At 42.2% G+C, this 60,948-nt stretch overlaps 1 protein-coding gene, 2 long non-coding RNA genes, 1 other non-coding gene and 1 pseudogene across 4 annotated transcripts; 3 read left to right on the top strand and 2 right to left on the bottom strand.

Moving 5' to 3' along the window:
• The first annotated feature begins 8,567 nt into the window (after positions 1–8,567).
• LOC148208672 (uncharacterized) lies at positions 8,568–11,539 on the top strand. Its single transcript, XR_015788420.1, has 3 exons — positions 8,568–9,191; positions 9,276–9,318; positions 11,116–11,539. It is a non-coding gene; the product is annotated as an uncharacterized LOC148208672 (long non-coding RNA).
• Positions 11,540–28,492: 16,953 nt separating this feature from the next.
• On the bottom strand, positions 28,493–29,251 carry LOC148208673 (uncharacterized). Its single transcript, XM_088119146.1, has one exon. It carries the CDS (start codon positions 29,249–29,251, stop codon positions 28,493–28,495), a length of 759 nt encoding a protein of 252 aa, XP_087975272.1.
• A 528-nt stretch (positions 29,252–29,779) lies between these two features.
• LOC148208674 (uncharacterized) lies at positions 29,780–32,197 on the top strand. The gene is made up of 4 exons (XR_015788468.1): positions 29,780–30,118; positions 30,222–30,406; positions 30,497–30,531; positions 31,723–32,197. It is a non-coding gene; the product is annotated as an uncharacterized LOC148208674 (long non-coding RNA).
• A 13,865-nt stretch (positions 32,198–46,062) lies between these two features.
• LOC148208675 (small nucleolar RNA R71) lies at positions 46,063–46,169 on the top strand. Its single transcript, XR_015788642.1, has one exon. It is a non-coding gene; the product is annotated as a small nucleolar RNA R71 (small nucleolar RNA).
• Positions 46,170–57,501: 11,332 nt separating this feature from the next.
• LOC111023680 (pectinesterase 2 pseudogene) lies at positions 57,502–59,809 on the bottom strand (annotated as a pseudogene).
• Between the last annotated feature and the right edge of the window lie 1,139 nt (positions 59,810–60,948).

Below are 60,948 nucleotides of genomic sequence, written 5' to 3' on the forward strand. Positions count from 1 at the left end.
CTGAAGACTCAATGGGATGTGTACTGGCGCAACATGATGATTCAGGTAGGAAATAACGTGCTATATATTATTTAAGTAAGAAGTTCACCGATTGCAAGACTAGATACTCTCAAGTAAAAAAAACTTGTTGTGCTCTAGCTTGGGCTGCCTAATGTCTAAGACAATACATGTTGTATTATACCACATGGCTCATTTCAAAGATGGACCCCATAAAGTACATTTTTGAAAAGCCGTCTCTCTCAGGTCGAATAGCAAGGTGGCAGGTTCTCTTGTCCGAATATGATATTGTCTATGTGACTCAAAAGGCCATTAAGGGGAGTGCTTTGGCCGATTACGTAGCTAAACAACCTATAAATGACTACGTACTGGTTAAGTTCGATTTTCTAGATGAGTATATTTCCACCATAATCGCAAGTGAGGAAAGTTTAGACCCACAAACTTGGACCATGATGTTTGATGGTGCCTCTAACGAGTTAGGTCACGGGATAGGGGCTATTTTGATATCACCCAAAGAGGAACTATACCCTCTTATCGCTAGATTATGTTTTGACTGCACATATAATATGACCGAGTATGAAGCATGTTCGATGGGCGTCCAAGCTGCTATGATATGAAGGTTAAGAAACTTAAAGTGTTTGGGTATTCTATGCTAGTAATTCATCAGCTAAGAGGAGAATGGGAAACAAGAGACGTTAAGTTGTTGCCTTACAAACAACTCATAACAGAATTGTCACAAGAATTTGATGAAATCTCATTTGATTATTTGCCAAGAGAAAATAATCAAGTAGCAGTGCATTGTTAGAGGTGATGTTCAATTTAGAACTCAATGAGGATGTCCGTCCGATTAAAGTTGGGAGGAGAGATGTCCTAGCTTTTTGTATGAGCATTGAGGAAGAACTCGACGGTAACCCCAGGTTTGATGACATCAAGCAATATATAAAGAGTAAAGAATATCCACCAAATGCTTCAGAAAATGATAAGCGCACCCTTCGCAAGTTGACAATGAAGTTTTTATTAAATGGAGAGATACTGTACAAGAGGAACCATGACATGGTTCTCCTAAGGTGCGTCGAAGGAAGAGAGGCCAATAGGATTATGGAGGAAATTCATGAAGGATTTTGTGGCACTCATGCAAATTGGCACATGATGGCTAGACAAATTTTAAGAGCTGGCTATTACTGGCTGAATATAGAGATAGATTGTATTAAATACGAGAAAATGTCACAAATGTCAAATTTACTCGGACAAGACTCATGCTCTTGCTTCTCATTTGCATACTTTGACAGCTTCTTGGCCTTTCTCTATGTGGGGCATGGATATGATAGGACCTATCGAACCTAAAACATCAAATGGGCACCGATTCATTTTGGTAGCCATAGATTATTTTACTAAGTGGGTAGAAGCAGCTTCTTACAGAAATGTGACAAAAAGGAGTTGTAGTCAAATTCATCAAGAAAGAAATCATTTGTCGTTATAGTCTTCCTGAAACCATAATTTCCGATAATGCAAGGAATTTGAACAACAAATTGATGAGTGAGCTCTGTGAGCAGTTTAAGATCAAACATCTCATCTCAACCACTTATCGACCTAAGATGAATGGTGTAGTGGAAGCCGCCAACAAAAACATAAAAAGAATAGTTGAAAAGATGACTGTAACTTACAGAGACTGGCATGAAATTCTTCCATTTGCCTTACATGGTTATCGCACCTCAGTCCGTACTTCAACTGGGGCAACGCCATTTTCATTAGTTTATGGTATGGAAGCTGTTCTCCCTGTTGAAGTAGAAATTCCATCATAGAGAGTTATCATGGAAGCTAAGTTACAAGAGGATGAGGGGGTCCAAAGGCGTTGCCTTTTAGTTTTCTGTTGGTTAAATCGAACCTGATCAAAGATTGTGGTCGAAGCCTGTGTCAAGTCAGGTCCATTGCCTTTTAGTTTTCTGTTGGTTAAATCAAACCCGATCAAAGATCGTGGTCGAAACCTGTGTTAAGCTAGGTCCGTTGCCTTTTAGTTTTTTGTTGGTTAAATCGAACCAGATCAAAGATCGTGGTGGAAGCCTGTGTTAAGCCAGGTCCATTGCCTTTTAGTTTTCTATTGGTTAAATCGAACCCGATCAAAGATCATGGTCGAAGCCTGTGTCAAACCAGGTCCGTTGCCTTTTAGTTTTCTATTGGTTAAATCGAACCCGATAAAAGATTGTGGTCGAAGCCTGTGTCAAGCCAGGTCCGTTGCCTTTTAGTTTTCTGTTGGTTAAATCGAACCTGATCAAAGATCGTGGTCGAAGTCTGTGTTAAGCCAAGTCCGTTGCCTTTTAATTTTCTGTTGGTTAAATGGAACCTGATCAAAGATCGTGGTCGAAGCCTGTGTCAAGCCAGGTCTGTTGCCTTTTAGTTTTCTGTTGGTTAAATCAAACCCGATCAAAGATCGTGTCAAGCTTGTCAAGCAAGGTTCGTCATTCTAGCCTTCTTAAAATCTCGCCTTCCCAATACTTTGTCGTTTGCCTTTGTCTACCCTTTTAGTTCTGCAAGGATACACAAAGTGGGCAAGCTGTAGACACCGTATTTGGTCCGGCTTAATTTTTGTTATTTATCTATTTTTTATTACTTTATTAAGTGGTATTTTAATTGTTTTGGTTTAAATTATCATAAGTTTACTCTATCATAAAGTTTTAATGTAATGTTTTAATTGAATTGAATATAAAAGTAGATTATGTTTTTTTAAAAAAAACTGTTTATTATTATTATTATTATTTGTTGTTTAAATGGTAAGTAAAAGGAGTAAGTTTCGTTCTTCTCCCTATTTTTTCTCAAAATCAATTTTACTTCCTATTTTGGCTCACATCTTCCCATATATAAGAAGGGTCTCTTTGGTTTCATAAAGGGTAGAGAAGAATAAAGTGGGTGAAATCCTAAGCATACTCATCTCATAAAATCACTCAATTCTATCACTTTCATTCTTCTTGTACCAAATCCCCAAACCTCCCTTTGTTCCAATCTCTTGGTGGTGTTGGGTTCTTTCTAGCATTTGTCTCCAACTAACTTGCAGCAACTGACACAACGGGACTTCCAGCGACGATATAGCTAGACCTGGCAGTAAGAACACAAACTCCAGCGACCCATCCTAGTGTAGCGACGAACAGCACTTCTGCGACCTCCATTCCGGTAATTGAGGCAGCTTAAGTGAGTAAAGAAGGTGTTTTTTTTAGGGAATTTTTTTGTTAATAAACAAAAATGGTTTTGGAAAATGTTTGTTTGTTTTTTCTTTTACCAGTTAACCAAACCAAAATTTTAATAAAAGGTTTTGAAACAAAATCGAAATAAGAGTTTATTTTAACTAAGTTGGAAAAAAAGTTTTCTTTTAAAGTAAAGTTTTTAGGAAAGTAAATAGAGATTTTAAAAGGAAACAAATTTTGTTTTTAGAATTACAAGGTACTATTTGCTTTTAAAATGAAACAATTGTTAAATAAGGTTTTGAAAAAAATTGAATAGGAGTTTATTTTAAATAAGTTTGGTTATATGATTTTTTTTATATATATAAATAAAATAGTTTTAAACGTATTTCAAATCCAAAATAAAATAAAAGTTTTTTTTATTTTTTTATTTTTCAATTATATGTTTTTTCCTTCTTATAATATTTTTTTTTTCAAATAATACAAAGTTTATATTATAAAAAAGAATTTTTAGTTGCATTTTAAGGTGTTAGCACATTGGCAAGACACTTGGGTATTAATACTCATGGATCAAGTCCAAATCCTTGCGGGCCTGAAATGACATTTTATTTCATTTTTTTAATCATTTTTTTGACAGAAATTGGGACTTTCCAATATTCGAGGTGATAATTTGTTTTTCTAATGGTGTTTGCACCACTCTGTTTTTCTAATGGTATTTTAATAAAATATGAACCAATAAATTTGGGAAATTAAAAATCAAACACAAATTTTTTTTTCCTTTTTGGACCAAATATAATAGGATAATTTTCGACAAAATATGGTACCATTTTCGAACGCGTGTCGTAGGGCGTTAACATCTTCCCTACGCTCAACCGACTCCCGAACCAAAATTCTGCTTTCGTAGACCAAGTTTTTTTAAATAGGTGACCAATCACACCTTGTAGATGATTGATGGCGACTCCAAACCCAAATCTCGAAAGAGACCCGTTAGGAGATGACGTCGGCCGCTCCGCATCGTGATGACGTTGCGACACCAATGTTGAGTTTTTTCGTGGGAATTGGGTACTAACCTTTTGTAGTGTTCAGCAGAATCTACGAAAAACAAATAGCAATTAGAGATTAATCATGAATGGAAAAATCCCACGTTTCACAACCTAAAGCCTTCTACTGATGATGTGTATAGAATGATTTGAGACTAGAAATCATCTCTCTGTTTTACATGGTAGAAGTTCTCTCAACCAATCTCTCTATATGCCTTTTTTTTTTGTGGATTGTCTGAATGACACCCTCCTTCTACCACCATATGTCACACACCGTAATACAGGGAGTGAGCATGAAGAGATTTGAGGGGAGATAGGTAGTTCCTTAACTGCTCTCTCAATTAAAAATTGAAATCTAAATTTGATGTTGAATATATGATGTTAAATAAATAATATGTATGTATGTATATAAATCTACTGATGTTGAATAAATGATATGTATGTATGTAGTGAATGTACCTATTAAAGTAGCTCATACATAATAAGTTAACCTATGTGATAGACAATGATTGAAATGTCGATGTCAACGAAAATGTTGAAGTCTCGATTTTATGCACATGTCGATATCAACAGATATTTTGGATAAAATTACGAAAATTTTTGATATTGATGCAAATTTTTTGAAGTAGTAAATAAGAGTTTAATTGTAGCTTAATTAGCCTATAATTTAGGGGTGAGAAAAGCACTTTGAAAAACCAATCCGACCGACCAAAATCCATCGATCTAACGTTAGTCGATTGATTTGATAAAAGATTTGGTAGGAGTCGGTTTTCCATTTATAAAATCAATTTGTTGGTCGATCAGTTTGGTCCGAAACGTGATTTCCAACCAAACCGATCGACATTTATTATATAAAAAAGGGACAGACTTCATAATGCAATCTACCATGCGTGCTACTGCATAACTGTAGCAGCAGTCTAAAAAACCAGCGGTTATCGCCTCCCTACTTTTTTTATTTTTTTTCCTCTCCACTCGTTCTTTCCTTTTTTCTTTTTTTTACTTCTCCTCTCAATGCTCCCATCCTATTTTTCCTCCTATTCTTCTTCATTCTTCTTTTATTTTTCTTCTTTCCAACTCTCGAAGCGCATAGAAGCTCGTTTACCGCCCATGTCTCTCTCAATTTTTTCCTACTTCATTTCGCATAGAAGCCCAACTACGACTCTGAAACCGGCATCTTCATAAAACAAAAGAATTTGTTACAAATACCAATGAATGGACCAATCAAACAGACTAGTTGGTCGGTTGGTGCAAGTAAGCATAACAGAGGTAGTCTGTTTTAGGTCGATTTTCGTCGTCGGGATTAGGTAAAAACCAACCCCAACCAACCGATGCTCACCCCTACTATAATTGACCACTTTTAATCATCATAACTAAATATGTAAGTAATATACTTATGGAAATATTGGAAAAAATTATGAAAATTAATGAAAATTATTTGAATTAGTAAATTGAAGTTCAATATTGCTTGACTATGAATATAGTAAACTTTTTGTCGCATGCATGGATGATTAAAAAAAATCAGAATGGAAGCAATATGATATAAGATGAGACATTTTTAGGGGTGTTCATGGGTTGCGTTGGGTCGGGTTAGGAGGGGTTTCGGAGCCAACCTGAATTTTCAAGTTTGAATTGGATGGTCAACCCAATCCAACAAAGCCCAATATCTTCGGGTTGGGTTGTCGAGTTGTGTTTTTTTTAATTTTTAATTTTTCATTATCACAGTGACGACAGGAAGTTAGGAGAGAGACTAAATAGACGGCTGATATTAAGATACACAATGAAAGAAGATAAAATGAAAATCTTAAATGAAAGGCTAGGATTAAAACTAAATGGACCGTTGACATTAAAGATAAAGATATTATATATATATATATATATATATTTATTTATTTATTCATATAATTAAAAAAAGACACATATATGCATAAATTCGGGTTGGGTTGGATTGACCCGATTTTTTAAAGGTTGAACCCGAGACCCAACCCAACCCGATGCTTCATCTAACCCAACCCAACCCATGGGTTCGTCGGATTGTCCGGTTTTTTTAACACCCCTATTGGATAATATAGATGGTACAAATAATTATACAAATAAATATGTATATTAGACAAATCTATTATGTATATTCATATCATAGTTAATTTATGTTATTTATAAACCTAATTCTAATAATTTTTTTGTATATATTAACTTTACTTATTAATAGTTAATTAGGCAGGAGTCATAGCAATGAACATAACACATGTGAAGCTTTGGTATTTTAAATATTTATTAAAAGAATTAAAGAAAAAAAAGAAAGAAAATAGGGTCTTTAGTTATATAATTGAAAAAGTTATGAAATATTGATATATATGATGAAATAGTGTTACAAAATTTGAAATAAAAATTGGAGGATGAGTGAAAATTTTGTAATTAAATTTGAAAAGATGTAAAGTTAGTATAAAAAAAAAATCAAAAGTAAAATTTACTTGCTAACGGACTAGTGCATGAAACAATAATTAATTTTCTAAATGGTGAGGTGGATCTAAAAGAAAACATGTAAAAAGAAAAAAAAAAGGAAAGAAAAGGTTGAGGGGAGCATCTCATGCGAAAGCTCTCTTCTCCTTCTACACAATCATCAATGTTTCTTTTCAACAGCTGAACCTCACTTATATGGACTTGCCTTTTAGTTCATTTTCTTTTGTGGTGATCAAATGTCGTCGAGATTTTATCAACAAGGGGAAAAAAAGATTTTCCCCTTTTTATCGATGTCAACCCTCTCAACATGTCAGTTGACATTTAGTTTCCTAATGACAAGTATATACAGAATATATCAAGTATATATTTGCTTAATCTATATCATGTTGGATAAGGTAGTCTATATGATATGTATATAAAATATATATGAGGTATATATTTGCTTAGTCTAAGTCATATTGAATAAGATAGTCTATTTAACATGTATATAAAAACATACATGGTATATAGTTGTTTAAACTAAATTATGATGAATAAGATAACTTAAATGACATGTAGATAAAAAATATAGGGAAATTGCAATGAGTAGGAAAAACGTTTTATGTATTTCAAAATATGTCACATGTTTTTAAAAGATTCAAATAGAGCAAAAATTTTCACTTATATCAGTAGCATGTCTGATACCCATATCAATAGTATATCAGACACTCATATCAGTTGTATATTAGATGTATATCACATACATAGTACACAGATATTCATATCAATAGTATGTAAGATGTATATCACCTATATATTGCATCAAAAACTCATATCAACAGTATATCAAATATATATCACATGCATATATCAGTAGTTAGATATTATAGATATATATCATTTGAGTAATGTTGTCATTTTAAAATTGGACCTCCGTTTTTTTTTTTTTATAAAAAAGTGCTAAATTTGAAAAAACTAAATGTGATTATTAGTTTGCTAATTGTTTTTGCCATATTTGCAACTGTTCCAAAAATATAATTGATATTTATTTACTTAAACGAACTCATGTTGAACAAATGATAAAAAAACGACGGAGAACATAAACATCTTTATTACTAAACATACAATAAAATAACAATAATACATTATATATATGGTAGTACTGAACTGGCTTTTAGGTAATTTTTTTATTTTATGGTGATTAAATGTCGTTGATATATCCAGATTTTATCGAAATATTGACGATGTTTTACAGTATTTTGAAATATCGTCGACAAGAGGGAAAAAGATTTTTCCTATCCTTATCGATGTTGACCCTCTCAACACATTGACATGTCGAGCGATATGTTGACATGTTGGTTAACATTTACTTCCCTGAGGACAGATATATACAAAATATATGAAGTATATGTAACGCCCCGCGTTCTCGGACTCGTTTATTTTTGGATAAATGGTGTCCTTGGATATTTTCCCTAAGTTGATAACTCTAATTCTTGGATCATCTAACTTTGAAATTCTAATTTTTGGCTAAATTGGAATTAAGTTTAATTTCTTTGGATTAAGATAATTTGAGTTCTCGACCTGTGTAGGAGATTTTTAGTTAAACTCTAAATTCACGAGTTTTAGGATTTTCCTTCCTAAATTCTACTTTTCTTTGAATTATTATTCTTGGGTTTTAGAGTTTAAGTTAACTATTTTATTTCGGGTTGTTGTGGGGTTTATTTTTATTTCTAAAGTATAATTATTGGGCTTTTGTTTTGGGTCATTGTGTTATTTAGTTGGGCCACCTTCAAGAATAGGATTTGGACTTTCAGGTTTTTGAAACAAGTTAAAGAAAAGGGTTTTAAAACAAACTAACCCTAGCCCATTTTGTTTTTCTTCCTCTTCTTCCCCCTTCCTTTCCTTGTTCAGCCGACAGCCCCCCCCCCCCCCCCCGTTTGTTCTTCTTCATCTCCCCAACCCATTTCCGTTTTCCGGCAACCCCGACGGCGGCGGCGGCGTAGCAGCTCCACGAACAGTGACACTCGGCGGCGACGGACTGCAGATCCACGAGCGGCGAGGCCTTCAGGCGGCGATTGACGGCGCCAACGCGCGGGTTCTGCAGCAGATCTGGCGATCCCGAGCGGCGGCGCGAGACTCCCTCCTCCGGCGTTGTGCGGCGTCGCGGCGGTTCTACGCACGGGTTGAGCAGCAGCGGCGCAACCTTCCCGTGGCAGCGTTCGAACAGCGGCGGCCGGCGACTTCCGGCGCTCCAGCGGCGGCGCGGCCCCTCCTCGCAGTGGCGCACGACGAACGGTGAACAGCAGCTTCGGCGACTCGTTCTTTTTTTGCAATCTCGACGCGAACAGTAGCAGATTCATGACAATATCTTCGTTCTGATACATTTTTGCATTGACCGACACCCACACGGACCTTGATTTGCGTTACCCATCGCTTTTAGACATCAGGTCGGCAAGCCTAAGGACTTTTGAACTCAGATTGGGAGCCCGAACCCCCTCGAAGTCGACCCACTCCTAACCCAAGTTGTTTTAGTGTGAGTTAGTAGGTAACGACTCTACCTAAACTCGGTTTCGTTTATAAATAAATGTTTCTGATGGGCTACTAACCTCGAGATCGTGCTCTTTTGTAGTAGGAAGTGTTCAACAAGCTTAGGAGCTTTAGGACATTTGTTTGTAAGTAGTTTCTTACTGGAGGGATTGGTTGTTGTGTGTTGATATGATATGGTTGTTTGCTCGTGTGCCCATGTGTGATATTTGCATGTTGCTTGTCGTTGTTATCAATTAGTAAACGTCATTGTTGATAAAACTGTTGATATATCGTGGGAAAATTATGTGGTGTTGTGCATAAATTGTAGCCAAATAATCTTGGATGACTATGATTGAAATGTTGTTATGTTCTAATTGGTTTTCATGATGAAATTTGTATGCCGGTACTATAATCTGTTGTTTCGAAAGCATATTGAATATTTATAAGAAATCGGTTGTGTTTGAAGTATGCTGGGCGTCTATCAATTATATTTTGGCTAAGTTGTTGGTTGTGCCTTTTCTGTGAACGATGCATGTTGGAGCTGTTGGATCATGCTGGACTATCTTAAATTGATTGGTTTTTGCATATGATCATTTTGGAGTATCGCATGTTGGACTGTTATGAGATTGTTGATGCATGAGGCAGGACGTAGTAGTAGGTAGGACTCTTGTGAGAGTTTTGAGACATAACAAAGTAAGTAGCACGGGGGCAGGTGTGTGCGTTGATGTGTGTGAATAGAAATTGTTCTTGCTGATTTTACATTATAAACATGTTTCTCTTATTATTTTAATTGTTGGACAGGTTTGTGAGGTCGATGCTGTTATTGTAACTTGCGGTTATTTTATATATTGGATATGTATATGACTGGTATTCATGGTTGTTGTCTGCGACTTTAGGAACTTACTGATATTGTATGGTTGGTTGGAAGTGATTAGGATTTGTTATGTTGTGGAAAACATGTTATGTGAAGAATGTCATAGGGTTGGTTGTTGAAGCTTTCTGTGCGCTATGCTGTGAGCAGTTTGGTTGTTGTCAAACTTTGTGTTTTTTGAGATCTGTGATGCATTGAAATCATACTAGTGGTTGTGTCGTGATGGGCGTTGTGGTGGTTGGTGTTATTAGGGAAGTAGTACTGAAATCCTGGTTGGAGGCTAGAAATGATATGTGGAGTTATGAACGTTACGAAGTGAATGGGTGAGTGTTAGGGCCTCGGGTATAAATGGTCGAAGGCTGATACGTCACTAATTGGGTATCGAGGTCTCGGGTATAAATGGTCGGGGGTCGATACATCAATATTGGATAAAGATGAGCGTCAAGGCCTCGGGTATAAATGGTCGGGGGTCGATGCGAGGAGTCTTTCGAAAGGAGAACTATTGGGGCCTTGGGTATAAATGGTCAAGGACCAATAGATTGTAAAGACATCGAGGCCTCGGGTATAAATGGTCGAGGGTCGATGCAAGGAGTCTTTTGAAAGGAACACTATTGGGGCCTTGGGTATAAATGGTCAAGGGCCAATAGATGGTGAAGTCATCGGGGCCTCGGGTATAAATGGTCGAGGGCCGATGGAGCAGTGTCGGGACTCTGGGTATAAATGGTCAGGGGCCGACTCTGCTCGAAGGAGTTAACTGTGGAAGACTAGAGTAGCTGTGATAAGCGTAGAGGTACTTGAGATGTTAGGGAGACTAGAGGTTGGTAGTTAATGTGTTACTGGTTGTGGTTGTCACCGAAGTTTACAGAATGTGTCTATGTTTGAATGCATAATGTGATGAAAAGCATGACTGTGAATGTTTCATGATTTGGTTGAGCATGATGTGTGTGTGTTGATTCTTTAATAAGCATGACACGTTGTTCCTTGATAAATATGCTGTTTGTGCGTGACCCTTCAAATAAGGGCTGCTTACTGAGTACTGTGGTTGTACTCATCCCTCTTTTCCCCCCCCCAGTTTGCAGGTATCGAGCTAGCTCTTGGGATGGTGATGGCAAGAAGGAGGCTTGATCGGAAAGACCATTAGCTATGCTGTGTGCAATTAATTTCTTTTAGTTATGATAGTTGTGGTCATTTAATGTTGTAGTTGAGTTGGTAGTGGTTGGTTTTGTTTAGTTTTATTGTCTAAAGGATGTCGTAAGGTTGCCGATTCATTGTTCTTTTAGAGCATTAATTTTGTTAGCCTCTTGAACTACGGGATTGTAATCCACTTAGGATATTTATGAACACATTTGTTAAAGTTGATCGTACTTGAATTAGCTTTTGCTTCATTGCCATTCGAGATGCTAATATTCATTTAGTGGAAGGTTTATAGTTAGTAAGGTTTCCTTGAAGGGTTTGGTTAATGTGAAGTCGGTATTAAATGGTTTATCTGTATAGGATGTGAGTTTCTCTTAAAACATTAGTGTTGTTGTTCTAATTGTTCAAGCTCTCGTGAGTGTTGGAAATCAGAGTAGCGCAGCAGAAGCGTGGTAGTTCTATTGCTTAGTGTTGTTGTGAAGAAAATTCTCTTGTTTGTGTGAAAATTTTAGGTAGGCTTAGTAACGGTCCCTGTTTGGAAATGGTGAAATTCCTGGGGCGTTACAGTATATATTTGTTTAATCTATATCACATTGAATAAGGTAGTCTATATGATAGGTATATAAAATATATATGAGGTATATATTTGCTTAGTTTAAGTCATGCTGAATAAGGTAGCCTATTTGACATGTATTATAAAAAACGTATGTGATATATATTTGTTTAAACTAAATCGTTGATAAAAAAAAAGAGATGTTGTATATGAATCACTCACGCATTCTTCTGAATTATACGTATCCATATGATTAATTTGGAAAACTCGTAGGGATATGCAAGAACAAATAATTTTTATTGAAAACATTCCTCTAATAAATTCCGTGAGAACTTCTGTAGTAAATGGAATATACAAAATTGTGATCAGTCTTCTTTATAGTCGTGAAGGACCTCTCAGAAAAGTAAGGAAGGAGGCATTCAAAAGGCCGACCACTATATCATTGGCCATGGCAGGCATATAAAACATATACTTGATATTTATTTACTTAAACAAACTCATGTTGAACAAATGACAAAAAAACTACGGAGAACATAAACATACAATAAAATAACAAAATATATGTTTATGTACTTTAGTAATGAAACTAAAGTGAGACTATGAGATGAAAATTTAAAATTCATAGATTAAATTTATAAATAAAATAAAAATAACGAAACTTACCTATGTTGTGACGAAAATTAGAAAAATAAGGTCAGTAATGCGTTGTAAAAGTATGAGTTCAATATAGCAGGAAATAGAGAGCAGGATTTGGAAAGAAAAACTGAAACAAATAAGAAAATTGTGTGAAGAAGACCGTTGGAAATGTAAAGATGGAGGAAGAGGAAGAAATGAAAGATATATAAAAGTTTTGGAAAGGAATGACACTTATTGTGCAATAAATAAAAAGTGACGTTATTGAGATGAGAAAGTAAAATATGGAAATAAATTATTTAATAATTGGATAATAGTTAAACAATATACTATCTAAAAATAATAATAATGATAATTAAATAATATATTTTTCAAAATAGAATCTAAAATAAATGAATGAAAATTCTGCTCCAAATTAACATATGTATATTACGAAAGTGCAAATTGAAAATTATATATTTCTAAAAAAAAATTGAAAATTATATAATAAATATGGAGTGAGAAAGTTAGAGGGTGATTTGGTAATTAAAAAAGCTCACTTTTTCAGGAAAAAAAAACTCACACTTAAACATACAAATCTAAAAAGTAAAATTTTTCACAAAGATGTACATTTATGAAATATGAAAATTTGATTGTGAATCAACCCTAGGCGTAAATTTTGTATCGTATAGGGCTACAATTAGTAAATAAGGTTTGTTTGCCCATTTTTCCACATATTTATCATGAGGAATTATCTTCCATGGGTCATTGGAAACTATATTTCACAAATAGTCGGTGTTTTCATATTTTACCTACTTAGATTTTGAGATTTTAAATTTTTTATTAATTTCAAGATTTCCCTAAATTATTACTTTCTTATTTAATTAGATTGGTGTTTTGTTTAAATGAAAAATTTGATGTTTTATTAAAAGTTTCTCAATTTGGATTTACCGTATTAAATATGATATATTAAAAATTTCAAAAATCAATTTCTTATAAGGGACCGTTTGAATGGACAGTAGAGTGCGAGCAGGCGTTAGAACAGCTGAAAGACTACCTCTGCTCGGCACCTCTGCTCGCCAAGCCATTGCCAGGGGACAAGCTCTACTTGTACCTGGCAGTGTCCGACAGCTCCGTCAGCTCGACCCTAATCAAGCAAGAGGGAGCACGCCAAAGTCCAGTCTACTACACGAGCAAAGCCATGGCCGAAGCCAAGACCAGATATCCCCAAATGGAGAAACTGGCCCTCTCCTTAGTCGTCTCTGCCCGAAGACTTAGGTCGTACTTCCAAACACACACTGTTGTAGTACTCACCAATTTGCCTCTAAAAAACATCTTTCATAAGCTAGAGACATCTGGGCGCCTGATGAAGTGGGCAATGGAGTTGAGTGAATACGACATTCAGTTCGAACCCAAAACTACGTTGAAAGGGCAAGCAGTTGCAGATTTTATCGCAGAGCTCACACCACCACCCGAGTCGGCCGAGTTCGACCTCCCGTGGACGATCTATGTTGATGGATCTTCCAATGAGAGAGCATGCGAAGCAGGAATCCTCTTGCTCGCACCAGGTGGCGTGCGGTTTGAGTATGCCCTGCGGTTCAATTTTCAGACTTCCAATAATGAGGCCGAGTATGAAGCACTTCTAGCGGGCCTGCGTGTTGCCAGAGCGCTGGGGGCCTTTCATATTAAGGTCTTTAGCGATTTCCAGCTGGTCGTGAATCAGATCAAGGAAGAGTACCAAACCAAAGACTCTCGGATGGAAAAATATTTAAATAAAGTTAGATCGCACCTCGCCCAGTTCAAGACTTACGAGGTGAGACAAGTTACAAGATCGGAAAATTCCAATGCCGATGCCTTAGCCAAACTGGCATCAGCGTATGAGACCGACTTGGCCAGATCGGTCTCTATTGAGATCTTGGATAATCCTTCAATCTTGGAGCCAGATTTGATGGAGGTTGACATTCCGGAAGCCTCGTAGATGGATCCAATCGTGGATTTTATCAAACGGAATCCACCGCTAGATCCAAAGAAGTACAAAAAGATGGCGCGAAAAGCAGCTCGGTTCATACTCCGAGATGGAGCGTTGTACCGACGTGGCTTCTCTTTGCCTCTGCTAAAATGTGTAACTCCTGAGGAAGGCTTGTATATCCTCACAGAAGGAGTGTGCGGCAACCATTCAGGAGCCAGGTCACTGTTAGCCAAGGTGGTTCGACAAGGGTATTATTGGCCTGCTGTCGACCAGGATGCCAAGAAGTTTGTTAAAACTTGTGACAACTGCCAGCGTTTTGGAAATATAATCCACCAGCCTCCTAAATTGCTCACCCCCATCTCGGCCCCATGGCCATTCGCGCAATGGGGGATAGACATCATTGGTCCTTTCCCTCTGGGCAAAGGACAGACCAAGTTCGCCGTTGTTGCTGTGGATTACTTCACCAAGTGGGCCGAGGCCGAGGCGCTCGCTCACATTACGGAATCCAGAGTCACATTCTTTGTATGGAAAAACATTGTATGTCGTTTCGGTATATCAAATGCTATCGTGACTGACAACGGAAAACAATTCAACAATGCAAAGTTCAAGGACTTTTGCGAAAAGCTAGGTATAAGTCATCTTAGCTCGTCCCCTGCGCATCTGAAAGCAAATGGGCAGGTAGAAGCGATAAATAAGATTATAAAGCGAGGCCTCAAGCTGAGATTGGACTCTAGAAAGGGCAGGTGGGCCGAGGAGCTACCAGAAGTGTTATGGTCATATCGGACCACCCCAAGAGAGTCAACTGGCGAAACCCCGTTCTCACTGGCCTTCGGCTCTGAAGCTGTTGTTCCAGTTGAGATGGGCATGCCATCAGACAGAGTGGAGCATTACGAGCCAACAAGGAACGAGGAAGAGCTTCTCCTCAACCTTGATTTACTAGAAGAAAAAAGGAAAATGGCTCAGCTACGCCTGGCGGAGTATCAAAATAGAATGGCCAGATATTACAACGCCCGAGTTCGACCTCGAACCTTCCAAGTCGGACATATGGTCTTAAGGAGGATTCAGAGTCATGTGGGCACCCTTGACTCAAGTTGGGAAAGACCGTTCGAAGTTAAAGGGATAGTCTGACCTGGGACATATATGCTGGCCGATCTGAAAGGAAATGTTCTCGCGCATCCATGGAACGCAGAACATTTGAAGTGCTATTACCCTTAAAATGTCAAAATGGTCCTAAAATGGACTTGTAAAAATTTTCAAGGAGGCGGAAGTCTAAATAAACGGGGTTATTTAATTTCATGACTCCGAGTTCAACCAGAAATTAAATGGGGGCCACGGACTGCCATAAGATTGAATTGCAAGAATCGGTTAAAATTCAATCCTCAAGGCCTACGGGTTAGAGGTACGATGTTAAAACCGGTTATGAACCAAAATTCAATCATTTGTACGCTTAAGTTAAATGTGCGATGTGGAAAGTTCAAAAGTTTCGGTTAAAATTCAATCCTCAAGGCCTATGGGTTAGAGGTGCGATATTAAAACCGGTTATGAACCAAAATTCAATCCTTGGAATGCTTAAGTTAAAGGTGTGATGTGAAAGGTTCAAGATTAAATTGCAATAATTGGTTAAAATTCAATCATCAAGGCCTATGGGTTAGAGGTGTGATGTTAAAACCGGTTATGAACCAAAATTCAATCCTTTGTACGCTTAAGTTAAAGGTGCGATGTGGAATGTTCAAAAATTCAATCCTCTAAACCTACGGGTACGAGGTGCGATGTGAAGAATAGTAATGAACTTAAATTCAAAGTTGAAAGTGTGATGTAAAAAGTTCAAGGTTGTTTAACGTTCCTTTTGACTTCCGAGTTCGAGGAGAAATGTAACGCCCCATAACTTTTTACACTATTCTAGGTAACGTTATTCATTTTCCCCTGTCAAATATTATTTTCCAAATTCGAAATAAACAACTCCCTGTGAACAAGTTATAAATACATAGTTTCAACTCAGTTCGACACATCAAACTATAACAGAAATAAAACATCAATTCTATAAACTATCAATCAAGCGTCCTCCGTGGACAACACCACCAGGCAACATCCATTATTCCAACTAAACGATTTCAATGAACGGAAGAAAAATAAAAGAAACACTTATTCCGAGTCAAGTTTAAACAATAGGTGGGACCTCCCCTCAATTCACTTGAAACAAAAGTTTATTGCCGAACAATCATGCAAAAACCATCTAATCCTAAACTAAGCTAATATCACTACGCAGCCTATGGTCCTCTCCTGTCATGTCTCCTCCACGTCATCGCCAAGGTCGCCAATGAACTTTCCACCTGAAAGCAGCAATTGTAGAGGGGGGGTGAGTATATAAAATATACTTCGTAAGTAGCCCTCACCAAACACACACAAACATCATGCTCAAAACCATAAAGAAAACATACATCGTCATGCTCAAAATCATAATGAAAACATACATCGTTGTGGTCAAAACCATAAAGAAAACATACATTGTCATGCTCTATCATTACAATATGCGAACAACTATAGACATGCTCTACGGTGACATTATACATTCAGCCATAAACGTGCTCTATATGACCCGATGCTAAGCACAATCGTATACAAATCAACTGCAGTCCACATGGCACCCTAGCACTTCAAGCAACTCTAAGTTCATCTCATCCATCCAAGCTTTCCAAGACCATTCTGTTGGTACTGTCGGCCCCTGACCATTTATACCCAGAGCCCAGACACTAGTGCATCGACCCTCGACCATTTATACCCGAGGCCTCGATGTGTTTTCAACTATTGGCGTATTGGTCCTTGGCCTCCAAGCAACTCCTAACCTATCACACCATGTTAGTCCTCCAAGTCTAACTCCTCGAATCGTATTGAACCTTGCCATTTATCCCCAAGGACCGACATTCATCTACAGAGGCTTGGCGTTCGACCTTGCCATTTATCCCCAAGGCTTGAACTGTGCATCACAACATGGTAGTTCCCCAAGTCTAACTCCTCGAATCGTATCGGCCCTTGCCATTTATCCCCAAGGCCCGACATTCATCTACAGAGGCTTGGCATTCGACCTTGTCATTTATCCCCAAGGCTTGAACTGTGCATCGACCCTAGACCATTTATACCCGAGGCCTCGATGTCTTACAATCTATTGGCCCTTGACCATTTATACCCAAGGCCCCAATAGTTCTCCTTTCGAAAGACTCCTCGCATCGACCCCCGACCATTTATACCCGAGGCCTCGATACCCAATTATTGACGTATCAGCCCCCGACCATTTATACCCGAGGCCCTGACACTCACCCATTCACTTCATCACTTCCAAAACTCCACATATCATTTCTAGCCTCCAACCAAGATTCCAGTACTAATTCCCTAATAACTCCAACCACCACAACGCGCATCAACAACACCACCACTAGTATGATTTCAATGCATCTCTCAGCTCACCAACACAATTCAGCATGCTTCCACAACATAAACATCATTCTAATAGCAAAACAATAAACCAAACATGCTTTCACAACATATCAATTCTTAACAACCGCGCCACAGTGAGTTTAGTCATAACAAAGCATAGTAAACAAATTGCAAACGATTGGAGCCCAACACAATTCATCCAAACACTTAATATCCAACGTCCATATCTAATAAGCATTGCCAGATATAATAAACAACTCATGAGACACGCCAAACACTTCATACAAATTCAGACAACAAACATTCCCAAAATAAATCCACTTTAACGAACATTCCCTATAAACATACATCATTCTACAACAGATCTCAGCAGCTCAACAATACAAAATTCCCACTATTATCACCGACGGACATTCAACACTACCCAGGCATACAAACCAACATAAACAAGAGTCACACTGCACAACAACGTATCAGAACCAATATTAAATGTCATAAACAGCACATCGGCAACCAAATAACAAACATCAACGCACGCACCCGCCCCCGTGCTACTTACTACAAGATCCTAACGTGGTACTAAGCTCGCCGAAAGATCCAAACTCACGCCAAAACACTTGGGTTAGGAGTGAGTCGACGCCAAGGAGGCTTGAGCTTCCAAATCCGGGTCCGAGAAGCTTCGAGCTTGCTGGTTCGATACCGAAAAGAAATGGGTAACTTAGTTCTAGCTCCGAACAAGGATGGGTATCACGAATCGAGCTTCAATTTGGTATGGGTAACTGTCAAAATGCACCGGAATACTACTGCTCGCGTTGGGATGGGCTGTCGGCTTCAAATATGGCTTAATGAGGGTGTCGCGTTGTCGTTTCAGCTGTCGAAAGATGTCTGAACGCTACAAACTGAGGCAAAAATCATCGAGATGCCATGGCCCATCACTGCTGCACCTGTTCCACGCTCAGGCCACCGCAAACCCGACGCAATAACCCGCAAGGAAGACGTCGTCGGTCAGGCTGCCGTGGATGCTGCTAGGGAGTTACGCCGACGCTACTCGTGTACGAGGAAGATACCGATCGACGTTGGCACCGCTCGTGGAGAAAACCCGCCGGGGAAGACGCCGCCGTGGAGCTCGCTGTCGATGTCAGAGAAAAAATCGCTGCTGCCGTCGAGATGTTTGTGGAGGCACGCCACGCCGTAGGTGCCGCTGCTGCTGTGCCGCTTCGCCGGAGAACAAGAAGGTGCCGGCTGGGTTGCTCGAAGAAGAAGAAGAAATCTGGGGGGGGGGGGGCTGGCGGCTGGGGAAAACAAAAGGGAGAGGAAGAAGAAAAAGAAATGGTTTAGGGTTTCTCCTTTTTTTTTTCCTTTTTTTTATTTTACACTTTTGTTTTCCTTTATTTACTAACATTGTTTTAAAAACCATAACCTAAATTCTCCAATTTTAAAAGAGGCCCAACTAAACCACCCACCGGCATAAAAACAAGAAGTCCGAAATTACATTTTATTATTTAAGGCAAACCCCGCCATAACCCAAAATAAGATAATCAACTTTAACTCTAAAATACGAGAATAAAGTCCAAAAAGAAAATTAGAACTCCAAAATTATAAAATCCAAGAATTAAAATTATCAGCTTCGGGCAAAAATCCAAAGGCACCAATGATATCTTAAAATAAACATACCCGGGAACGCGGGTCGTTACAAGAAAAATTAAAAATTAGAAGGAAACTCTCAAATTCAAACCTTAAGTAAAAAGGTGCGATGTTAAAAGAGTTAGAGGTGCGAGGTGAATTTGTCTACATAGCTTAGTGCATTGAAGTAAAAGAAAAAAAAGCAGATTTCATTGATTAATAGACAGAGCCAAGGCCTATATACCTTGTAGCTCTGCCTAAGAACTTACAAAAGAAAAAAAGAGGGAAAAGAGAGGAGCCTCAGTTGCTTCCGAGGTTAGAGGACAGCTCGCCCTGTGACCCTAGTAGGTTGGCCTCCTGGGATCCACCTGGTTGGGAAGGAACCTCTTCTTGAGTGGTGCCGACCTCATCCCCTTCGAGATCGGAGTAGTCAGAGTCCAGCTCTCTGACGTACTTCTCTACCAGCGTCTGGGAGCCAGGAGTGCAGTTAGGCCCAGAAGCCCACTTCTCAGCATACTTCCTCTTCAGACCGCTGAGATCGATCTGAAGATCAGGCATATCGGCAGCAAGACCCTTCATCAGGAACTTGAAGCCTGCATCGCTGAAGTCCTTGGCGAACCCATCGAAATCTGGGTGTTGCCTGAAGGTCTCCTCCTGAAGAGCTCCGTTGCTGAGACGTTCCTTCTCCACCTTGAGCTCGGCAGTGAGGCACTCCAGCTCCGCGTCTTTCGCTTTAAGGGCCTGGAGTATCTCGTCCTTCTCCTTTAGGAGTTGGAACTTCTCCGTCTCCAAATCTTTAGTGATGGCGTGGGCAGCTCGGAGTTGGGCCTTGTGCTTTCCATCCTCCCTCTTCAGCAGCTCGGCCTTGGCTTCCACCTCGGCCTTCAAAATTTCCACCTCAGAGCGAGCCTTCAGTAGCTCGCCCTTCATCGCGGTGGCAGCCTCCAAGGCAGCAGGGGAGTTCTCTTTCTCCCTTGTTGCCAAAGATTCCCTTCCATCTAATTCGGCCTTTATTACTATAGCCGAGTGACTGGAAGTGACGAACGCCTGCGAACACCAAAAGCACGAGGGTTAGACCGAGCTACAAGTTACATAAATCAACAAAAGATAAGATGAAACAGATCTTACCTCAGTGGCGTGGTCGATGGTCCTTTGAAGAATGGACCCAAGGGTCGCTCACAAACTTAGACGCCCTTCTTAGGCAACGGTCCAAGCTTGTAGCCAAGATGCGGGACACCTGGTTCTTCACCTCAGAGCTGGACGGTTCTACTCGAAACCGCATCGGCACGTCGGACGTCCCCCCCATCCTAGCTTCAGGGTCGTCCATCAGATCTACGAAACTCGTGGACTGGGTCCCACAAGCTCCGACCTCCAAAGAGGAGACGATCTTCTTCTTCTTCTTTCTCTTCTTTAGAGGAGACTCTCCCCTCACTTCGTTGAGAGGAGATACGTCCAGCGCCTCAGACTCATTCCTCGGGCGTTTCTCCCTGGAGTGCTCCTCAGCAGAGTCCAGCTCGATCACTGGAGTAAGATCTTATGAGGCTGGATCATCTGAGGCTGGCCCTGCCACAGCAGGGGTTGCAGGCTCCGAGCTGTGAATAGCCTTAAGAGCGTGAGCACGACCTTTAGACTTGCGCTTCACGCTACCCTCAAGTTTTTTCTATTTTAGTTTCTACTTCTTTTTTCTTTACATTTTAGTTGTAGAATGTTATTTTATGCCTTAATTTAAACATGAGGTTGGTCACTAAATGATTCTAGTTCAAAAATTCAAAACTGAAAGTAGAATCATTCTCAAAGTTCAAAGAAACAAAATAAAAAAAAAAAGGAGAAACTCACCATAGTAGCAGAATTGAAAGTTGTGAAGCCTCCTCCCACACTTTTACTCAGAGTAATAATGGTTTACCTCAATCCATCCCCCAAAAGCATTATATTCTTCATCTCATTTCCAATCACCACATTCTCCTCGTAAACCCCTCGCTCCACATATATCACAAATCTCCCACTCCCGCTCCTCCTCTCCGTCGCCGCCAACGCCGCCGCAATCGTCTGATAATTCCCCAACCCATCCTGCGCCACCACCAGATCGGCCTTCGACCATGCCGAATGCAGCAAGTGCCGGTCCCCGGCCTGAACCCACGTCGGAAACTCCCCTCTATAACTCGTCCCTGATTCGAATTTCGAGTAGTTATTCATCGCCAAACTGTTGCTTATAAGCTTCGTCATGTTATTGTTATTCAACAGCAAGAGGAAAGCCACGTGGAGGTCTGCGAACCCGGCGCGACATGTGTCAAGATTGGTGAGGGCGGAGTTGAGCCACATATGAATGTCGAAATCAAAACATTTGTGGGAGAATGTTTTGTTGTGGTGGAGGATTGTGGTTTGGTAAAGGTGCAAGCAATCGTCTGACGCGGCTCTCTGTTTTTTGGTTTCGACATTTTTTATGGAGTTTCTTTGTGAGAGTTTGTGCTGCGAGAGCTGTGTCCATGATGATTTTGCGAGCCATTTTATTGAACTCCGACTCCGAGATTAGCTTCGTTCGGTAGAAATATTTGGCATTTGAGAAGTGGTTGCAAACGTCGGGATATGGCGTTCGGCTACACCATTGGTGGATAGCGCTGGACGAGAGGGATAGGGAGACTAGTGAAAGAACAAATAAAGAAAAGGAGAATGTTTGAGCTCGAAATCACTGAGCTCGGGATAGTCGTAGATCGGGATGTTGGGGACGAACTACGGTCAATGATCCGACACCTGCCCTCAACCCTCTCGAGACCTGTAAAACAAAGTTAGCACTTCGACGAGCAAGTCAGTTCTAGTCCGAGCTAACTTGCCAAGTTTATCTAGGATTGCTTACCGTGCATTTGAGGCTAAGGTTTTTATTTATAGAAACTGGGCCCGACAGGAGCTCTGACACACTCTAATACACCCTAAAAATCCGGCGTGTTGTCGGGGGCGGATGAGACACATTTACAAAGTTCGCCCAGGTCGGCTCCAGTTTGTACCTTAGACTATAGCTTCTGACCTGAGCAACCTTAGGAAAATTTCTAATTTCATCCGTGTGTTAAACTGGCTTACCTCTCCGATTATGACACGCGGCAGGCTCGAATTCGTGTCGAACATTGGCCCCCACTTCGTCGTGGCCTAGGTCGGCTCGGCGAAGTAGTTCGGGCTAAGCGAAGGTGGCCGAATCCACGTGTTTGTGGGTGACGTCATTGATGTCTTCAGCCCTAGTTTTCGTCTCAAGAACTCAAGCGTCGCTATGGGGGCCACCTGGTGTGGACAAATCTCACCCGTTGATTATCCCACGATCGGACAGCCGTCGTGCTTCCGGGCTGTCCTATAAAAGGCAGAAATTTTTCACTTTTCACTTTTCACTTTCGAGTTTCCATGTACCTCGGCCGTTTCCAAGTCAGGTACTCTCTCCTTCTTTCTTTAGGTAGGCCTTTCGAGTCTTCCTACTTAGGTATGACCATGAGTAGCTCGTCTAAGGATTCATTGTCTGAGTCGTCTAGTTCTTCCGACTCAGACGACGTCTTAGGGGGTCCAACTTTAGCTCCTCCTTCAGGGAACCCTCGCGCCGAGGATAGCTCGGCGAACCCCAATACAGCGTCCACCTCGGGAAGCCTCGACCCTGGTCCGGTAGCTGAGCTTCCCCCCTCGACCAGCTCGGTAGGTAGGTTAGCCGAGCTTCGCAAAACCTACCTTATCCCCAATTCCATAGAACTTAGGGTGCCCAACATCGGGGAGTCTCTTGACGACCCTCCTCCAGGATTCGTCAGCTTCTATCCTCAAATGTTTAGTAGGGGAGTTAAGCTTCCCCTTAATCCTTTCATACAAAGGTTCCTTAGCGCAGTCAACCTCGCCCCAGCTCAGCTCTCCCCCAACGGCTGGTCTACTGTGCTCGGAGCCTACGTCCTTTGGTGGGTCTTCCGAGAGGAGGATGAGGATAGGCTCACCATAGATCAGCTCTTAGCGACCCACACCGTCAAAACCTCCAACGAGGGAGAGGGTCGGTACTACCTCTCAGCTCGGCGGAACGTAGGTCAGTTGATTAGGAACCCCTCCTCTAACAAAAATTGGAAGGAGTGTTGGTTCCTGGTCTCTGGCGAATGGCTTCTGAGGGACGGAGGGGGTGAGCCAACCTGCCATGTCTGAGTAGAGTTCGGAGACGTAGGTGAGTGTTCTAGGTGCGAGCTAGAGGATTTTTTTTTGTTTCAAATTTCGTGCTTTCGTTTCTAACACGGTTTTGTTTTGTAGCTCTGCCATCCTCGGTTCTAAGGATAACCAACAAGTCTTAAGAGATAATCAAGCGTGCTCAAGGTCGGAAGTTGAAGCACGCGCTGTGGGGCGAAGCTCTGGTCTCCAACTCTCACCTTTTCTCCTGCGGTCTCAGCCGTCATGACCAACCAGACGAGCTTAAGAAGCTCCAAAAATCTGGTCAGCGCAGCTCGCAAAAGAGGAAAGCTCCTGAAGGTAACTTCTTTTCGGTGCTTTGGCTCGCTCATTGGGAATTTGCTAACTGACTTTCTCTTTTTTGCAGGGATGGCCTCCAAATTCCTCACCCTTAGCAGCACGAAGTGGCAGCGAGCTTCGGCCTCGTCTGCTCCTCCAGCGGCCCCTCAGGCTCGTCATCGTACGAGCAGTGCTGACGTCCCGGCCCCCGGGATGGCAAACTTGGCCAAACTCCATGCCCTTCAAGCTCAGCCTCTGCAAATCGTAGCGGGGGGCGAGGAGTTAGCTACTCCTCTACTTCAGAAGAAGCGAGCGAGGGAGACACTTCCCTCCGAGGAGGTCAACTCTAGGTCTCCACCTCCCCCCATCATGGTCGGCTCGGAGGAGAGATCTCTACAAGGTCGGCAACATGGCGACGAGCTCTCACTCTCCTTCAAGCTCGCATTTTCCCGCCTCAGCATTCATGAGGCTGAGACAAAGGTGTGGTCTTCCAGCTCTCGTCGAGTGGAACGATCTGTCCGGGCGCCCGAAGACTCGGTGGAGGCGGTGAGGAAGACCATTGCTCTTGCTGCAGAGGTGAGTTTGTGTCTAATCTTTCTCTTTTTTTTATCTAACCTCAGACTCTTTCAGCTGCACTACCACGCCTGCCTCTCGGCGTCGATGATGAGCTTAGAGCTCGGAGGGCGGGACTTAAAGGAGGAGAAGACGAACGCCTCCTATGAGCGGAGGATCGCCGAGCTGGAGGCCGCGGTTGTCCAGGCGCGAGCCGAGAAGGAGGCTGAGGCCGATAGGTCAAAGGCCTTAATAGCCCAAGCTCGTACCGACCTGAAGAACGCCGGAGGCCGAGCTGAGACCGCGGAGAAGGGCTGGAACGAGGCTCAGCAGAACCTGACGAGCTTGGCATACATGGAGAAGAAGGTCAAAAAATTCCCTGAGTTCGACGGCCTAGCTCGTGACCTGGCGGACAAGGGCTTCTATTACGCCATCAACAGACTCGACACTGCTTGCTCGGAAGAGGCCATCGCCGCTGTCGAGCTGGAGTATGAGTCTATCTGGGTTGACCGCCTTGCCGAGGCCAATAAGGGGGCTGAGGTCGCTGATGCCAACGTAGGGGCCAACCAAACTGCCAGTCCTCCATAGGAGTAGACCGTCCCCTTCTTCTGTCGCTTCTTCTGCTTTATCGCTTTCAATCAACTCTTTGTACTGAGCCGAGGCATATATACCTCGGCTCTCCACCAAGTTTTTTTTTAATGAAATTCAATTTTATCCAGACCTAAGTTACTTTTTCCGAAGTCTCTATACTTAGCGAAATATTAAAACTTCAATTTTGATTTTGGTCTTGTTATCCGAGTTTCTCATGTCTTAATAATCACTTTCCTACACAACGGCTTACGAGCCGAAAAATTCAGCTTAGTGGTGTGTTCAACAGAAATGCCTGGGATGACCAGGTTCTTACGAGCTGACCAGTGATCGCATCTTACAACTTAACATAGGTCTGTTAGCATAGGTCATACCACGTAGTCTTCCTTGGCCCCATTTGACGTAGCTCGGTAGTAGCAGACGACACTAACGAATAAAGTCAAATTTTGCACAAGTCAATGGAGATCGGCTTTCATTAATAGGAGGAATTTTACACATCGGATTACATATCTCACTAATAATAAACTCACAAATGTTCGGCGTTCCATGGGTGGGGGAGTCGTCTCCCGCTATGGTCGGACAACAGATACGCTCCAGGGCGGAGTACCTCCAAGATTCTGTACGGACCTTCCCAGTTCGGTTGGAGTGCTCCGACATGCTACATTACCTTCTTGAGGACGAGGTCGCCAGGCTTGAACGTTCTGACTTTTACCCTGGCGTTGCAATACCGAGCCATAAGGTTCTGATATTCAACCAGTCTGAGCTGGGAGCGAGATCGTTTCTCCTCGTGTAGGTTGAGATTCACGAGGAGAGCTTCGCTGTTGGGTTGTTCGTCAAAATTCTCAACTCAGGGCGTCGGCATGACGATCTCCACAGGAATGACAGACTCTGACCACAATACCCCCGGTAGCTCTTCTGCCCACCGACCTTTCAGCGATTCCAACCTTATCTTCAGACCACGCTTTATGATCTTGTTGACAGCTTCAACCTGCTTGTTAGATTGCGGATGGGCCGGAGACGAGCTGAGGTGGTGTATGTCGAGCTGTAGACAGAACTGATTAAATCGGGCACCATCAAACTACTTTCCATTGTCGGTGATGATGGCGCTCGGGATACCGAACCGACATATTACGTTCTTCCATACGAAGTTGACGACCTTCCCCTCGAAAATAGATGCCAGAGGTTCCGCCTCCACCCACTTGGTGAAGTAATCCACAGCTACTATGGCAAACTTCAGTTGTCCCTTCCCCGTCGGCAGTGGGCCGATCAGATCTATCCCCCACTAAGCGAAAAGCCAAGGGCTTGAGATCGGCGTCAGCATCACTGGGGGCTGTCTCAAGATGCTGGCGAAGCGTTGGCATTTGTCGCACGTCTTGGCGAACTCCTTAGTGTTCTGCTCAATTGTTGGCCAATAGTACCCTTGGCGGACGACCTTCGCTTCGCAGCCATGGACCGAGCTCATCCATGGTTTCCGCAAACCCCTTCATGAACCTCGCGCATCACGTACCTCACCTCATCCGGGTCGAGGCACTGCAATAGTGGTAGGGAGTACCCTCTTTTGAAGAGCTTGCCCTCTTGCATTAAGTAATGAGCAGCTTGACGCCGAAGCTTTCTGGCCTTGCTCGGATCAGTAGGGGCTGAGCTATTGATCAAGAATTCTTTAATCGGATCCATCCACGAAGGCTGAGCTGACTGGACCTCCATTACTTCATGTTGGTCTACTGATGATTCAGGGAGTATTTCGACCGGGACCGTTCTCGACAGATCGGTCTCGTAGGCTGAGGCTAGGCGAGCCAGTGCGTCAGCGTTGGAGTACTCGGACCTCGGCACCTGTCAAATGACGTAATCCTCGAACTGGGCGAGGAGCTCTCGAGCTTTGGTCAGATACCTTTCCATACGAGCATCCTTCACTTGATACTCCTCTGTAACTTGATAAACAATCAGTTGGGAATCGCTGAGAATCAAGAGTCGCTTCACACCCATTCCTCTGGCAACCTTCAGCCCATTTATCAATGCCTCGTACTCGACTTCGTTGTTAGAAGCTCGGAAACTGAACTGAAGTGCGTACTCAAATCGGAGACCATCAGGATCGAGGAGCAGCATACCTGCCCCACAACCCTTTTTATTAGACGAACCGTTCACATAGAGCGTCCACTGGTTGCGGACATCGCTTCCTTGCCTTGGTGGGGTTAGCTCGGCAACAAAGTCTGCAGCTACCTGACCTTTCAATGCTGTTCTGGGCTCGAAGATGATGTCGTGCTCACTGAGCTCCAGGGCCCACTTCATTAGTCGACCCGACGTTTCGGGTTTGTAGAATATCTGCCTTAAGGGGAAGTTCGTCAGAACGATTATCTTGTGCGCCTGGAAGTATGGTTTTAGTCGACGTGCCGAGATTACCAGGGCCAGGACCAGCTTCTCGACACAGGGGTAACGAGCTTCGGCTTTGGTCATCGACTTGCTTGTGTAATAAACAGGGCTTTGCCGGCCTTCTGCCTCTCTGATGAGTACTGAGCTTACTGCATGCTCCGACACAGCCAGGTACAAGTAGAGAACGTCGCCAGGCAGCGGCTTGGACAACAACGGGGCCGAGCTGAGGTACTGCTTCAATTGCTGCAGTGCTGCTTCGCAATCGTCGGTCCATTCAAACCGACCCTTTTTCCTTAGCATTTGGAAGAAAGGGTGGAACTTGTCGGTGGAGCGAAACACGAAGCGATTTAAGGCTGTTAGACGACTATTTAACCTCTGTAACTGCTTAATGTTCCTCGGTGCCTCCATCTCGAGGACCGCTCTTATCTTGTCCGGATTTGCCTCAATTCCACGTTCGTGGACCATGAACCTGAGGAATTTTCCTGACGAGACCCCAAAGGCGCACTTGCTTGGGTTGAGCTTCATCTGATACTTCCGAAGTATGCCAAAGGCTTCTGCCGGGTCAGTCAAATGTGAGCTCGTCTGTTTGCTCTTCACCAACATGTCATCCACGTACACCTCCATGTTGCTTCCAATTTGCCTGGCGAACATCATGTTGACCAGCCGCTGGTAGGTCGCCCCAGTGTTCTTCAGACCGAAAGGCATGATGTTGTAGCAGTACAGCCCTTGGTCGGTAACAAAGGCGGTATGTTCTTGGTCGGGCGTATGCATCCGAAACTGATTGTATCGGAGTAGGCATCCATGAAGGAGAGTAGCTCATGCCCCGCCGTTGTGTCGACGAGCTGATCTATCTGAGATAGGGGAAGCTGTCGTTCGGATATGCCTTATTGAGGCCCGTAAAGTTGATACAGACACGCCACTTGCCGTTAGGCTTTTTAACTAAAACAACATTAGACAACCACGCGAGGTAATGAACTTCCCGTATGAATTTAGTTCGTAGCAACTGTTCCACTTCTTTACAAATTACATTGCTTCGCTCGGCGTCGACAGGCCGACGCTTTTGCCTTACAGGCATATAGCTAGGATCTACATTAAGCCTATGCACCATGATACTCGGATCTATGCCTGGCATGTCGTCGTGGGACCAGGCGAACACATCGGCATTTGCTTTCAGACCTCGTGTGCGGCCTCCCGAGCCAGAGCTTTTCTTTTCTGCCCAGACTGTCCCCTACTTGGGCCCCCATGGATGGTATTTATTACCGCAGGACGATCTTCCTTCCTCCTGGGGGGCGGTGTTTTCTCTCGCTTCTCGTCCCAAGCTGAAGCTTCTGGTTCAGCCCGTTCTCGGCTGCCGATGTATTTCTTCAAATAGCCTCTTCGGATTAAATCTTCGACCTGTTCCTTCAAATGAAAACAACGAGAGGTGTCGTGGCCGTGATCCTTGTGGAATCGGCAGTAGAGTCGCTTGTCTCGCTTCCCTAAAGGTCGGCGGAGTTTTTCTGGGGTCGCGAACAGCGCTTCCAAGTTGGTATCTTCTGCCGCTGCATAGATTTCAGCAATCGAGGTGTTTAGTGGCGTGAACTTGTCGAACCTCGGCCTCCGACTGTCCGAAGGGGCTTTCTCGTCGCGGCGGCCCCTGATCTTGTTGTCGTCGGCCCGTCGGGACGAGCCCTGATCGTTAGTACGTTGCTTCTTGGGAGGAGGGGATTTCCGATCCCGATCTTTGCCGCGGCTGCTCCACCTGGCTCTGTTGGCCTTCCACAGCTCCAGGCCATCAATGTACTGTTGAGCTCGGGCGAGCATTTCATTCAACGAGGTCGGCGGACGACTCCCGATCTCAATCGTGAGGTTCCTGTCATTTAACCCTATTGCGAAGTACATCATGGCGCTGTCGTCAGTACAACTTACCACTTTGACATACTCGTCCATGAACCAGGCGATATACTCTGTCAGGGACTCATTGTCCCGTTGCTTCACTGTTCCAAAGTGAGAAGGCGGCAACTTCAGCAACTGCCGAGCTGAGAACTGGTTGATGAACAACCTCCTCAGCTGTTGATAATTGTCTATGGATCGGGGCTTCGGTAACGTCTCGCGTTACTCAGGTTAGCTTACCCTCAGGTTCCGGGACTTCTTTTCTTAAAGTATATACATATATAATATTTATTTTATTTATTATTTGTTTTTTTTACTTAAGTGTGGACTTTCGGTTATTTTGAACTGCAGCAGAGATTATGGTGAATTAATTACGGGTAGCTAATTATTAAATTATTGTTAGTAAGGATTCTGTTTCGTTGACATTGTTTTGGGCCATTGAACCAACTACGAAATTATAATATTGATTATGAGCAAAGAGTGTTTGGGTAAGAGGGCCTTAAACAAAAGAAAGGTGTAGGAAGAGCCCAAGCCCAAGTTGAAAGTTTCAAAAAAACAAAATAACCTAAACCACTTTATTTTCCCTACCTCTTCTTCTTCCTCTTTTCCCTCTCTTTGTTGAAGCCGCCGGCCCCCTTGTTTTTTTTTTGAATTTCTCCTCTCCAGCGAGCAGTAGGCGCGAGCGATGGCAGCAACAGGCGGCGTCGGGCAGTAGCTAACGCGGGCGTCGGGCAGCAGCAGGCGGCGGCGCATGGTCTCGGGCAGCAGCAGGTGCGGCGTCGAGCAGCAGTTGGCGGGGGCGTCGGGCAGTAGCAGTCGCAGCGTTGGGCAGCAGTAGGCGGCGGCGCGTGGTGGCTGTTCGTGGTATTTTCCTTCGATCCAACAAACTCCAACGACTCGAATAGCTTAGATCCGTGAAGCCCGGTAATTTTCTTTGACCCACCTTTGTTCGAAGTTAGATTTGGATTACCCACACCTAAACGAAATCGATTTGGAATACCCACACCTAAGCGAAATTGTTTGGTAGTAACGGACATCAAATCGAAGCCGTTGGAGGTCGTTTGAGCGTTTTTCGCTGCTGCAAAAACGTGAACAGCAGTGTTTTGGGTGGTGTTCGGTGATTATCTTCATCCGTTCGAAGCTTGATTTACGCTACCCACCCCTTTGCAAGCTAGATCTTATTTACCCACACCTACACGAAGTCGTTTTGCGGTAATGAGACCCTTTGAACCCTCTTAGAGTTGTTTTCGAAGGCTGAACAGTATATTTATATTGCTGTTTTTTTTCTGTTTTTATGCTTAGGTGTGAGATCGACGCAAACTTAGAGACGTGGTTGTGTAAGTAGCACCAGGGGGCGAGTGCGTGCGTTTTTAGCCTTAATGAAATAGTCTTAGTGCTGATTTTTAGATTGAGAAATTCATTTACGCATATATAAATTGTTAGCTCTTGGTTTTGTGAACTTTTAGTGATGTTGTTAAGTTACGTGTCACTGTTTTCATTGTTGGATATTGTGAGAATGCATGTTTCCTTATCGTTGGATGTGACTGGACCATGTTGATTATTGTGGTTGGTAGTATTTGTCTCATGGCATGATGTAGCAAATTTGAAAACGAAATGCTCACATTGATAGTCTGATAGTTTGTTTCTGCTGTGTTGTTGCGAACTGTTGATTTGTTTGTTACAATGCAAAGCATGCTGGTGGATTGTGTTATGAATTGAAATGTGAGAAATTTACCTATAGGTGATCTTGGAAGAATTAGTGGGAGTTGCCAAGGGTGATGGGGCGGGTTAGTGGCTCGTTAATCTGTGGGATGCCTAGCTTGAAAAGGTGTACCGATCGCTGGGTTATTCAAGCCATGCCTTCGGGATAAATGGCAAGGCCGAAATTCAAGTTTCTGTAGAGAGGTACGGGTACCTTGGGAATAAATGTCAAGGGCCAATACGCAGGGTAGCCATCGGTACCTTGGGAATAAATGTCAAGGACTGGTGCATAGTTCAGGCCTTGGGAATAAATGGCAACGTCGAACATCAAGTTTCTGTAGAAGAGTATTGAGGCCTTGGGGATAAATGTCAAGGGCCAATGCGACTCGAGGAGTTAGGCTTGAACGACTAAAGTAGAGTGGTGCTTGCGAAGTAGCAGTTCTAGACCTTGGGAATAAATGGCAAGGTCGAACATGAAGCACTGTAAAATGGGGGGCGGTATCTTGGGAGTAAATGTCAAGAGCCGACATGCCTCGAGAAGTTAAACGAGGAGTACCAACAAGGGGTGTAGAGGGAGTATTAGTTCTGGTGGGACAAGGGCTAGTGAATCATATGGTTGTAGTCTCAGTAGTTCCGACGCATGGTTGTTTGTATGTAATTGTCAAGTTATTATTGTTATCTTTCGCTGTCTATTTAATTGTCTTGCTATTGTTTTATTTTCTATGTCGTGACTGTGAGCATGATTGTTGTGTTTAGTTAGGAAGGGCTACTTACGGAGTACCTTATGTACTCACCCCCCTTTTTTTTCTTTTCCTTATTTGTTTCAGGTGTGAACAGGGTCGACCGTGGTGATGACGTGGAGCGGGCTTGACCAAGGAGGGATCACTAGTCGAGTTAGCGAGGATAGAGAGAAGGGTCGTTTGTTACGAGTAGCGTTAGGATTTATTGCTATGTGTTGACCCAAGGAGCGATTTTGTTTCTTTAGAACTATCATTTTTTTTATGGATGTTATTGCTATACGCGTCACTATTGTCGTTGGAGTTTAGGTGTACGATTGTTTTATTTATTTAAGAATCCTAGCCACTGAGGCGGACATGAGTTGTCTTGTTTTGAAATTGTCCACGGAGGGCGAAATTTTGACAGTTTATAGAATTGATATTTTTGGTGGATTGATGGAAGTCGAAACTTTATTTTATTTGAATTATTTCACAGAGAGTTGGTTATCTCGTGTTTAGAGTTAAGGTTAGACAGGTGGATTATTTAGCATTACCTAGAATGGTATATAACGTCTTGGGGCGTTATAGTTGGTATCAAAGCCGAAACGTTCCTGTAGACTGAGTTAGTGACTAGCATACTTAGGAGTAGTGATCTCGGACGGCCTCCTTATCATCACCAGGTACGCTCCATGCTTGTTTTTGAGAACTTATACATTCCCCATGAATTACTTGTGCGCTGAATTTTTTTTTCCTTTCATCAGTTTTTGTTGCCGCTCTGTTTCGCTAGGCATAGAGTGTTCACTAAGTGTACCAACTAGAATGTAGTGCACCTTTTACTATTATGGAAGTTTCGACTGCCACATTCCTGTTAGTCTATGCGTGGAGTATCGTGCTAATATCTTGCTTAAATTTTGTGTCGTTCATCTAGACAATGCCTCCCCGTCATAGTATGAGATGGCGAGCTGACGCCGACCCCGCTCCCGGAGGTGAGAACGGAGCGGATCCACCGCCCCCTCCTGCTGGGGATCAGGCTGGAGTAGTCCCTCCATTTCCTCCAGCAGCAGCTCAAGAGCGGGCAGATCCTCCAATTCCCCCAGCAGTTCCTCAGGTGAACCCCCAATTGGTGTTGCTTGTGGAGGCATTGCAGGCAGTGATCAATAACGCAGCAGGGGTGGGCGGAGTCCAAGCTCAGCCACCCCGACATCTTCATACTCCCTAGAGCGAGGCTCACTTCATCAAGGATTTCAAGCGTTACGGACCCCCAACCTTTGACGGTGAGAGTGAAAGAGTGACAGCAGCGGAAGAGTGGATCAAAGAGTTGGAAGCCCTTTACGCGTATCTGGGTTGCGAGGACTAATTCAAGGTGAAGGGTGAGGTTTTTATGTTGAGGGGCGAGGCCCTGAACTGGTGGGACTCAATAGCAGCGGCAGAGGATCATGCAAATGTACCAATTCCGTGGGAGAGGTTCAAGGACTTGTTGTATGACTACTACTACCCGGAGACTGTGAAAGACATGAAGGAGGCGGAATTCCTTCATCTAGTCCAAGGAACCTTATCGGTGGCACAGTATGAAAGGAAGTTCGCGGAACTCTCCCGTTTCGCTCTAGAGTTGATTCCCACTGAGGCATTGAAGATCAAGAGGTTTGTTAAAGGCTTGCGCAAGGGAATCAGAGGCCCGGTGGATCTTCAGCGACCCACCACCTATGCTGAAGCGGTTAGGGGCGCCTTGATTATGGATAAGGATGTCTCCAACAAGGCCTCACCCCTGCCAGAGGTCGAATCATCCTCAGGTGTGAAAAGGAAGTTCCCTCCGACTTATGCCGACCCGACATTGAGAGCACCCCAGCGCCAGGCTCAGCATCAGGGCATGCCGCCAGTATGCCCCACTTGCCAGAAAAGACATGCGGGGCAGTGCTGGACGGGAAATAAGGGTTGTTTCAGGTGCGGAAGAGAGGGGCATTTTGCAAGGGAATGTCCTATGTCGGCCGCGAACACACAGAGGCTAGGCCAGAGGACGTCCCTAACAGTTTCGACGCAGGGAATTAACCAAAGGGCTCGTGTCTTCGCACTTACTCACAAGGAAGCGGTAGATGCCTAAACCGTGGTCACAGGTATTTTTCTCACTTTTTGGGTGTTGTGTGTGGGGTTTATGTCCTTATCTTTGCGTTGTGATCCAGGTACCGTCTTAGTCCATGATGTGCCTGCTTATGTATTGTTTGATTCGGGGTCGAGCCACACTTTCATCTCTTCTGCATTTGTTCGTCAGGCAACTCTCGAACTAGAGCCGCTAGGGTTTTTGTTGTCAGTTTCTACCCCATCAGGGTCAGTTTTGATTACAAGTCAAATGGTGAGGGCAGGTGAGTTATCTTTCGATAATCAGACCCTAAAGGCAAGATTGATCCAGCTGGACATGCGAGATTTTGACGTCATTTTGGGCATGGATTGGCTAGCTACCAACCAAGCCAACATTAATTGCTCGAGAAGAGAAGTCTCCTTCCAACTACCTTCGGGTCGGAACTTTAGTTTAAAGGAGTTACGGGTAGAGTTCCAAGGACAGTATCGGCGTTGAAGGCAAAGCGCCTGTTACAGAATGGTGCTTGGGGTTATTTGGCCAGCGTCGTCGACATTAGTAAGACTCCACCTAGTATCGACTCTGTTCACGTGGTCAGGGAGTTCCCAGATGTGTTCCCTGATGACCTTCCGGGGCTACCCCCTATTCGTGAATTGGATTTTTGCATCGACTTACTACCCGGGACAGCCCCCATTTCAAAGGCACCGTACCGTATGGCTCCAGCGGAACTTAAAGAGCTTAAGGCCCAGCTAGAAGAGCTCTTAGACAAAGGCTTCATTCGCCCGAGCGTGTCTCCTTGGGGTGCTCCCGTGCTGTTTGTGAAAAAGAAAGATGGATCTATGTGACTTTGTGTTGATTACCGGGAACTGAACAAGGTGACAATAAAAAATAGGTACCCCCTTCCTCGCATCGATGACCTCTTTGATCAACTAAAAGGAGCAAGGGTGTTCTCAAAGATAGACCTACGATCGGGGTACCACCAGTTGAGAATTAAAGACGCCGACATACCTAGGACAGCCTTCAGGACCAGGTATGGGCATTTTGAGTTTACCGTTATGTCTTTCGGACTCACTAATGCCCCTGCGACATTTATGGACCTCATGAATCGAGTTTTTAAGGAATTTTTGGACCTGTTTGTGATCGTGTTTATCGACGATATTTTAATTTACTCCAAGACGGAAGAGCAGCACGAAGGACATCTGCGGCAGGTTCTTACCGCTTTGAGGAAGAACAGCCTGTACGCGAAGTTCTCGAAATGCGAGTTTTGGCTGGTTAAGGTGGCTTTCCTTGGCCACATAGTTACTAGGGAAGGTATTGTCGTGGACCCGGCCAAAGTAAAGGCGGTCAGTGGTTGGCCAAGGCCTCTCACAGTGACCGAAATCCGCAGTTTTCTCGGCCTAGCCGGCTATTATAGAAGATTCGTCCAGGATTTCTCTCGGGTGGCGGTGCCGTTGACTCAGTTAACCCGCAAGAATGCCACGTTCACTTGGAGCGATGAATGTGAGAAAAGCTTCCAAGAACTAAAGGAGCGTTTGGTCACGCCCCGGTGTTAACGGTACCGGATGGGGCGGGAAGTTTAGTGGTGTACAGTGACGCTTCACAAAGGGGTTTAGGTTGCGTTCTGATGCAGCATGGGAAAGTCATTGCCTATGCCTCACGACAGTCAAAGGTACACGAGCTTAACTATCCCACCCATGATTTGGAGCTTGCTGCGGTAGTGTGACTGGGTGTTTATGCTGAACGCACGCGCTAAGCGTGGTAACAATTATATAGATGCAAGCGCACACCTGTCAGAGTAATATAAAATGGATGGAGTATCCAAGTATCGATCCTCAAGGACTTCTAAACAATTTCCAAACTCTAAAGTTTTAAAGAATAGTGAATGTGGAATGAGTGATTCTTGTAAAATGGGAAGTGGTCACAAATAATGGTTTGGATTTGGGATTTGGACTTAGAATGATAAAACCTAGCCCGAATTACTTCAAGTTAGCCAACAAAGAATCAAGGACATGCTAAGGATAATATGCATTTTACTTTAGAAACCAACGACTACGCTTCTCACTTGACTTATGTCTAAGCAAGTTCAAAGTCCTAAGACATTCCCTAATATGTCTATTATGAGAGATATCTTAGTTTTAGGATGGAAATAGTCGCAACCTCGGGTTAAGGTCCTATTTCTAGGCTACTTAAGCGGAACCCTTATGTCTAAGGCGCTCCTCTCCTCGGTTTAATCACTCAACAATGCAAATAAGCAACCTTTTCAGTATTGACTTGTTAAGACTTACAGTGGCCTTCTCTAAATCCTAACTTTTTGGGAAAACATGTTGAGCAATGAATGGAAAGTAAAACACTACTTCTTAGCAACCCTTTTTAGACATAAAAGGCTAACTATCCATAACCGGGCTAGAGACGGGAATTTAGAAAGACATATTGAAGAAAATACAGCAAGTCAAATGGTTGAATGTGGAATGCATGTGTGAAAAACGAAAGTTAACTAACGGAGAGTTTTTATCGGGATTGAGAGCTTCGCCCTTCTCTTTCAAGCAAGGGAGAGTGTCACGTGCTCTTTCCTCCAAAAACACAACTCTCTTAACTAAAAATAAAGTAAAGGCAAAGAGAAGATAAGCAAAGTGCTAGATTTTTATATATTTGAATAAGTAGAAAATGACTAAGTACAAATGGAAACAAAACAAAGCTCAATAAAAGAATGTAAAGTGCTCGGGATTTAAAAACCAAAAGCAACTAATGAAAGCAACTCAAAAGTACTTAGAAAGCAACAAAGAAACACTAAAAATGATCAAGAGAAGGAAGCAAGGCTTGATGATTTTGGTGGAGAAGTTGCTGGAATTTATAGCTGTGCAGAATTGGTTAGGTAGGTCCTAAAACGATGGTGAATCACCCATTTCCAACTCTTTTGACTGACCAAATCGTGCTCAAACTGATAGTGGAACACTTCTTCTACACGTATGCATCGGTTGGAACCACCAAAACGCATTGGAAGACGCGTTTCATTAAGGGCAAAGTTGGAAGAAAACCAGTTTTTCTGCAGGCATCCCAGGCGCCTGGCGCCTCCTGAGGTGTTTTTTCGTCTTTTCGCTTCTTTTGATTAATTTGCACTCCCAAATGGTCCTAAAATGTCATAAATACAATATAAGCCATCCACAAACCATAGTATATGAATTTTGCATGAATTCGAACTCAAACGATCGAGAAAAAGTCCGAAACAAAGCTGAAACATAGTAAAAACAGCATCTAAAACCTTCTTTTTACGCATGTAAACAAGCGTAATCACACCCCCAAACTTAACTTTTTGCTTGTCCTCAAGCAAAACTTAGCAACTTTAATCAGCTTTCTAACACATGGACAAGGAAAAGCAAAAGCAACCGAGATGTTCAATCATAAATTGTCTCAAGGAAAAGATGTCAAATCCTACCATTCTATTGCCTTTGTAAACTTAGTCACTATAAACCAAGTTTGAAATGATAAAAACTTTTTCTTTCAAAATCTTTTTTTCTCTTTCACAAACAGAAAACGTTTTCAAATACCCCTAAGGAATCTGCACACTCCCTCCTTACACTAAGACTTTTACATCTGAAAGACCGGCTACTAGCCCCTGAGGTTTTCACACACTAACATCGGTTCCAACCACAGCTACTCGTAGAAAGACTCTGAACTAACAGCTAGGTCATAAAACGACGACAATGAGAAACACGAAGTCACTTATCACCATCTTTACTGCTATTTTCAAAGTCAACACCCAACCTAAAACAAAATGGGTGTCTACAGTAGGACTCGGGAATCATAAATACATTTTCTTTAACTCTCAATGTTTTTACCACTCTTTTCTTTCTAACACAAGTCTTTTCCCCACTCTTATTTTCTCTCAACAAGACTCTTTTTACTCTTTTGCAACTTTTTTCTTTCTTTCTTTCGTTTTTATTTTTTTTAGCTAAGTGCTTTTTCAACATTTTCTTTCTTTCCAACTGACTCTTTTTCAAAAGAAAATAGCATGATTTTTTAAATATAAATAACACCTTATCTTTTTGAAACAACGACTGACACAACGACTGTCCCCCCCAAACTTAAGAGAGACAGTGTCCTCACTGGGAAAAGACTTTTGCATCGGATGAAAAAAAGGCTTAACAGTAAAAAGGACAAGGACTTCCTATATAGGGGCAAAGAAAAAGCTTAAAGTTTGTAAAGATCAAAAAGACATAAAAGAAAATGAGTTTATCACATAAACAAAGGAAATAGCTCAAAGCTTAGTCAGGCATAGAACAGAAAACTCAACAATCTCTTATAATCATCATCGACATGAAATCACATGCACAGCACAGATGCTTCAAAATAGGCATGTGAAAAGCTAAACTAAGGTTAAGTGAAGGCATACTTTAAGTGATCAGAAGATAAACGATACTAATTTATTCATGCTTCAACTGAGCTCGAAACATAATCAATACAAAAAAACATGCGTAGTAGTGCTAAAATATGCAAACTACGTCATTAACAAAAAGAAGAAAACACAAAAAATAGCAAAGAAGAAACCTCCCCTTTATGAAGTCGGAGATTGTGGACTAGGATCTGTGTCAGTACTGGGAGATGGATGACCAAGGATAGCAGCTAGCGCTGGAGGCCATGAAGGTAAAACCGCAAAATCCAATGAAGCCCTTAAGTTGTAGATATGTTGCACGACTTCTCGAACCTGATCTCGCAGCTGTTGGTTCTCCTCTCGAAGACGACGGATCTCCGATGTAGGAGACATCCCAGTACCTTCCCTTCTTTGTAACGCATGGGCGATAATACGCCGAATATTCTTCTCTTCCACAATTGGGGCATCTCTCTTAATTTGATCCTCAGGGAGCTGTACACCTTGTCGCAAGCATAAAGAAGTGACCAAACGTGGGTGATAAAGCTTACCACGTGTCCGGTGGGCACACTCATGGATACTGGTATTGATCAATTCTCCATAATTCACATCTATGCCCTTTAGCATGGCATAAACCAGCAATGCCCTATCCTGAGTGACATGCTCATCATGCTCCGTTGGCAGAATTCTGTTTTTGACTATGTATAACCATCCTGCAGCAGCTAGGGAAACATCCTCGGGTTTTAGTCGTACCTTGCCATGAGTAGTCAAATCCCAAGTGGCAGAGGGCTTCCCAACACATTCTAGAGCCTCATCAAGCTGTTCCAGAGTCGGAGTCACTAACATCTTATTGCCCACAGCATCTCTGATATTCTCAATGTTGAAGGTGTAGTTGATCTGAGTGGCATCAAACCGTATTTCCTTCCCGCGCACTATGGCTATATGTGACTGGGGATGGACTGCAGCATAGAATTCTCTGACTAACTCCAAAGCCTCACATTGTATGGGCTGAATGAGTGGTCTCCATTCTTTGTCTCTAGCGGTCTCCCTCCAATCATCAGGCACATCTCCTAGGGTGAGATAAAATCCCAATTCTGTCATAATCTTACGGGATTTCATTAATGAAGTTCGAGTGGCTAAATTTGCTGCGTTCCATTTCGTCTCGACCTCCTCTCCCTCAGACAAGTCCAGTTCAATTGTATCAACTGGCCCAGGTGCCACTACCTTCTTCTTAGCTTCAGCTGCTTTAGCTTTCGCTCTCGTTTTAGGTTCATTCATGGGCACTGTTGGCTTCTTAGCCTGAACTGCACGTCGTTTTGAACTCTTTTCTCCCGCCTCTTGTATTGAAACATTTCCCTTATCGTCTGCGTGTCCTCAGGATCTTCTTCGCTGGTAGGTTCTTGAGTACTATTCTCCCCAACCTTGGATCTACCTGTATCACACCCAAGCGGGTTAACTGTATTAGAAGGAATAGTGTGAGCATCCCTTACCCCTGGTAGAGTGGCCATCGGTGTGACATACTCATCCGTTGCCAACGGAGTAGATCCAGTTGCCCCAGTAGGCAACTCTTGGTGACTACAAAACGCTCCTTCTGTAGGTGTATCCAATGGGGAAGGTTCCTGAGTATCTGTTCTCACCACTTCATTCTCGGTATCCTCTGTTTCTGGCATATTTGAACAATGTCCTCGTGAAACCAGTAGAAAATCATCATTACCATCTTCCGGTGTAATAATCAATGGAGATGAATAAAACTGCTCCTCGTCCCTGTTCTCCATAGATGAATCCTTAGGCGTCAGACGCCTACTACTCCCATCTTCCTCAATTTCTGGGTCTATCATCACCTCCTTGCCCTTCCTCTTTTGTCCTACCGAAACCCCGGGCTCTAGCCTATGGCTGTGGCTCTTCTCTTGCTCTCCTCCATGCTCATCTCCTGCATCCATTGGCATATTGATTGGGGTTGGCATCCTAGGAGGCTCTAAGGGTTTTAGTTGTCCCATGTTGAAGGTACTCGATATGTTAGGGTGCAATTGGGGTGCTTGAGGTCCTCTTTCTAAGAATGGAAGTTGAGGTGGTGGGGAAACTCTAGGTGAAAGCATCCCATAATTGGTTGGAGGTACCCAATGACCCATTCCATAATAAGGTGGAAGGCTAGGAAATAGAGTAGATGAGTTTGGCATTCCATAAGGATGAACACTAGCTGGAATTTGCATTTGAGACAAGGGAAAATGATAGGAAGGAACCGGGTTAAACATAAACGGTTGGTACATACCCGGATTGATCATTGGAGGAAGTTGTTGAGGATTTTCAGCCCTAAACTCACTATTTTGAGGTATATTAAAGGTGGGTAGTTGCTGAAAATTAACATAACCATGTGGGCTCACTATAGAATGTTGTGTAGGAGCTTGGGATGGAGGACATTCAAATGTTTGAAGCGGGTTTCCTCCCCTAACAGCAGCTAGCCTAGAATCTGAACCCATGTGGTGTTGGAAGTTCTCCAATGGTGGAAAAGGAATGCTTGTGGCATTTGGAGCTTGAGTGGAAGAGGTAGGAAGTGAAGTATGTTGAGAAGAGGAAGCCATAGATGTAAGCAAATGCTGGAAATTCCTTCTTCTCTTTGGTGGTGGCTGAAAATCGAAAACAAGGGTGATGAAGGGAGTGGGTCTTTTCCGAAAAAACAAGGGGAAGAAGAGAGTTGTGTGGGTTTTGATGGAGTTGTAAAGCTTAGGCAATGGGTCTATTTAAAGCCTTCCCAAAACTAAATCCTAAATGGAGAGGGATTGACATTTAAGTTCAACCAAGTTTCCTAAACCTAAAAGGAAAAGAAAACAAATTTGAATACAAAATAGGATTAGGGAAACAAAATTTGAGTTTGAAGAGAAGTTCTTAAAGCTAAATCATAGAGGATTAATGTTTGACCCAAAATAAAGCCCATGCTATCGAAAATTAAAACCCAAACCGTGAAGGAAAACGAAATCCGAACTGCTGGAAAACAGGGCAGGCGCCAGGCGCCTGCGTGATTTATTTTCGCAAAGGGCAGGGGCCAGGCGCCTGCGTAAAATTTTTTTCAATGTTTTTTTTTTTTTTTTTTTCATTCTTTCTTTTTGTTTTCAACGTTTTCCAAAAACATTCTTAATAAGCAAAACTTTTTATAATTAGACAAAAAGAATGTAAGATACAAAAATTTCCTTCCTTTACTTTTGTTCTTTCCAAACGGATAAGAAGGAAAAACATTTTTCGCAAAAATTTATTGACCTGAAAGTTGAATAGAGGTTTTTCCTCTATCCACTGGTTCTCCAAAATACGGCTTAAGTCTCTGCCCATTTACTTTAAAAACATTTCCCTTAGAGTCAACTAGATCCACTGCCCCATATGGGTAGACTTTAAAAATTTGAAAGGGACCAGACCATCTAGACTTAAGTTTTCCAGGGAAAAGTTTCAACCTAGAGTTGAATAACAGAACCAGATCACCTTCTTGAAGATTGTTCGGCCGAAGACGCCTATCATGCCACTGTTTAGTTTTTTCCTTAAACAACTTAGCATTCTCATAAGAAAAGTGCCTGTGTTCTTCTAATTCCAACAATTGTAACTTCCTCGCTTCACCTGCAGCCAACAAATCAAAATTTAATTTCTTAGTAGCCCAAAATGCTTTATATTCTAGCTCAAGAGGCAAATGACATGCTTTTCCAAAAACTAGCCTATAGGGGGACATGCCGAGGGGAGTCTTAAATGCTGTCCTATATGCCCAAAGTGAATCATCAAGCTTAAAAGACCAATCCCTACGGTTAAGATTTACAGTTTTTTCTAAAATGTTTTTTATCTCCCTATTAGATATTTCGGCTAACCCATTCGACTGAGGATGATATGCTGTTGCAACCCTATGACGCACATTGTATTTAGTCAGCAACTTTTGCATAGACCTATTCACAAAATGAGCCCCCCATCGCTTATCAGACAACGCGGGGTTCCATAACGCGTAAAAATGTGCTTTTGCAGAAAACGAATGACAACTTTGGAATCATTGGTAGCAGTTGCAATGGCTTCTATCCATTTCGAAACATAATCTACTGCTAACAATATATAAAGCTTACCATTAGAAGATGGAAATGGACCCATAAAATCTATACCCCACACATCAAATATTTCAATCTCCAGGATCGGGGTTTGAGGCATTTCGTGGCGTTTAGATATATTACCTGTCCGTTGGCATTTGTCACAAACCTGGGCAAACTTATGTGCATCTTTGAACAGAGTGGGCCAAAAGAACCCACTTTGCAAAACTTTGGCTGCGGTTTTGTGTCCTGCAAAATGTCCTCCATATGGAGACATATGACAAGCGTCTAATATCGCCTCGTGCTCTTCTTCTGCGACACACCTGCGTAAGATATTGTCAGGTCCTAGCTTATATAAAAAAGGCTCATCCCAACGATAACATCGAACTTCATTTAGAAATTTCTTTACCTGTTGCTTGTTGAACTCATAAGGACTTACCAAATAATTTGCTATATCGGCATACCACGGAACTGAATCAACTCGCAAGAGTTGCTCGTCAATAAACTGTTCACGAATAACAGTTCCATCATCACAGAGCGGGGATTCCAATCTAGACAGGTGATCAGCAACTTGGTTTTCAGTACCCTTCCTGTCCCTAACTTCAATATCAAACTCTTGAAGTAACAAAATCCACCGTATCAAACGTGGTTTAGCATCTTTTTTAGCAAATAAATATTTTAAAGCAGAATGGTCAGTAAAAACAATGACTTTTGTGCCTATCAAGTAAGACCTAAACTTATCAAAGGCGAACACAACTGCTAACAGTTCCTTTTCAGTAGTAGTGTAATTGAGTTGTGCACCGGTCAGAGTCTTACTAGCATAATACACAGGATGCAAGATCTTGTTTTTACGTTGTCCTAACATAGCTCCTATTGCATAATCACTAGCATCACACATGAGCTCAAAAGGTAAATCCCAATTAGGTTCGATAATTATAGGGGCTGAACTCAGAGCAACTTTCAACATTTCAAATGATTTTAAACAGTCATCATAAAAAACAAATGGTCTATCATGTTCTAACAATTGACACAAGGGTTTAGAAATTTTAGCAAAGTCTTTTATAAAGCGGCGGTAAAATCCCCCATGCCCTAAAAAACTTCTAATCCCTTTGACATTTGTAGGAGGAGGTAGCTTTGAAATGATGTCTATCTTAGCGTGGTCTACCTCTATTCCTTGCTTGGAAATTTTGTGACCCAAAACAATACCCTCTTGTACCATGAAATGACACTTCTCCCAATTTAGGACTAGGTTTGTTTGTTCACATCTCTCCAATACTTTCTCCAAATTAACTAAACATGCGTCAAAAGAATTTCCAAAAACAGAAAAGTCATCCATAAAAACTTCTAGAATATTTTCTACCATGTCAGAGAAGATGGCCATCATACACCTCTGAAAAGTCGCGGGTGCATTGCATAGTCCAAAGGGCATTCGCCTAAAAGCGAACGTACCATACGGACACGTAAATGTTGTCTTCTCTTGGTCTTCTGGAGCAATAGTAATTTGATTATAACCCGAATATCCATCTAAAAAACAATAGAAATCCTTACCTGCCAGACGGTCGAGCATCTGGTCAATAAACGGGAGAGGAAAATGGTCTTTCTTCGTTACCTTGTTGAGTTTGCGATAATCAATGCAAACTCTCCACCCGCTCACAGTTCGGGTTGAGATGAGCTCATTCTCCTCGTTGGCCACCACGGTTATACCCCCTTTCTTTGGTACACACTGTACTGGGCTTACCCAGCTGCTGTCGGATATTGGGTATATAACACCGGCGTCAAGCCATTTAAGAATTTCTTTCCTTACAACCTCTTTCATCTTCGGGTTCAACCGCCTTTGACTCTCAATAGAGTTCTTAGCATCTTCTTCCAATAGAATTTTGTGCATGCAAAAGGCTGGGCTTATCCCTCGGATATCTGCTATCGTCCATCCAATGGCCTTTTTGTGCTTCTCCAAAATCTGCAATAAAGAATATTCATTAGTAGGTGATAAATTGGAAGCTATAATAACTGGTAAAGTGTCGTTATCCCCTAGATACGCATATTTCAAATGCGACGGCAATGGCTTCTGCTCCAACGTGGGTGGTTCCACTATGGACGGAAGTAACGACTTGCATTCTTCTTTTTGTATTTTTTCAATAGGATTAGCCACATCTTCTGGTCCTTCTGCTATCTTATCAAGCTCTTCTTCAATCTCTGTAACTAATAAGTCATAAAACTCATCAAACATAATAGGATTCAAGCTATTTATAGCAGAGCACTCTTCAAAGTCTCCTGGTAATTTCATGGCGTCTAGAACGTTAAATTTAACTTCTTCATTATTTACCCTCATTGTAATTTCTCCCTTCCTCACATTAAAAACTGTATCCCCAGTGGCTAGAAATGGTCTTCCCAAAATAATGGGAACGTCTAAGTCTGCCTCGCAATCTAGAATGATAAAGTCCGCAGGGAAAATGAATTTGTCCACCTGGACTAAAACATCTTCTATCTTTCCCTCAGGTCTTATGATAGATCTATCTGCTAGTTGGAGGGTAACCGTAGTAGGTCTAGCTTCTCCTATGCCTAAAGATTTGAAAACTGATAATGGCATAAGATTAATGCTAGCGCCTAGATCACATAATGCCCTACCTAAGTTTTTTCCTCCTATGGAACATGGAATGGTAAAACTGCCAGGATCATTACATTTCATGGGTAGCGGGCTGCCTACAGCTTCACTACTACATTTTGTCATGGCTACCAGTTCATGCTCTCCTATTTTTTTCTTCCTAGAAACTATATCTTTCAAAAACTTAGCATAATTTGGCATCTGTTCTAGAGCATCTACTAATGGTATATTTATATGCAGTTGTTTTAAAATATCTAAAAATTTTCTAAACTGGGAATCATTATTTTTCTTAACTAATCTTTGTGGAAACGGGGGAGTAGGGGTAAAAGAAGGCTGTACCTGTGGAGGAACACTCGGGGTGTCCTCATTACCTTTTCTAATATTTTCTTTTTCTGGTGTTGTTGGATTTTCTGGTATCTTTACAATTGGTTCAGTGGACGGAATCTGTACATCTGTTGTTGGCATTGTTGGTCCATCATATGCCAGTCCACTCCTGAGGGTGACAGCTTTGCACTGTTCTTTCCCTTCTCGTTTTGGTAATTCAGTATGGCCTGGAAAAGAACCTTGTGGTCTATTCTTCAATTCATTGGCGAGCTGTCCCAATTGGGTCTCGAAATTCCTCATTGATGCCGCTTGGGATTGTATCACTGCGTCGGTTCGGGCCATGTACTCCTTCATCATATTCTCAAGATTTGAGTTGTTATTTTGAACTGGTGGAGTCTGTGTTCTCTGATTATACTGCTGTTGCGGCGGTGGGATGTATTGCTGTGTAGGTGGAACATAGGGCTGCTTGTTCTGTTGGCTCTGCCCTTGATTAAAACCGCTCGAACCTCCTTGTCCTCCCCATGAGAAATTAGGGTGGTGCCTCCAACCTGGGTTGTAGGTGTTCGAATATGGGTTAAAGTTCCTATTGTTCCCATGTCCTACATAAAAAACAGAAGCAGGGTTATGTGGACAATTATCGTAAATATGGTTTTCACTGCAGAATGAACAAATGAGATCATTGACTTGGCAAACAGGGGTAGGAGTGCAATAATCCGACTGCACAGGTTGTATCGGCGTGGCTAATGGATTTTTTATTCCCAATGCCATCTCTTTCAGCCTCTGGTTCATTGTAACCATCTCTTTTTGCATCGAGGTCGCAATGTCCAGAGCCAAAACTCCAGCTGGATCTTGCTTCTTTGGTGCTGCCCTAGATCTTTGCGAACACCATAGTTCGTTATGTGAAGCTAAGTCATTTAGGATGTCAACTATCTCGTTGAATGTCTTCTTTGTAAAGGCTCCGTTGGCAGCATTGTTTAGCATCATCTTAGTAGGATGATCTAAGCCTCTAAAGAAATGTTCTATCTGGATGCATGCCGGCAAGCCATGGTTCGGACATTTCCTGATTAGTTCTTTAAATCTCTCCCACGCCTCGTGAACAGGTTCACGATCATACTGTCTAAAGGAGATGATCTCCTCTCTGATATCAGCGTGGCGAGTAGGTGGGAAGAATTTTGTTAAGAACTTCTCCACTAACGACCCCCATGTGGTGATGGATCCCGGTGGAAATGCATTGAGCCATGCTCTAGCTTGGTCCTTCAAAGAAAATGGAAAAAGTGTTAGTCTCAGAGCATCGTCTGTTATACCAGGTAATCGAAATGCATTTGCAATTTGAATGAATGATTTCAGATGATCATGTGGATCCTCATGTTCCTGCCCTCCAAAATGTCCAATTGTCTGCAACATTTGGAACATCATTGGTTTAAGCTCAAAGTTTGCGTGGGCTGGAATAGGGTTGACTATCCCTGAATCAAAGTTCTGAAAAGTCGTGGCGGCATATTCTAGCATTGCCACGTCTCTGTTGTCCGCCATCTGGATATGGTTGAATTCATCATTTCTCGCATGATCCCTCATATTACCGTTAACAGCAGGTGGATCAACCGGATCACGAGGTGGAATATCTGCCATTGATGTGCTCGTACTCTCTACCTCACTTTCAGGACTGATTTCACCTTCTCTCTCTTTTTGCTTTTCTAGTTGTTTTCGAAGTCTTTGCTCCTTTCGAGTTTTTCGAAGGGTCCGCTCAATCTCAGGGTCAAGGGGTAGAAGAAAAGATCTTGTGCTCATGCACTTTAACTTACCCTTGTGAGATAAACGACCAAAAATATAGAACAAAAACGGTGGATGGAAATTACACCCAACAACAATTCACAAAAATAAAAACTAAAAGAATTTGAAAATAATTTTAAAACCAAAGTCCCCGGCAACGGCGCCAAAAACTTGACTGGGTGTTTATGCTGAACGCACGCGCTAAGCGTGGTAACAATTATATAGATGCAAGCGCACACCTGTCAGAGTAATATAAAATGGATGGAGTATCCAAGTATCGATCCTCAAGGACTTCTAAACAATTTCCAAACTCTAAAGTTTTAAAGAATAGTGAATGTGGAATGAGTGATTCTTGTAAAATGGGAAGTGGTCACAAATAATGGTTTGGATTTGGAATTTGGACTTAGAATGATAAAACCTAGCCCGAATTACTTCAAGTTAGCCAACAAAGAATCAAGGACATGCTAAGGATAATATGCATTTTACTTTAGAAACCAACGACTACGCTTCTCACTTGACTTATGTCTAAGCAAGTTCAAAGTCCTAAGACATTCCCTAATATGTCTATTATGAGAGATATCTTAGTTTTAGGATGGAAATAGTCGCAACCTCGGGTTAAGGTCCTATTTCTAGGCTACTTAAGCGGAACCCTTATGTCTAAGGCGCTCCTCTCCTCGGTTTAATCACTCAACAATGCAAATAAGCAACCTTTTCAGTATTGACTTGTTAAGACTTACAGTGGCCTTCTCTAAATCCTAACTTTTTGGGAAAACATGTTGAGCAATGAATGGAAAGTAAAAACACTACTTCTTAGCAACCCTTTTTAGACATAAAAGGCTAACTATCCATAACCGGGCTAGAGACGGGAATTTAGAAAGACATATTGAAGAAAATACAGCAAGTCAAATGGTTGAATGTGGAATGCATGTGTGAAAAACGAAAGTTAACTAACGGAGAGTTTTTATCGGGATTGAGAGCTTCGCCCTTCTCTTTCAAGCAAGGGAGAGTGTCACGTGCTCTTTCCTCCAAAAACACAACTCTCTTAACTAAAAATAAAGTAAAGGCAAAGAGAAGATAAGCAAAGTGCTAGATTTTTATATATTTGAATAAGTAGAAAATGACTAAGTACAAATGGAAACAAAACAAAGCTCAATAAAAGAATGTAAAGTGCTCGGGATTTAAAAACCAAAAGCAACTAATGAAAGCAACTCAAAAGTACTTAGAAAGCAACAAAGAAACACTAAAAATGATCAAGAGAAGGAAGCAAGGCTTGATGATTTTGGTGGAGAAGTTGCTGGAATTTATAGCTGTGCAGAATTGGTTAGGTAGGTCCTAAAACGATGGTGAATCACCCATTTCCAACTCTTTTGACTGACCAAATCGTGCTCAAACTGATAGTGGAACACTTCTTCTACACGTATGCATCGGTTGGAACCACCAAAACGCATTGGAAGACGCGTTTCATTAAGGGCAAAGTTGGAAGAAAACCAGTTTTTCTGCAGGCATCCCAGGCGCCTGGCGCCTCCTGAGGTGTTTTTTCGTCTTTTCGCTTCTTTTGATTAATTTGCACTCCCAAATGGTCCTAAAATGTCATAAATACAATATAAGCCATCCACAAACCATAGTATATGAATTTTGCATGAATTCGAACTCAAACGATCGAGAAAAAGTCCGAAACAAAGCTGAAACATAGTAAAAACAGCATCTAAAACCTTCTTTTTACGCATGTAAACAAGCGTAATCATAGTGTTCGCCTTGAAGATATGGAGACACTACCTATATGGAGAAAAGATTCAAATCTTCACTGATCACCAAAGTTTGAAATATTTCTTCACTCAGAAAGAACTTAACCTAAGGCAGCAGAGGTGGTTAGAACTGGTAAAAGACTACGACTGCGAGATCAATTACCATTCGGGTAACGCGAACGTGGTGGCCGATGCACTCAGTAGAAGAGCAGCAAGCGTAGCTCCTCTGGTAGTACCTCCTGGACCAGTGTTAGACGAGTTGAACCGTTCTAAGGTGGAGTTAGCGGTAGAAGATGTCTCAGCAGTGTTAGCTCAACTCTCGGTCGAACCCACCCTAAGACAGCGAATCATCGCTGCACAAAGGGGAGATTCCAGCCTGAGCAAGGGTTTCGTTATGGTGGGTCAAGGAGATTTTTCCCTTTCGGAAGATACGGCCCTGCTCTATCAGGGGAGACTGTGTGTGCCAAGAGACTTTCCTTTAAGGAGGGATTTACTAACCGAGGCTCATAATACCCCATTCTCGGTGCATCCTGGGAGTACCAAGATGTATAGAGATCTTAAGAAACACTATTGGTGGCACAATATGAAGCGTGAGAGTGCTCAGTTTGTTAGTAGCTGTTTGACGTGCCAACAGGTGAAAGCCTCCAGACAGAGGCTCGCCGGGTTGTTGCAACCTTTAAGTATACCAGTGTGGAAGTGGGATGACGTAGCCATGGACTTCATTACAGGGTTGCCGAGAACGGCTAATGGTTTCACAGTGATTTGGGTGATTGTGGATCGCTTAACAAAGTCTGCGCATTTCATACCAGGCAAAGCCACGTATTCAGTAGAAAAGTGGGCGGAACTTTATTTGCATGAAATAGTTAGACTCCATGGCATACCAGTGACCATAGTGTCAGATCGGGACTCTCATTTCACGTCAACTTTTTGGCGGAGTTTGCATAAAGCACTGGGGACACGGCTCGATTTCAGTACGGCGTTCCACCCCCAGACCGATGGCCACGAGCGTCTGAACCAGATTCTGGAAGATATGTTGAGGGCTTGCACATTGGATTTTGGTGGTTCTTGGGACAAACACCTGTACTTAGCAGAGTTTGCATACAACAACAGTTATCATGCGACCATTGACATGGCCTCATATGAAGCGTTATATGGGAGAAAGTGTAGGTCGCTGGTGCATTAGGATGAGGTCGGTGAGAGAGTCCTGTTGGGACCAGAATTGGTACAAGAAACTAATGGCGCCATCCAAAAGATTAGGGCAAGAATGCAGACGGCCCAAAGCAGACAGAAGAGTTACGCTGATGTTAGGCGAAGAGCATTGGAGTTTGATGTCGGTGACCACGTTTTTCTTCGTGTGGCACCGGTGAAGGGAGTCCTACGTTTTGGTAAGAAGGGAAAACTTAGTCCAAGATTTATTGGTCCCTTTCAGATCTTGGAGCGCATTGGCCCGATCGCTTACCGGTTGGCTTTGCCACCGTCGTTGAATGCAGTGCATAACGTGTTCCACGTGTTCATGTTGAGGAAGTACGTCCATGATCCTTCACACGTTTTGGATTACGAAGCACTGCAAGTAGATGAGACCTTGTGCTATAGGGAGTTACCCATTGAGATCTTAGCAAGAGAGACCAAGGTGCTGCGAAACCGGGCGATTGACTTGGTGAAGGTCTTGTGGAGGAATCACTAAGTGGAGGAGGCTACCTGGGAGAGAGAAGACGAGATCAGGGCTCAATATCCTGAATTGTTCCAGCAACGAACTTTCGAGGACGAAAGTTTTTGAAGGGGGGAAGTCTGTAACGCCCCACATTACTCAGGTTAGCTTACCCTCGGGTTCCGGGACTTCTATTCTTAAAGTATATACATATATAATATTTATTTTATTTATTATTTGTTTTCTTTTACTTAAGTGTGGACTTTCAGTTATTTTGAACTGCTGCAGAGATTATGGTGAATTAATTACGGGTAGCTAATTATTAAATTATTGTTAGTAAGGATTCCGTTTCGTTGACATTGTTTTGGGCCATTGAACCAACTACGAAATTATAATATTGATAATGAGCAAAGAGTGTTTGGGTAAGAGGGCCTTAAACAAAAGAAAGGTGTAGGAAGAGCCCAAGCCCAAGTTGAAAGTTTCAAAAAAATAAAATAACCTAAACCACTTTATTTTCCCTCCCTCTTCTTCTTCCTTCTTTCCCTCTCTTTGTTGAAGCCGCCGGCACCCTTGTTTTTTTTTTCGAATTTCTCCTCTCCAGCGAGCAGCAGGCGCGAGCGACGGCAGCAGCAGGCGGTGTCGGGCAGTAGCTGGCGCGGGCGTCGGGCAGCAGCAGGCGGCGGCGTGTGGTCTTGGGCAGCAGCAGGTGCAGAGTCGGGCAGCAGCTGGCGGGAGCGTCGGGCAATAGCAGTCGCAGCGTTGGGCAGCAGCAGGCGGCGGCGGCGCGTGGTGGCTGTTCGTGGTGTTTTCCTTCGATCCAACAAACTCCAACGACTCGAATAGCTTAGATCCGTGAAGCCCGGTAATTTTCTTTGACCCACCTTTGTTCGAAGTTAGATTTGTATTACCCACACCTAAACGAAATCGATTTGGAATACCCACACCTAAGCGAAATTGTTTTGTAGTAACGGACATCAAATCGAAGCCGTTGGAGGTCATTTTGAGCGTTTTTCGCTGCTGCAAGAACGTGGACAACAGTGTTTTGGGTGGGGTTCGGCGATTATCTTCATCCGTTCGAAGCTCGATTTACACTACCCACCCTTTTGCAAGCTAGATCTAATTTACCCACACCTACACGAAGTCATTTTGCGGTAATGAGACCCTTTTAACCCTCTTAGAGTTGTTTTCGAAGGCTGAACAATATATTTATATTGCTGTTTTTTTCTGTTTTTATGCTTAGGTGTGAGATCGACGCAAACGTAGAGACGTGGTTGTGTAAGTAGCACCAGGGGCGAGTGCGTGCGTTTTTAGCCTTAACGAAATAGTCTTACTGCTGATTTTTAGATTGAGAAATTCATTTACGCATATATGAATTGTTAGCTCTTGGTTTTGTGAACTTTTAGTGATGTTGTTAAGTTACGTGTCACTGTTTTCATTGTTGGATATTGTGAGAATGCATGTTTCCTTATCGTTGGATGTGACTGGACCATGTTGATTATTGTGGTTGGTAGTATTTGTCTCATGGCATGATGTAGCAAATTTGAAAACGAAATGCTCACATTGATAGTCTGATAATTTGTTTCTGTTGTGTTGTTGGGAACTGTTGATTTGGAGTTGTTTGTTACAATGCAAAGCATGCTGGTGGATTGTGTTGTGAATTGAAATGTGAGAAATTTACCTATAGGTGATCTTGGGAGAATTAGTGGGAGTTGCCAAGGGTGATGGGGCGGGTTAGTGGCTCGTTAATCCGTGGGATGCCTAGCTTGAAAAGGTGTACCGATCGTTGGGTTATTCAAGCCTTGAGTGGATGCCTTGAGGATAAATGGCAAGGCCGAAATTCAAGTTTCTGTGGAGAGGTACGGGTACCTTGGGAATAAATGTCAATGGCCAATACGCAGGGTAGCCATCGGTACCTTGGGAATAAATGTCAAGGACTGGTGCATAGTTCAGGCCTTGGGAATAAATGAGAAGGTCGAACATCAAGTTTCTGTAGAGGAGTATTGAGGCCTTGGGGGTAAATTTCAAGGGCCAATGCGACTCGAGGAGTTAGGCTTGAAGGACTAAAGTAGAGTGGTGCTTGCGAAGTAGCAGTTCTAGACCTTGGGAATAAATGGCAAGGTCGAACATCAAGCACTGTAAAAGGGGGGGGGCGGTATCTTGGGAGTAAATGTCAAGAGCCGACATGCCTCGAGAAGTTAAACGGGGAGTACCAACAAGGGGTGTAGAGGGAGTATTAGTTCTGGTGGGACAAGGGCTAGTGAATCATATGGTTGTAGTCTCAGTAGTTCCGACGCATGGTTATTTGTATGTAATTGTCAAGTTATTGTTGTTATCTTTCGCTGTCTATTTAATTGTCTTGCTATTGTTTTATTTTATATGTGGTGACTGTGAGCATGATTGTTGTGTTTAGTTAGGAAGGGCTACTTACGGAGTACCTTATGTACTCACCCCCCTTTTTTTTTCTTTTCCTTATTTGTTTCAGGTGTGAACAGGGTCGACCGTGGTGATGACGTGGAAGGGGCTTGACCGAGGAGAGATCACTAGTCGAGTTAGCGAGGATAGAGGGAAGGGTCGTTTGTTATGAGTAGCGTTAGGATTTATTGTTATGTGTTGACCCAATGAGCGATTTTGTTTCTTTAGAACTATTGTTTTTTTTTATGGATGTTATTGTTATACGCATCACTGTTGTCATTGGAGTTTAGGTGTACGATTGTTTTATTTATTTAAGAATCCTAGCCACTGAGGTGGACATGAGTTGTTTTGTTTTGAAATTGCCCACGGAGGGCGAAATTTTGACAGTTTATAGAATTGATATTTTTGGTGGATTGATGGAAGTCGAAACTTTATTTTATTTAAATTATTTCACAAATAGTTGGTTATCTCGTGTTTAGAGTTAAGGTCAGACAGGTGGATTATTTAGCATTACCTAGAATGGTATATAACGTCTTGGGGCGTTACACTTCAACTGTCGGTACCACAACCTTGTCGAGCCTTCCAAGGCTATCTGAAAGGCGCGACACTTCATGGCGCCGCTCGCAGCCAGGAAATCCATCTTCCCCTCAAACACTTCCACGTAAGAAACCGGATCTCCAGACCCGTCGTAGGAGCCCATGACCGGAGCTTTGAACCTCGGCGGGATAGGTGCGTCCAAAATCGTTTGGGAAAAAGGCGGCTCCTCTTGCTCGGCCACGCGATGCGGATCAACTGGCTTACATTGTCGCTTGAGATCTTCTATCTTTTTCTGAAATTGATCTCGGAGGAGATCCACCTCGGATCGAAATGAGTGGTCTCCCTAGAAGGCCTCTCTCGATCGTCGACCTCTAGGCTTCCTTCTTCACCATCGTCCCAATGCTCTCGATCCTCGGGCACACCACTTCGTCGCCTCGGTGGCCCTTCTCCCCGGCCCTGTCGGGCGTTGTAGCTGTCAAACGATGTCAGGGTAGTCCGGATTGGTCGGATCCTTGGGCGTCGGTCTTCCACATGACAATCCTGTTGAGGGCGGCTATGCGCCTGTGCTCCCAAGGCTGCGCCCATCTTCACCCGCTGTGGCCTTCGTGAAGGTTCCCCAGCTCGGGCCTCCCTGTGAGGTCGGAACTGATACTCCGCCTTTCTGGTTGGGTGCATCGGTCCCTTTCCTCGAATGGGATCCCTGGAGATGGAGGAGCCAGACATCTCGTTGCCTCTTTCAACTACTTCAAGCCTCGCCTTGACTTCCGTAAGTTCGGCGATCACGTCAGCCACCATACCCACGTCAGCACTTGTCCCTGAGCGCGCACCTGTGTTCCCCCAGCTGCGGAGATGGGGCGCACGAGGCGGCAGCCCGTTCCCCTGAAGCTGAAGTGGCGGAAATTGATCTGAGGTGAGGTGGAAGACTCGGGCTGCTACTGGATCTGACGTGGCTGGCCGACCTCCATTCTCCTTGACCACCCCCACCTGGGGCCGTCGTTCGACGACAGGGGTCGCAACCACCTGAGAGTACGTGAGGTGAGGATGGGCTCAGGAAGTGGCAGCATCCCTTGCTGGAGAGCGGATGGGTGAAAGCTGGGATCGTGACTGCTGGGAGCGGGTTCCGGCATTCGACTCGGATTGCAAATAGTGAGACTGACTTCTAGATGTGTCGTCCCCACAAACGGCGCCAGATGTTTGAGCTCGAAATCACTAAGCTCGGGATAGTCGTAGATCGGGATGTTGGGGACGAACTACGGTCAATGATCTGACACCTGCCCTCAACCCTCTCGAGACCTGCAAAACAAAGTTAGCACTCCGACGAGCAAGTCAGTTCTAATCCGAGCTAACTTGCTGTGTTTATCTAGGATTGCTTACCGTGCATTTAAGGCTAAGGTTTCTATTTATAGAAACTGGGCCCAACAGGAGCTCTGACACACTCTGACACACCCTAAAAATCTGGCGTGTTGTCGAGGGCGGATGAGACACATTTACGGAGTTCGCCCAGGTCGGCTTGACTTCGTACCTCGGACTATAGCTTCTGACCTGAGCAACCTTAGGAAAATTTCTAATTTCATCCGTGCGTTAAACTGGCTTACCTCTCCGATTATGACAGCGGCAAGCTCGAATTCGTGTCCAACAGAGAACAATGGAAAAATGGAGCTTTTGAAATAATTGGATCATCATTTTCAGATTTGTTTTTCTTTTGGGTTTTTTTGATATCGATGGTTTTAGCCTTTAATGAAGTAAGTGGCTGTTTATGTAGTAGAACGGAATAGGCAAGAGAGAGATAAATACATAAAAGGAAGAAAAAAACTAAAATAAATTGGAAAGTACTGATTAGTATTGATTGGTGAGGATTATTTTGTCTTGACCCCATTGAAGGTTTGACAATTAAGAAAGATAAATAAAAGAAGTAAATATAGGCAGAGATTCAAATTTAATCTCTTTTTAACTACATTGAACTAGCTAGCTATATTAGATAGAATATATAATATCGCAAGTTCGCGTTTTAAAACGTTTATACTTGTCAAAGTGAGCATAGCTCAACGGTAATTGACATGTATCTCCAATAGAGAGGTTGTGAGTGCAATCTCCCACCACACTTATTGTACTAAAAAAATGTACATACTTGGTTTATGAAATTATCTTCAAATATTTCAAGACATTTTAGTTAATACAATGTTAATATCGTCTAGATATTCCTATATCTGCACAATATTACAATTACAGAAAAGAAGAAAAAATCTAACAAATGTATTTGTCAACCTTTCCTTCTTAAAAAATAAGCAATCAATACATTATATTGTGTTGGATTTGACCATTTGTTTTTACATGGAAATAAAAGATCTTCACTGAGGTTTTATGAAGTTTTTATTTTCATTATTTTTTATTATCGAAGAGTAGGTGGCCCTTTGACCAATACCTCAAAGATATTATTTGAGGGCCCCAAGCCACCCAAACAATCTATTGGGGATAGTGAGCTTTTATGATGTTAGCGCTGTTTAAAATGTAACATGAATTGATTGGTTATCCCTCTGAATCTCAATATAACTAAGCATATATTCTCGACCAAAAAGTCATTAGAGATTTCGAATCTCCACCAATATATTGTTATCTAAAAATAGACTTTGACTAGACATTGTAATCATTTATTTATATATATTGTAATAATTTCTTTATATAGAATCATGCATCAACATTTGATGCCATATGTGGGAATAATATTTATGTAAAGTTCCTTTCAAAATAGCTTACGATTCCCAAGGTTCTAACAACTATAACATCGAACACTCGAATCTGTTAAACAACGACATACCAGAGAAGAAGGCTCCCATATCTCCAAAACCCACTAAGCCAACAACTGGAGCAAATACCAGGAGACCAAATCTACTCTAGAGGAGGTCCAGACCACCGAACTGCATATGAGCCTGAGATCCCTTGTTATCCCATGAAATGCAAGCAGAAGCTAGATGACCATTAAACCAAGAAAGGCGTGTATTGACCAATTGAGAAGCTCGTTCTCGTCAGGAACGATAGACCTCGCCTTACGATCATTCTCTTTTCCCGACTTTCCTAGAGAGAAGATGAAGACTTACGAGACACTATCATCCATAAACGAGCTCAGGGATAGGATGTACTCATAAGAAGCAACACGATGAGGAATCTGTAGGCAATATGAGCATACATATACAGTTGACCAGTTGAAGAGAGAACTGGTCATCGGGATCAAAGGCGACCTTAAAAAGACCAAAAACAAGCCTACTTTTGATGATGACGAGCCTGAAGCCACCCTTCATTCAGACTATATTCTTAACTTGTCGGTCTTGTAAGGGAGTTGCTTGTCGATCTTCGACAAGTATAACAGCTCAATCGACCAAGTATATCACACAGAAACATTCGAGTGCATCATAAAATTTCACACATATTTTGACGTGATGAAGTGTAGGACATCTCTATCATCCTACAAGTCTCTGCAATGAAATGGTACAGGTTGTTAGTGCCTTACTCCATTTCGATCTGGAAGCACCTCGGAAGGCGTTCATAGCCCAGTTAGTAGCTCACCAGCAAATCATACAGTCTGACACTTATCTGCTCTCCATAAAAAGAAGCATAAGGAATATCTTCATGATTACATCAAAGATTCCTTGCAGAGCAGATCAAGGTGAAGAAATGCACCAACACCTTTGTCCAAGCAACGTTCGTTAATGAGGTGACCCATTGAGAGACTGAGCTAGTAATTATCAAAGAAATTAGAGCCCGAACTCTAAAGGATTACCTCAAGCAAGCTAGAAATTTCATTGAGGCAGATGACATTATCCAGTCAAAGGACAAGAAATCCTACAAAAGCAGCTCGCCCAAGAAGTCGAAAGACAGAGAAAAGAGAGACAACAGGTCCAACTCCTCTATCGGCATAACGAGAAGAGGTTGATCGGTCCCGAAAATCGAGCCGACTGATCGAAATCGATCAAGAACAGGTCGATCGATCGGTTTTCGAGATAGGCGGTTTGGTTGTCACTTTTGAAAAATCAGAACCGACGAGTCGATCGGTCAGCAGTCATGAACCCGTTGGTACCGACCGACCGATTATATTATAATTAAAAAAACTACATTTTAATATTTTATGATTATATTAAATAGTTACACTGATTCCCAAAAAAAAATGGGTTCATTTAGATCCAAATTATAATGAAAAAAAAAAGAAAGAATAAATAATAACTTTCGAGAGCATCCCAAGAATGGTGTATTATATTGGCAATCACAACTATATGAATCAAAGAGGTTACAAATTACCCACAATAATCCCAACTTAATTATTAATATGTTTTATCTAGCTAAAAGTCAACAAATTGAAGATCAAAATCACTGATTTTCAAATGTTTCGAAGGCCAGTAGTGAATGGCACTCCAGTCTCGGTAGCCATGATCCCACCAATAAAATTTCCAAGAGTAAACTTTGATGCTTCCGTGGCACTTGTTATCACTCTATAACCCTTCCATTGGACTCTGTTGCTAGTACAAGAACCAGGCCCAAAATTCTTATACTCTCCATAATACAATGTATTAAGACCAAAATCACCACTCCATTCCGACCATCCCGTAGGGCTCACCGAGTCATCCAAGTAGTTTTGCAAGTAAACTGTTCGAGAGTACTGATTCCATGGCCTCCCCAAGTAGGTTCTAACCGAGCTTCAAACCGGTTCGAGGTCGGCTGCGGCCATCACCCTCGAGTTGTGGATCGAGATTCCGGTGTTCTGGTTGGGTTCCATGCGGCCTTGGGCAGTGACAGTGCATTCTTGCCCGTGGATAGGTTTTCTCACTAAGATTATGTAGTTTTGGAGGATGACGATATCATTGCCGAACATGAAATTGATGGTGTCGTAGATGTAGCACTCTCTTAGAATTGTCTTTGGGAAGGGGCGTAGAGAGTGTCTTGATATCCCTTGAAGCCGCACCAGAAAAAGACGGAGCGATCAGAGCCTGACATGAGGGCTACCGCTTGGTAGTTTTCAGGTTCGGTGGTGTTGCGGAATGTTATGCCACGGCCAATAAAACGTTCCCGCTCACAGCTGCACAAAGTCATAAAAACTCAAAGGCATTACAAAGAGTTGTTGCCAAACTCATCCAACAAAGATTACGGTTAGAATTCTATGAATATTTAATATGAAAAGTATTCCTTACCAAGTTGAGCATAGCTTAAAAGTTCACAGTCCTAGCTAAGATTAGTTTTAGGCTTTTAGCGGCTTGATTCCATGACAGATGGAATACAAGTTTATGTACCCGATGGTTGTCTACGTGACATTTTGTAAGGGTTAGGATTCAGACTTGAGTTGAGGCAAAGATCTCTCAACTAACTTAACTTAGGCATCAGTATGTGAGAAACATATCAAGGTAAATGAAAGGGAGACTATAGAAAAGCATTCCAATTGAGAGAAATGGTAGAGATATCGTAATTACAAAAAAAGGTTTGATTTTGTGGACCAAGATGAAGCTTTCCATCTAGCTTCATCTCACCAAAGTTGAATCACAACTTAAGCATAGCAGGTTAAAAGTTTGATTAATGTGTGTCATCGACAACTGGTTAAAGGCATGACTGGTTAAAGGCATATGTCCACAGTAAAAATGTCGTGAATTTAAATAAATTTTTACTTTCACTTTGTTGTATTAAAAAAGAAACAAAAGTTTCTTTTAATTAAATTTTCTAATTCGAGAGAGGTGAAATATTTCTCAAATAAAGATGTAAATTCTATTTTAGTCTTTCAGATTATCCTATTTTAATTCCAAATTTCAAAATATATCTACTTTTATCCAAAAAGAAAGAAGATAAAAAAAAAAAAGAAGGATACAGAGAAACTCACAAACTTGAAAGTTGTAGAACCTCCTCCAACACTTCTACTCTCAGCAATAATGGTGTACCTCAATCCATCCCCCAAAGCATTATATTCTTCATCTCATTCCCGATCACCACATTCTCCTCATGAACCCCTTTCTTCACATATATCACAAATCTCCCACTCCCACTCCTCCTCCCCGCCGCCACAATCGTCCGGTAATTCCCAGACCCATCCTGCGCCACCACCACATTCGCCTTGGGCGACTTCGCCTGCAGCAGCCGCCGGTCCCCGGCCCGAACCCACGTCGAAAACACCCTTCTATAACCCGTCTCCGAATCGGATTCCGAGTAGTTATTCATCACCAAACTGTTGCTTATAAACTTCGTCACCTTATTATTATTCAGCAGCAGCGGAAAAGCCACGTGGAGGTCTGCGAACCCGGCACGACACGTGTCGAGATTGGTGAGTGCGGAACTGAGCCACGTCTGAATATCGAAATCAGAACATTTGTGGGAGAATGTTTTGTTAGGGTGGAGGACTGTGGTTTTGTAAAGGTGTAAGCAATCGACCAACGGCGCTCTCTTTTTCGGTACGGCTATTAAGGCCGAGTTGCTTTGTGAGGGTTTCTGCTGCGAGAGTTGTCCATGGCGATTTTACGAGCCCTTTTTTTGAATTCTGAGAGCTTCGTTGGGTTGAATTGTTTGGCGTTAAAGAAGTGGTTGCACACGTCAGGAAATGGCGTTCGACTACACCATGTGTCGACGGCGTTGGTGAAGAAGGATGGGGACACTAGTGAAACAACAATCGAAGAAACGATAATGATGGGAAAATGGATAAATTGAATCATCTTTTTCAAATTCTTTTTTCTTTTTTTCTTTTGGGATTTTGATATTGATGGTTTTAGGAAGTGGGTGTGGTTGTTTATGTATGAGAAGGGAAGAGGAGGATTTTTATAGGGATAGAGACAACACAGCTGAGATTGGTTTGGTTTTTTCTTTGAATGGCTATGGGAATAGAATAATTATTCAAGAACCCACCAAAAGTTTGAATTACTCATGGTGTTAAAAGATATGATTCACCTATCGAAAATGGAAAATGTGTTATATTTGTTTTTTGGAATGCACAGATGATATTGAGTTTTAGTCAAAATTTTAACATGGAAGTTGCGTAACATAGAATATATATATTAGCTATATTTTTCTTACTTTGAAGATACAAAAATATGCATCTTTTTTCGGAAAAAAGGAACAATTCTATTAGAGTATATGAGAAACACATAAAAAAGGTTTTAGAGGAAAGCTCTCCAAATTAGAAGAAAATTATGTATTAAATTTTGATATATATCATTTTCAATAAAGACAATATTGCGGATCCATTTAAATTTTTTTTGTTATATAGTTCTCAAACACAATTTTTTTCAACTTTAATTTTTAAAAGCTTCTCTTAGAAAAAAAAATTGTATGGTCAGTAATATTCTATAAGCAATATATGCCTTTCAAAAAACATTTATTTTCCTTTTATATAATTTTTTTTTTGATAATTATATAATTTATGAGCCTGGATTTTCAATCTTAGAAGGAAATATTTATAATTAAAAACTAAAATAAATAAATAACAAGCATATATATCATATGTATAACAATACGAGGCCTTTTCAAGATTGGGGTCTTAGGCCTTTTTTCTCTCAGCTAATTATGTTTATGTAGTTTATTTTAAAATAGTAGAGACGCCTTTGAACCATTTAGTTTAGTACCACCTTTAACCACATTGAACTAACTATATTAGATAGAATAGATGAAACTTTGACATTTAATGTTTATATTTGGTCAATGAAATTATTTTTCTATATGATATTTCAGGATCATATTTTAATTAATATAATTGTTATATTTTCTATATATCCCAATATATAGAGAACATTACAACTATGGAAAGGAAAAAAAAGAAATGAAAAAATCTAACAAAGGTATCTGTCCTTCAGTAAAA

Source organism: Momordica charantia (assembly GCF_013281855.1).
Source record: "Momordica charantia cultivar OHB3-1 chromosome 10 unlocalized genomic scaffold, Mcharantia_2.0 BLBB01000010.1, whole genome shotgun sequence".
NCBI lineage: Eukaryota > Viridiplantae > Streptophyta > Magnoliopsida > Cucurbitales > Cucurbitaceae > Momordica > Momordica charantia.

Excerpts from the sequence above, each read along its gene's own strand:
- LOC148208673 (XM_088119146.1), bottom strand. The coding sequence starts at position 29,251 with ATGGACGAGTATGTCAAAGTGGTAAGTTGTACTGACGACAGCGCCATG.